This window comes from Ictalurus punctatus, chromosome 9 (genome assembly GCF_001660625.3).
Source record: "Ictalurus punctatus breed USDA103 chromosome 9, Coco_2.0, whole genome shotgun sequence".
NCBI classification, from domain to species: Eukaryota; Metazoa; Chordata; class Actinopteri; order Siluriformes; family Ictaluridae; genus Ictalurus; species Ictalurus punctatus.
The window spans coordinates 27,566,464-27,628,065 of NC_030424.2; the positions used below are offsets into that span (position 1 = coordinate 27,566,464).

At 40.9% G+C, this 61,602-nt stretch overlaps 4 protein-coding genes and 4 non-coding genes across 10 annotated transcripts; all 8 read right to left on the bottom strand.

Moving 5' to 3' along the window:
• Nucleotides 1-26,328: 26,328 nt before the first annotated feature.
• On the bottom strand, nt 26,329-31,458 carry LOC108269556 (uncharacterized). The gene is made up of 6 exons (XM_053682795.1): nt 31,200-31,458; nt 31,029-31,065; nt 30,682-30,878; nt 27,644-30,452; nt 27,352-27,493; nt 26,329-26,996 (listed from the first exon to the last, which is right to left on the bottom strand). Exons 1-6 carry the CDS (start codon nt 31,304-31,306, stop codon nt 26,899-26,901), a joined length of 3,390 nt encoding a protein of 1,129 aa, XP_053538770.1. The 5' UTR covers nt 31,307-31,458; the 3' UTR covers nt 26,329-26,898.
• A 3,714-nt stretch (nt 31,459-35,172) lies between these two features.
• rpl13a (ribosomal protein L13a) lies at nt 35,173-39,934 on the bottom strand. Of its 2 annotated transcripts, none has more exons than XM_017476953.3 (7): nt 39,855-39,934; nt 38,904-38,976; nt 37,536-37,601; nt 37,129-37,230; nt 36,827-36,912; nt 36,579-36,638; nt 35,173-35,423 (listed from the first exon to the last, which is right to left on the bottom strand). In XM_017476953.3, exons 1-7 carry the CDS (start codon nt 39,873-39,875, stop codon nt 35,214-35,216), a joined length of 618 nt encoding a protein of 205 aa, XP_017332442.1. In that variant the 5' UTR covers nt 39,876-39,934; the 3' UTR covers nt 35,173-35,213. The 2 variants fall into 2 exon arrangements, with proteins under 2 accessions (XP_017332442.1, XP_053538774.1); XM_053682799.1 differs by lacking the exon at nt 39,855-39,934 and adding an exon at nt 39,565-39,624.
• Nucleotides 35,494-35,577, bottom strand: LOC124628537 (small nucleolar RNA Z195/SNORD33/SNORD32 family). Its single transcript, XR_006983110.1, has one exon. It is a non-coding gene; the product is annotated as a small nucleolar RNA Z195/SNORD33/SNORD32 family (small nucleolar RNA).
• On the bottom strand, nt 36,711-36,787 carry LOC124628539 (small nucleolar RNA SNORD34). Its single transcript, XR_006983112.1, has one exon. It is a non-coding gene; the product is annotated as a small nucleolar RNA SNORD34 (small nucleolar RNA).
• On the bottom strand, nt 37,007-37,082 carry LOC124628540 (small nucleolar RNA SNORD50). The gene has a single exon (XR_006983113.1). It is a non-coding gene; the product is annotated as a small nucleolar RNA SNORD50 (small nucleolar RNA).
• Nucleotides 38,774-38,854, bottom strand: LOC124628538 (small nucleolar RNA Z195/SNORD33/SNORD32 family). Its single transcript, XR_006983111.1, has one exon. It is a non-coding gene; the product is annotated as a small nucleolar RNA Z195/SNORD33/SNORD32 family (small nucleolar RNA).
• Nucleotides 39,935-41,763: 1,829 nt separating the features above from the next.
• LOC108270278 (ATPase inhibitor B, mitochondrial) lies at nt 41,764-47,312 on the bottom strand. Of its 2 annotated transcripts, XM_017476800.3 has the most exons (4): nt 47,154-47,299; nt 46,449-46,586; nt 42,419-42,531; nt 41,764-42,045 (listed from the first exon to the last, which is right to left on the bottom strand). In XM_017476800.3, the coding sequence occupies exons 1-4, from the start codon at nt 47,220-47,222 to the stop codon at nt 41,904-41,906; spliced, it is 462 nt and encodes a 153-aa protein (XP_017332289.1). In that variant the 5' UTR covers nt 47,223-47,299; the 3' UTR covers nt 41,764-41,903. The 2 variants fall into 2 exon arrangements, with proteins under 2 accessions (XP_017332289.1, XP_017332291.1); XM_017476802.3 differs by lacking the exon at nt 46,449-46,586 and having other exon boundaries at nt 47,154-47,312.
• A 4,465-nt stretch (nt 47,313-51,777) lies between these two features.
• zmpste24 (zinc metallopeptidase, STE24 homolog) lies at nt 51,778-59,751 on the bottom strand. Its single transcript, XM_017476799.3, has 10 exons — nt 59,331-59,751; nt 58,361-58,507; nt 58,043-58,129; nt 57,746-57,862; nt 57,282-57,434; nt 55,272-55,413; nt 54,729-54,910; nt 54,268-54,372; nt 53,801-53,944; nt 51,778-53,127 (listed from the first exon to the last, which is right to left on the bottom strand). The coding sequence occupies exons 1-10, from the start codon at nt 59,436-59,438 to the stop codon at nt 52,900-52,902; spliced, it is 1,413 nt and encodes a 470-aa protein (XP_017332288.1). The 5' UTR covers nt 59,439-59,751; the 3' UTR covers nt 51,778-52,899.
• Nucleotides 59,752-61,602: the final 1,851 nt, after the last annotated feature.

The following is a 61,602-nucleotide window of genomic DNA, read 5'->3' on the forward strand; positions in this document are numbered from 1 at the left end:
TCTAATCACAATATGTGACACTGAAAATGATATTTTGGGCTGTAAATGTACTCAAACACATTATGGAATTTCATTTGAAGCTAATATTAAATAAATAAATATAACTTTATTCATTCATTAATAGTATTGTCCCTATATTGTCTGTGCATTGAGGACATCAGATGAGACAGCATCTTAATCAGAGACCATGCTTATCTTTAGGAGGACCAAATTATTTTATGGATAACGTTCTGAATTAACTTAATTAACCCTCCTATTATGTTATGGGGGTCAATTTGACCCATGTCCACATTTGATATGTCTGAAATACTGGTTAATCAAAAAGGTTTAAATTAACTGTCAGAACATACTTTAAAAAAAAAAAAAGATTTAATATAAAATAACAGTATCAAGTGGATTTTCAAAGCTGCTAAATAATAAGCATGGAAGGCATATTTATAAATTAAACCAAATTTGTAGTGTGATAAGTACTATTAGGACTATTCATATTGGCAATATAATAGACCCCTTATTTATTTCAATGCTCACCATCTTCTTATTCATACACTATACGGTCAAAAGTATGCGGACACATGACTATCACATGACCAATATGTCCTTGTTGAACATCCCATTTCAGATATATATTCTCCTTTGCTGTTATAATAACCGTCACTCTTCTGGGAAGGCTTTCCACTTGATTTTGGAGCTCTCAGTCTGTATTTTCTATCTAGTCTGTTTTTTTTCTGGCTTTTAGGGAAGTACTGTGTTTACAGTTGGTGGTGTAGGTGCTATTGAAAAACCCCGTCTCGGATGTTTTTACTGAAGGAAAATCTGGCAACCTTTGAGCTTTGCGTAACCCGACTGTGATGAAGAACTTTCCCCATGTAAATACTGACAAAACTTTTAAACTTAAGTCATCATCTATGAATACGGTCCTCTGAGGTGTGTCACTTCATTGTAACAATCACAATAATACATTCAGAGGAATATACACAAGTCAGCATAGATTAAAAAAAAAGACAACTTGTTAAAGCTAGGTCTAAGGGTATAGTAGTAGTCTAAACATCACTTACAGCCTTAGTTATTTTCATGAAACCTGCTGAAATTGCATTTGTATTCAGATTGTAACAGTTTATAAATCCCAAAGAGCTCGCTTTCAAGTTTTCTGAGAATAAACCAATACAGTCTTAAATTAAAAAAAAAAAAAAAAAGGCAATTCCACCACTCCGACCTACTGAGTATTGACATATTAAGTGTATAGTGGTAGGGAAGCCTGAGAAGTGCTCAGTGGGAGCACTGTGCAGAGGAGAAGAGAGGAAAGGTGGATAATCACAACAGCATGTGAGACGAATTACATGGGTTCTACAGTATGCTACTCTGAATTTTAATTTCACGCGCTGTAGGAGCACAGGAGTGGAACTAACATCTCACGCTGACGGCTTCACCATGAAGGTTCATGTTTCTTAATGTTTAATGCAATGATCCATATCTTCCCCAAATTTAACTTATCTGAAAGCTCAACTTACATGAAGGCTAATCCTCCTTCAACATGTAGCAATGATGCTCAGAGAAGCCACAATTCCACTGATACTGATTAACTGGCTATGAGATATTTGATCCTGTCTTTATTTCTATTATTATTATTATTATTATTATTATTATTATTATTATTATTATTATTATTATTATTCATCCATCCACTCTCTGTACTGCTTATCCTACACAGGGCCAAGTGGAGCCTGGAGCCTATCCCAGTGGACTCGAGGCACATGGCAGGGGACATCCTGGATGAGGTGCCAACCCATCGCAGGGCACAATCACACACACATTCACACACTACGGACAATTTTAGACATGCCAATCAGCCTACAATGCATGTCTTTGTACTGGGGGAGGAACCCGGGGTACCCGGAGGAAACACCCAAAGCACAGGGAGAAAATGCAATGATGATGATGATGATGATGATGATGATGATGGTAATAATAATAATAATAATAATAATAATAATAATAGACACAACTCCACTTCATATGTTCATTTTTTAAAGTTATTTTTATTGTTTCTCTTTTAGTGAAAAATGGGTATTAAGAGATTATCCAACATTACTCCGTGAAAAGCAAAAGGTGTAGCAGCACAAAATTAAAGACTTCACCGCGAATGATCCGCAAGCCACCATGTTAATTATTCCATGCTCCAAAACTCCGGGACTAAACTGTGTGACGGGATAGAGTGACCTCCAACTCTTTCCACAACCAGACCTCATGCCAAATCCCAGGGAGAGCTAATGAACGAGAGTAATTCTGAGTCAATAAAATCAGAAGACGCTGAGCACTAACTCCACCAACTTCAACCATCTGTATCTCAATTCAAGTCGATTTTATTAGATTTTTTAAATAGAATATTTTAACAATCAGTGTTGTTACAAAGCAGCTTTACAGAACTCCAGATGTAGATCTAGACCTTAATGAACAAACCAGAAGTGTCAGTGAAATGGCTTCTTGGAAAATAATCAACTTTAGTGTGATAAATGCAAAGACATATGGGTCTGTGAGAGTTATTATAGATAGATACTGTAGACAGACAGACAGACAGATAGACAGACAGATAGATAGATAGATAGATAGATAGATAGATAGATAGATAGACAGATAGACTGTTAGATAGACAGATAGATAGATAGATAGATAGATAGATAGATAGATAGATAGATAGATAGATAGATCCCCAAGGGGAAATTTAGAAATAATTTAACAGCATTAATGTACTGTACTTGTAGTGAAACATAGTAAAACTTATATACTATGATTAGATGATTGTCTCACCTGTTTCGCATCACCTTCTTATTTCAACTGGTCACATCGCTGTTAGTCCTAAATTGCCCCTGTCCCAACTTTTTTGGAACGTGTTGCATGCATCAATTTCAAAATAAACGTTTATCTTCCAAAAAAAAAACAAAACAAAAAAAAAAAAACGACGCAGTTGATTAGGTAAAACGTCAAATACCTTGTCTTTATACGTTTTCTGTTTAAATACAAGTCAAAGTACATTTACAAATCACTCCTCTATGTTTTTTATTAGCATTTTCCATACTGTCCCAACATTTTCGGAATTGGGGTTGTAGAATGTTTTAGGACTTCCTGATTTTAGTGAGCTTTCTTTCTTATTGTGTTATATTACTCCTGTCCCATGTTTATTACTGTTATTTAATACAGTGCAGGAGAAATTCAATAATTTCAAGCTTTTGAACCGGATTTTTTAAAAAAACTCTTTTTTTTCACTCTGAACCCCAACAACTGTGCTGCTCTCATAAAAAAAAAAAAAAGAAAGAAAAAGAAAAAGAAAAAAAAAGGAAAGATGCATCCTTCAGATAGTAAGGTGTGTGAATCATGAAGGAATACGGGACTTACTCTGAGCTTGTCTCTCACTCACGTACACACACACATACAGAGAGACACAATCACACACCGTCCATGTTTTATGAGCCAAACCTGAGATTTATTTGAATCCTGGCTTCTTCTTCTTCTTTTTTTTGTTATGGAAAATAGAACCCTGAGGCTCGCATGCTTTATAACTTCCTCTGGAAAAATGCCAGTGGGACAGATTGCATTCAGCCTGAGACGCAGAGACCATAAAGACACTGCATTTCTTCCTGACTGACAATTCTCTGTGAGAAGAGCAGAGTGGAAAAGAAGAGAGAGAGTTTGGCAGGAAGAGATTGACAGACAGACTGAGAGAAAGAGAAAGAGAAAGAGAGGGGGGGGGCAATATAACAAAAAATGTATATATATATATATATATATATATATATATATATATATATATATATATATATACATATACATATATATATATAGGAAAGTTCTCTGGTGAGAGGATTATGGGGCTCCAGTGAGCACTATGAACACTAACCCTGTTCCTGCTCCTACACAAACCTTTTATAGTTTTAAAATCAGAATATTTTGTTGCATACTTCTGAGCTGCCTAAGTTCCCATCAGCTCTCACTGGTCAGAAGGTTATTGTGTAGTTTTACATTTCAGATGTTAGATCTCCTGTAAGCATTATCAGTTCTCTCTTTCTGAAAGGCTTTAACGTTGTCAAAATATAATGTCTTTATCAAGAAGACATAGAAACGGTGTACAACAATGTTCCCCGTAAGACCGAACCTACTCATGTCTGTCCTCTGTAGTGGACATTTTGATTTTGCATGTCCCCATGTACACAGGAAATGCTGGCAATTTCCTCTTCCTGTCTGTACAAAAAAAAGCTTCCGTTACACCAAAAGTTAAACAGTTGAATGTTGTTTATGTAATACTATTTTTGCTACATGATATTTTCTTGTTTATTAGCATGTCAGGAACTAATATGTCTAATTGGCCTTTATACTGGACACCAAGATGATTGAATGTATTTTGTTTTCCACATTGCTGAAAGCTGAAAGATTCCGAAGGATTTTGTGAGTTATAGAATAACCATTTATGTATAAATAAGTACATTTGTGCGTGGAGTGGAGTTTGGATGTTCTCTCTGCGCTTCAGGGGTTTCCTCCGGGTACTCCGGTTTCCTCCCCCAGTCCAAAGAGATGCGTTGTAGGCTGATTGCTATTTCAAAGTTGTTTGAAGTGTGTGAATGTGTGTGATTGTGCCCTGTGATGGGTTGGCACCTCGTCCAGGGTGTCCCCCGCCTTGTGCCCCGAGTTCCCTAGGATCGGCTCCAGGCTCCCTTTGACCCCGTGTAGGATAAGTGGTATGGATAATGGATGGATGGATAAAAATAAATAAGTAGATAGATAGATAAAAATAAAGTGGTCAGGAATTTTTCCTAAAATGATGAAAAGTCAGATTGTTGTTTTTTACTGACTTTCTGAAATGCAAATGTTTTTCTGTGTATAAAATATTTTGACACCTCTAATTTTAAAAAAGCAAAACAATGTTGAAATGCTTGTATTTCCTTACCTTGATGTTCTGCACTGATCAGGAGCAGTTGTGGCTTGACGGTTAAGGCTCTGGGTTACAGATCCCGAGGTTCAAGCCCCAGCACTGCCAGGCTCTGGGTTACTGATCGAAAGGTCTGGGGGTTCAAGCCCCAGCACTGCCAGGCTCTGGGTTACTGATCAAAACGTCTGGGGGTTCAAGTCCCAGCACTGCCAGGCTCTGAGTTACTGATCAGAAGGTCAGGGTTCAAGCCCCAGCACTGCCAGGCTCTGGGTTACTGATCAGAAGGTCAGAGTTCAAACCCCAGCACTGCCAGGCTCTGGGTTACTGATCGGAAGGTCGGGGTTCAAGCCCCAGAACTGCCAAGCTGCCACTGTTGGGACCTTGAGCAAGGCCTCTCTGCTCCAGGGGCACCATATCATGGCGGGGTATGCTAAGAAAAAAGAATTTCACTGTGCTGTAATGTATATGTGCCCAGTAAAGACTCATTATTATTATTATTCATTATTAGTTAAGAAAAGAACCAGTTTCACTAACACAACTAAAAACAATGCTTAAAGGTGTCTTAATTGCTAGCATGCTACATAAACAAAGCTTTTCACGGTCACTATGTAAACCAGGGAACCATAAACAGAGCTAAATTAAATGTACCATGGCATCCCTGATTGATGAATACTAAGTAGGTTACTCATTTTGGTATCAGTATTGGTATCAGTACTGTTGACTAGGAGTACCAAAAAAGGTGTACTTATATTAAGTGTTTTAAAAAATGGTATCAATACATCCCTGTTTGAACACAAAAATATTTTTTTCACTGGAAAATGCCCTACATGAGTTTTCTGATGTACTGCACATGGATAAATTTTGTAATGTGCTAGCGGAGCAGTTTTACCAGGAGCACTCAAGCAGATTTCTGAACAGCGAATCAAAGCTGCAACTGAAAATCACCTAGATCACACACTGCTACTCTGAGAGCAATCAAAACCCTGACAGGATCACATGAGGTTCAGGACTTCCAAAAACGTGCAGCAATTACAAATGACAAAGTATTAATCGGAAAGATTCAAGATCAGTCTCAAACACTTTCTTTAAAAAAATTTTTAAAAAGTTGGTGAGCATTTAAGAACTGCTGCTTGGTTTGCATCATTAGACTGCTGTGCCGACGTTACGGCTTTATTAATGAGCTCCTGTGCCAAGTGTTTTGGTTTTAATGAGCTGCTGGGCCTTTATTCTGAGACATGTTATAATATTGACTGCTGGATGTGTGTGTGTGTGTGTGTGTGTGTGTGTGTGTGTGTGTGTGTGTGTGTGTGTGTGTGTGTGTGTGTGTGTGTGTGTGATGCTGCTTAGCCTATTTGCCACACTGGGTTTCCGAGAGCTCTGAGCACTGAAGTGCTGAGGTGAGAAATGATTTCCCATGTGTAAGATATACAGGGCTGCTGCAGATGTTTGTTTCACCATATGCACTTAACTGTAGGCTGTATGTAACTGCATTAGTGATTTCATTTAAACGTTTGTTTGTTCATGCATTTTGAAAACCAGAGACTCCTATCTCTATAAAAGCTTGGAGGCCAGCCCTTTACATTAAAGGTGCAGTTCGTAATGTTTAGAAGTGTTTATAATGCTGTAACAATCATACCATTTCAAATATTCATTCATTCATTCATTCATTTATCTTCAGCAAGCTCTTTATCCTGTTCAGGGTTGTGATTGACCTGGAGCCTATCTTGGGAATAGGTGGGAATACACACATACATTAATACACTCATTCGCACCTAAGGGTATATATTGTATTTATATACTGTATTTATATACAGTATATACCGCCAACACATCTACTAATTGTCAGTTATTACAACACCGGCAGAATTTCTTAACATAATGAATTACATCAGTTCAATGCAATAGTCCTGTTAATTAAGCTAAAACTAGCGTTACATTTATGGCACTTGGCAGATGCTCTTATCCAGGCCGACTTACAATTATCTCATTTATACAATTGAACAGTTGAGGGTTAAGGGCCTTGCCCAAGGGCCCAACAATGGCAGCTTGGCAGAGCTGGGGCTTGAACTCCTGATCAGTAACCCAGAGTCTTTAACCACTGAGCCACCACTCCATATAGCATCACAGCTGTGGTTTGGCTGTACGCACGCAGCCGCAGGGTGAATGCAGTAGTTAATCCCAGCCGTGCCCATATTCAGTATAACTGCCTGAATGCGCGTGCGATATTACGTTTACGCAACCATTCTATAAACAAGAAATTAATATAGAGAAAGTGACACAATGTCGCCAAATGTTCTGTTTATTCTTTCTCCCAAAGAAATAGGTCCCAAAGACATTACACTCGCTTTATAGCATGTTGGCTAGCTATAATCTATTGATTTGTACATTCGTGTTCGTCTGACGAGCTTTCATGTTGTAAGTCAAAAGTTTGCCATGTCCGCTGAGGACGCTAACGCTACTGTAGGACTTGGAACTTTACACACAAAGATACGCACAGTGAAATGTAACTGTGGAAGCAGGGGTGTGGTAGAAACACTGGTTTGTGAATGGAGGGCGGAGACGGAAAGAGAGTGAGTGGTAAGGATTACACACCTGTGTGGAACTTTGCTAATGAATGTTGTGTTTCAGTGAGCGGTAGCAAGATACGTATGGGAGAGACGAGATCTGAGAGAGCGAGAGAGAGATAAAGCTGAGCTGTGCAGAGCAGTGTGTGTGTGTGTGTGTGTGTGTGTGTGCTGTTTGATTCAAATACCACCACTGAAAAGCGAGTAAAATAGTCACGTCCAATAACGAGCCTTTTTTTTAGGTTGTCCCAAGCCTGCCTCCCATTTCCTCATTTCCCTCCCAACCCAGGGAAGAGTTTACAGTCTCTGTGTGTTTCTAGGAAATATAAGCCCTCTTTGAACGCCGTTCAACCAATCAAGTTAGTGGACAGGAACTAACTGTTAGTGTATAATGTAGCCTGAACACATTACATGAGTTAGTACTGTTGCTCATGGTTGTAAATTTCACACAAGCCAGATCTCACCCACACAATCTCATTAGCTGAACTGTAAATTTTGCATCAGACAGTGGTGTTAAGAAAAATAAGTAAGAGAAGTGCAGTACGTTTCAAGTGGAAAGCCTCTTTTCTGACTTACTGTAGTGCCTGTGTTTCAGCAGGACGTGAGAGTGATGCGGAGGCACAAAAATAGAAAGAGGAAACTAAAGGGAGAGACAAAATAGGCAAAAATCACACTCTCCTTTGTAAACAAGACTGGGAGATGTGGTCACTGATAAATAAATCATAGATTTAAAAAAAAGAGGCCTCTGGCATGAAAGGTTAGTATTTGTTTAAATCAGTCATTATTTTTATGCATCTGCATTTGTTGGAAATACAGAGAAATCACAGAAAGAAGAAGAGAAGCGGACTTGAAGTGGAGAGAGGTTTTTCATTATTTTACAGCAGGAGATGAAAGAGAGAAGAGGAGAGAGAAAATACTGAGAGAGATATAAAGGGAGATAAAAAAGGGGAGAGAGAGAGAGAGAGAGAGAGAGAGAGAGAGAAGCAATAGATATAAAGGGAGACAGAAGAAAAGAAAGAAACAGACAGAGAGAACAAATCACAGAATGAAACTAGGAGTGTGTGTGTGTGTGTGTGTGTGTGTGTGTGTGTGTGTGTGTGTGTGTGGTTTAGCTAGCTCCGGAAGGTTCTGAGGAAAACAAACCCATGAGAATTACAGGTAGCTTTAACTAATGTCTTATTTTGCCCCAGTTTATTTGGTATATTTAATAATAATAAGAAGAAGAAGAAGAAGAAGAAGAAGAAGAAGAATAAGAAGAAGAAGAAGAAATATAATAATAATAATAATAATAATAATAATAATAATAATAATAATAATAATAATAATAATAATAATAATAATGTTTAACATAGATAACATTGTTTTTCACTTGAATTTTGTTAGCTGTTATATCACATTAAAGATGAAAAAGATATGACACCAAGTCCTGCAATTTTAACAGGGGTGTGTAACTTTGTTTTTTTTAATATCCACAGTATGGTGCATCTGAAAACAAGATTTTGTCACCAGTCCCAGGGACCAGACCTGAAAAATGAATACCTACTTTCTATGAGAGTTTTACAAGCACTTTGTTGCACTGTTCACAGTCCTGTGCTGATAAATTGTGTTAATTTAAAAAAAAAAAAAAAAAAAGAAAGAAAGAAAGAAAGAAAAGATTTTGCAGTAATTCTCAGATTACAGATATAATAATAAACTCCCTGTAGATGTCCAGTTTATGCTGTAGAGGTCAGGAATGGGAAAATGAATTTCATTCACGGGGGCAGTGGTGGCTTGACGGTTAAGGCTCTGGGTTACTGATTGAAAGGTTGGGGGTTCAGGCCCCAGCACTGCCAAGCTGCCACTGTTGAGCCCTTGAGCAAGGCCCTTAACTCTCTCTGCTCCAGGGGCGCTGTATCATAGCTGACCCTGCGCTCTGACCCCAACTTCCTAACATGCTGGGGTATGTGAAGAAAAGAATTTCACTGTGCTGTAATATATATGTGACAAATAAACACTCATTATTATCATTATTTAGAAATGACATGAAAAATGAACCTCTACCTTCAGGGCAATAACAAATGACACCTTAAGGCCGGTGTGTGAAACAACGTTATACAACGGCTCTGGTCCGCTAATTTGATTGGACGAGCAGTGTTGTGAGAGTGCTTATATTTAGTGTAACCACACTGGGACATTTCACTCTATGCATCACTCCGCTCGTCCGTGTTCCCCACATAAAATTAGACTCTCTAGTTTGAAATAGTTACCACAGTAGAGTTTGAGACATCGTCAGCGGACGTGGCAAACGATAGTTTTCAGGAATCTAACTGTTGACGTACAAGATGAAAGCTCATCAGATGAAGATGCAGGACAGGATGCGGATTTAACGGGAACGTTCCAATGAATGTTAGCTAGCTGTGAGTATCAGTGAGTGTGGCCTCTTCGGATCTATTTCCGCTAGCAGAGCAACAATAAAGAAAATGTTGTTTGGCCATATTGTGTATGAAATGTCAGTTACTTGTTGATGTCGCTTACTTGTGACGTGTTTGTATGTCTCCAATAAATTAACAATTGTAATTGTTGTCAAACTACTGTACTGAGACGGAGGTTATGTATACAGAACAAGCCACACAGTCAACATGACCCAACTGAATTGTCTTGTTTATTGTAGATTGGATTGGAGACTAATTTCAGCCCTGGTAGCACAACAAGACCTCTGATACCTCTGAGATGTAAAGCAATGCTGACGTTGCACGCTGTTCACACGTACACTGGCCAGAAGCTCAAAGAGAGGCTGAAAATGGGGGGGGGGGGGGGGGGGGGTGCTGTACAGATTCACTGACACGAATCAGTGCTTCAATTCAAAACAGCATGTATCAGGAAAACGCTGGAAGAGAATGAAAATGGAATCAATAAAGGCATCTCTGTATCTGTAAAAGTCCAACAGTGCACACGCACAGCTCATTTTGTTATCGGTGGATTACTAGGAAACTTTATCACATACATTTCTTTTGGTACTGTGGGTTCCTCAATCACGCTCTCTTACTCACACTTCAGATACATCTGTGCCTGTCAATCACATTGAAGGCTGGACCGCCTGCCAGTTCCAGTGAAGGAGGTGTGGTCTCTGTAGTGTCAGTCCCAGTAAAAATGGTGTGGCTTCTCTAATGTCAGTCCCAGTGAAAGAGGTGTGGTCTCTGTAGTGTCAGTCCCAGTGAAAGAGGTGTGGTCTCTGTAGTGTCAGTCCCAGTGAAGGAGGTGTGGTCTCTGTAGTGTCAGTCCCAGTGAAGGAGGGGTGGTCTCTGTAGTGTCAGTCCCAGTGAAGAAGGTGTGGCCTTTGTGTCTGTCAGTCCCAGTGAAGGAGGTGTGGTCTCTCCAATGTCGGTCCCAGTGAAGGAGGTGTGGTCTCTGTAGTGTCAGTCCCAGTGAAAGAGGTGTGGTCTCTGTAGTGTCAGTCCCAGTGAAAGAGGTGTGGTCTCTGTAGTGTCAGTCCCAGTGAAGGAGGTGTGGTCTCTGTAGTGTCAGTCCCAGTGAAGGAGGGGTGGTCTCTGTAATGTCAGTCCCAGTGAAGGAGGTGTGGTCTCTCCAATGTCGGTCCCAGTGAAGGAGGTGTGGTCTCTGTAGTGTCAGTCCCAGTGAAGGAGGTGTGGTCTCTGTAGTGTCAGTCCCAGTGAAGGAGGGGTGGTCTCTGTAGTGTCAGTCCCAGTGAAGGAGGTGTGGTCTCTCCAATGTCGGTCCCAGTGAAGGAGGTGTGGTCTCTGTAGTGTCCGTCCCAGTGAAGGAGGTGTGGTCTCTGTAGTGTCAGTCCCAGTGAAGGAGGGGTGGTCTCTGTAGTGTCAGTCCCAGTGAAGAAGGTGTGGCCTTTGTGTCTGTCAGTCCCAGTGAAGGAGGTGTGGTCTCTCTAATGTCAGTCCCTTTGAAGGAGGTGTGGTCTCTGTATTGTCAATCCCAGTGAAGGAGGTGTGGTCTCTGAAGCATCTGTCCTAGTGAAGGAGGCGTGGCCTCTGTAGTGTCAGTCCTAGTAAAAAAGGTGTGGCCTCTCTACTGTCAGTACTAATTTATAAGGCGTGGCCTCCATGTCTGTCAGCTCCAGTGAAGGAGGCATTGATCCCATAAAACGACACATAAGTTCATACTTATTTCGAGTAATTCTGTAGTCCTGTTTCTTAGCTGCCAAGATTTAAATATCTGTTAAATGTCCAGTTTATGACACCTAATGGATATGATAACCAAAGAATTGTTTTTATGCTGTGTAAGAGAATTAGCCATTCAGTTCCTCTCCTTCCATCCAGAAACATCCACTGGAACAACAAACATAAACATTCTCACCTTCTTATCTGGAAATCTTACTTCAGCACACAGAAAGTCACAGATTACAAGGGAAAGATTTTTTCTTTTCTTTTTTTCATAGATTTATTTACTCCAAACCAGATGGCTCGCTGATTTGGTTTTATCTCCCAAAACGAACTGCCTTGTCCCAGATCTGTGGTGTCGGCTAAAGCCTTAACAGTGACTCAGAGCAGGAAATTAAAAAAGCTCCCGATGATTTAAAATGACAGAAAGTGATTACTGTGTTATTGAAGAAGCACCCAAGAAAAGAACATCTGCTTCTGACACAAGTGGAAAGAAAAGAGAATGAAGATTATGAATACTGGAAAAAAAAAATCTTTTAAATACGATAATAATAAATTTAGTGGTTATTTTCCTTCCTTTCTTCATAAGCTGTAAGGTCTAAAAAGTGGTTTAATATTTGTACCTTTTTGACAGATAAATGTTCACATATTTTGGGCATAAACCAAACCACATTGCAGACTAGACTTGATTAGATTACATTAGATTAGATTAGATTCAACTATATTGTCATTAAGCAGAGTACAAGTACAGAGATAATGAAATGTAGTTAGCATCTCACAAGAAGTGTTTGTAGCTTGCTAATAGTAGCCCAAAGTTCTTTCATGGCCACTTTGCATTAGCATCCGGTAGAGCATAGACTGCTGCAGCAATGATGCACGTAAACTCACGTGGTAGGTAGAATGGCCTGCATTTAATAATCAGGAACTCCAAATTAACAGAGCAGTGGGTATTAACAATGACAGAGTCCGTGCACCATGTTTTGTTTACATAAATGCCTACTCCACCGCCCTTGCTTTTACCTGATGTAACTGCCACTCTATCGGCCCTGAAGATAGAGCGCCCATCCAAGTCCACCATGCTGTTTGGCACATAGTTGTGTAGCCATGTTTCCGTGAAGAACATGAGATTACAGTCCATAAGCCATCTCTGTGCGAGGGTCCAGATCTTTAATTTGTCCAGTTTGTTCATCAGAGACCGTACATTGGCGAGGAAAATGCTCGGAAGAGCTGGGCAATGTGGGTTTAGCGTTAGCTTAGCACGCAGCCCTCCGCACTTCCCCCACCTTTGTTTACGGTCTTTACGCCACTGACGTGCAATTCCTGGCCGGTATGAGTGAAATGCTAGACCACCGTGTTCTCTGTAGGTCGGAGGCCGGAGGGAGATCACCAAAATCAAAAGGATAGTCCAAAGTTATGTTGGAACACCGATAGTTGATGACCAAAAGTGTCTGTCTGTTGTAAATGAAGTTTGCAGAATTGAAACTAGCGAGCATGTGAGTAATAACCAGGTAAATTATCACCATTATCTGAAATCTGGTAAGACGCTGAGCCTCGTGTTGTGTACGTGCCGCCATCTTGTCAATAATCTTGATCCATCAATACAAAGTCAACCAAATAATTAGTCATTTACTCATGAGAAATGATAACAAAACAAAATCACTTACACAATTTGTAACAAGCAAAGTCAATTTAATTAATTCAATTTAATTCAATTTCATACAACTGAAGTCACGAGAAAACCTATAACAGCTAGCGCAACCGTATCCCAAGTCTTCTAAGCTTCAGGGGCGATCTTAGATGTCAACTTTATCACTGTAGACATACTGAACTGTATGAACAGCATCTGATCATTAATATTCAACAGAAGTCATCTTTTACTAGCTATATCTTTATCCAGTCTGATGGGATGTTAACCTTCTGTTCTTTCTAATTCTGTGCTACTTCGCAAGGATTTTAGTAGAAGCTAAAGATGGCACCTCCACATTAGTAGTAATTTTGCTTTCAAAATGAGGCTTTTGTCAGCAGGAAACCACTTTTCTAGATTTCCAGCTCATTAATATGCAACACTAAAGTCATTCATAGTCAGTCACACATCGAGAGCTTGTGTCTAGGGACAGATGGTGAAGTTAATGAAATTTTAAAGAAGGCATTAAAATTCCATATCACAAATAGAAGGATGTAAGAAACCCTTTGCTCTTTGAGGTGCATGTACGTGATGTTCGCATGAAATTAACATAAATGGATGATTCATATAGTGTAATAACACACATATAGTCAGTACAAAAAAACATTTTAGATTCCCAAACATTAGTTTTCTAGCACAAAATTAAATGTTAAAGAAAAATGTTTGCATGTCAGTAAAGAAAGCAGCATATTACGTACTGTAAGAGACCACTTTTCAGACAAAAAACACAATGAAGGCTGTTGGGTTTTGCTGCAAAATTAAAAAGCGAATGTGACAGTCAAAGTGTCCGGAAGAACCGTGACTGGTTCTGCAAGATGCTCAATAAAACTCACAGCTCATTTCCTTATAAAACTGCAAAAATTGTACTCGAGACTACTATTTTAATTTTTATGTCCCACCACATATTGACTTTGTTTCATTTACTACTGTTTACTGCATTTTATGGTTTTTTTTTTAAATGTAGAAACATTTGAAGGCATTTTTGCTCTACAGCATTTCTTTGCATGCGCCTAAGACTATTGCACAGTACTGTGTGTGTGTGTGTGTGTGTGTGTGTGTATATATATATATATATATATATACGACTCAATTTATTACAAGAAATTTAAACAAGTTAGAGAAATTCAGATTTTACCCTTGCAGCCAAATCTTAACCATCTGTAGCTTTACACAAGAGTCCTGGTAATTCAACAAATGTGCTCAATACAATCACAGGACCCGGCTGCTATTTTTCAAGATATACATGTCCCAAGTGTCCCAAGATTTTCCAGTGTAACAACCCCGTTTAATCAGCACTTCAGTTTCCAGTGCATGTTCATTAGTGTATACTTGGGGGGGGGGGGTACTATTTTATTAATAAACTAACAACATGTAATCATGAGACCTTGATTAGGATTCGGTGTCGTTTACTATGAGAAAGGCTGGAGTTAAACATTTTGTGAGTTTATACTCAGATAGTTGCACAGGAGATGGGCATGCTGGTTGGAGTTTGACCAAAACAGAGGCATGTCTCAATTCTAACATCAAACATTGAACACCTATGTGAGATTTTGGAGTTGTGTGATAGAAAGCACTCTTCACCACCATTATCAAAACACCAACAGAGTGAATGGACAGTGTTCATCACTCCAATACAGTTCCAGATTAATAGAATATGTGCCAAGAGGCATTGAAGCTGTTCTAGTGGCTTGTGTTGGCCCTTACTAACACACTTTATGGGTTTTTTGTTTTGTTTTGTTTTTTGTCACCCATCATGGACTAAATATCCTGAACCTGGGAAATGAACATGTATGCTGTACATTCATATATAAACAGGTCCTCCAAAAGTTCAGATCCTGGGACAGCAACCAGAGCAGCATCACCAAACTCATCAATCCAACCCAAAAGTTTTATTTCTGCAACTACGTATGTGCATTGGAATTTCATTCATGAGTTTACCACACAGACTGCTACCACATCAGCCAATCGTTGTCCATATTCATTTATAAAATTCTTTATCATCTTCACCCTTCCTCTTAACTTCTTAGGAATTCCTTTGTAAAAAGTTCCTCTTGGATGTTATGAATAGATTATAAGATGTGCGTACGTGTCCGGTTGCACAATGCGGTGAAAACTCCCACACAACGTTAATAGTGTGATTAAGGTGTGTACATGTCTATAATGTACTTCGATAATGCGACTAAACGGTAATACTCCACATGTCATAATTCGATTTGTGTTTACGAGTATGACTTTAGTCGGATTAAAGTGTAAGAAATCACTGTTCACATGGTAGTTTCTTAATCAGAATATTGTCTTAATCAGGTTAATATCAGATTATTGTTGTCCATGTAAACATATTGACTGTTACATATCTCCCATATCTTACACATAGCACTACTATATTAGTTATTCCATCAAATGTATTTTCATCGCATTTTGTTGCAATTCTTTTCATCCATTCATTCATTCATACATTGATCTTCAGTAACTGCTTTATCCTGATCAGGATAGCCATGGATCCAAAGCCATATGGAAACACTAGGCACAAGGTGGGAGACTACACCATGGATGCCAGTTCATCACAGGGCACCATTCAAACAGGAGCAGGCCATTCCACCATTCCACCATGTTTTTGGACAGTGAGAGTAACCCAGAGAACCCAGCAGAAACCCATGTGAACACAGGGAGATCATGCAAAACTCGGCACTGACAGCAACCTGAGATCAAATTCGAACCCCAGACCCTGGAGCTGTGAGGCATCAATTTCATTTTCCTCAAACAATTTTACTCACAACATAAAAACACATAATAATTTTTTTTCTGTTAATGAATAATGAACAGAATGATTAACTGACAAATAAAAGACTATCATTTATTTAAACGTGGAAAAACATCTGCCCCATGGCATTTACTCACTCTATCTGGAATAAAGAAAGGAAAAGCTTGTCTTTTGATCTGTTCCCATTTCCCTAAAGAAGAAAAAAAAATGTTTGAACATGAAACAGATGATGGTGGGTTTATTCTCAGTATCGGGGGAGTGTAATCACAGAGAGACACTTGAGGGTCTCTTTATCTGATCAAAATGAAAGAATGGATTTTAGACAGCTTTTTGAAAAGGGTGAAAGTTCAAACAAAGTGGATTTCATGACATTTACCAAGTAGATCTGACATTGCCCAAGATGAAGGGTCTGAAACATTGTGCAGATTGTGTCACCTGAACTGAACACAGTAGAGGGACAAGATAATACTTCGACTATTTCAAACACCAACCTACAGCTTTATCGTAGTGAACTGTTACAGGACTGAGACCCGAGCGACTGCTAATAATATTTATAATTAATTAATCAGGCTCGTATAGCCGGAATTGCTCGTGAAGCCTCGTATTGTGTCAGAGACAACAGAGAAGCTCAGGTTCTAGCTTTTGCCTTTCAGAGCGGATTTAAAGTTGATGTGTCCAGCAGTCGTGAGCAAATCTTCATCAGTTTGGCAGACTCGTGAGAAGAGATTAATGAGGATAGCAGCCTCCTGTGTATCAGAACAGTGTTTGAATATAAAGTAGCAGTGTAACACAATGCAGCTGTCTGTATCTGTTTATTGCTGTAAATATGCATATCTGTCATTTGTTTACTTGACTCTACCACTATGCCACCAGAAACACCTGGAGAAAAAAACTCCAGAGGTAGAAAAGTTACTAATGATGAAGAACTGTGGTCTTTCTGTGTCCCATGAGCTGTTAGGCTACATTCATGGTGCCTTGTATGAGGTGATTTGCATGGTTATAATGACGTCCTTTCCCAAAGTGGGGAAAAAAACATGGACGCCTGTTTTTGATTGCGTTGTCAAAGAGTGTAAAACTCACAAAAAGCTACTTTAAGCACATTTTTACGGTTACAGGCCTGAGTGGCTGTTGGTTCTGTTCTAGTGAAATTTCAAACATTCATGCAACATTTTGGACTGAAACTGCAGCGCAGCAACAACAGCAGACAACTGCGAGTAGCTTAGCACCAAGCCAGGCAGCAGACAATAGCAAGTCACATTAGCAACAAGCTATCCAGGATGCTCTAATGTTGATGTTGAGTAATGTCAAATCAACATGGCCGCTCACATGGTGAACAGTGTAAAGTTCCCCTTCACTACTTTTAAATTAGTTTATAGCAGTGTTAGCTTTAGATCCCAAACATAGCACTTGGTTAAATCTATAACATTTACCATACTAACCGATGTTTTAAAAAGGTAATCATCAACATTAGCTTTATGGGTTATGACTACCTTCTCAAAAGGTTTTCTCCCCAGTCCAAAGGCATGTGTTGTTGGCTGATTGTCCAACAACATGTGTGATGGGTTGGCACCTGGTCCAGGGTTTGTGTCCCCTTGTGCCACAAGTTCCCTGGGATAAGCTCCAGGCTCCCCACAACACATCTTGTTGATGATCAAGATGGCAGAATATCAAGCATGTCAAATTGTTTGTCTGTGAAGTGTTCTGTGATATCACACACACAAACACACAGAGAGAGAGAGAGAGAGAGAGAGAGAGAGATGGTGGTGGTGGTGGTGAATATAAGAAAATTGATGGAATTAGAAAGAAACAATATTAGTGCCCTCGCACGTGACCAGTATATGAAGCTTGTGTAACACCATGCCTGCCGTGATCAGGTGACGTAGCAATTAAGCCCGCCACGTGATATATAAACAGCATCTGTGAACCGCGCTGTCAGCCTTATTATCTTCAGCGAAACTGCATGTCGGTCGTTTGTGTAACGCTCGCAAAAAGATGCTTCATTTTCTCTCTATCTTTAAAAAAATGAAAGAAAAATCCCTTTAAAAAAAGAGAAGAAAAAAGACACACACAAACCTTCTGTGGAAAGTGTTCAGAGGTGGAGCATGCCAGGGCAGCCCTTGAGGGGTCTGACGGTGCGCATTGTGAGCGCCTTACAATTAGGCAGCTCTGCTCATGACTCGCTCTCTTCTCGGACAGAAGGGAGATGGGTTTCAGAGCCTCGCAGATCCTGGGGATCTCGTATTTATCTAGAAGAGGAACCGGAGACGAGCACTGTTCTATCTCTTGCTCTGTCTTCTGAGTCCAGCTCTCCGTCAGACGTTGAAGCTCGTGTCACGACTACTCCTTCCAGTATGGAAAGCCAAAACACCCTCTATGACTCTGAGCCAGTAGGGGGTGCCATTGCACCAAAAACAGAGAGCAGCTCTCAAGCATATAAAGAGCTGCTTGTAGTGATTACTAGGGCAGTTGAAAAACTAAATCTAGACTTGGCCTGGGGAAGAGGAAGTGGCTCGTTGCAGGCTGCATGAGCACTTCCTCCCCAGTGAAAATAAATCTCCCTCACAATGCAGAAAAGAAGTTTTTTTTTCCCTGAAGTGTATGATGAAATATCATGCTTCTGGGGAAAACCATACACTAGCCATATTTACAACCCCGTAACGTCTGATTATTTGGCCATCATAGGAAGTGAACAGCACGGCAATTTAGCTATGTGGAAAGTGGTGGCATTTTAGGGGGGCCGGCTTTGCCTTCCAAGCCATGTAAGGCTACCTCGATGTTGGTGGGAAAAGCCTATGCAGCAGCGGGTCTTGCTTGTGGGTCACTGCATACATTGGCAGTGTTGCAGGCTTACCAACCAGGCCTACTTAGTGAGCTCGACACTAGGGAGGGAATTGGGCCCGAGGCAGTGGCTGAGCTGCCCCGCGCCACAGATTTGTCTCTCCGGGTGACCCAGCAAACAGCCCATCAAATCGGTTGTTCAATGGGTAGCATGGTTGAGGCAGAGAAGCACCTATGGCTAAACCTCTCAGGGATGGGGGACAAAGATAAGGTCTCCATGCTGGACACCCCTGTTAAACCTTCCGACCTTTTGGCAGCACCGTTAATGTCATCGCCGACAGGTGTTGCTAAGCAAAACAGCAAACGGCGGCATTCAGCCAGTTCCTTCTCCATCGTGTCGAGTTTGCCTGGGCATCCATGAGTGGAGCCCAGGCCAGAGCTAGTGTGAGGGAGGCACAAAAGGCAAGTGTGGTGGCCTGCCTCTCCCCGCGGAGAGCCAGGGGGACCGGATGGCCACAGTCGCAGCCTGCTAATAAACCTGATCTGAGAATGACCATAAAGGCCAAGCAGGCAAGGAAGGAGCAGTCCTGATGGGCCACGGAGAGATGTATCAGGGGACGTGAGTTTGTTAGGGCAGATAGCCCCCAGTGCTACTGTAGGGTCTCCCCTAACCAAGGTCGTCCCAAGTTTTCAGTTTTCTCTGGTCAGCAAGCTGTCACAGGGCAATGAAAATCTGATGCTTTCCTTCCAACACAATGTGGAAAAGTTAACGTCGCTAAAAGACCATCTGCCAGCGTGGAAACTGCTGCTGCTAAATGTGTCTCCATGGGTTCTGTCTACCATAGAAAAGGGTTCCCGGGTCCAGTTCAGAGCTCGACCCCCCCGGTTCAGAGGTGTGCTCACCACAGTAGTCATCACAGAACAGAGCCCGATGTTAGTGCAGAAAGTAAGATCTCCCTGGGGGGGATGGGGGGGATTTTAGATCTGCGTCATCTGAACCATACTCTTCAGACATACAGGTTCAAGATGCTGATGCTCAAACTTATCATGCCACAGATTCAGTTCGAGGACTGGTTTGTGATGATAGGTCTAAAAGACGCATATTCGCACATAGGAATATCGCCCAGTCACAGGAAGTTCCTGAGGTTCGCGTTTGGAGGTAACGCGTACCAATATCTGGTTCTTCCCTTCAGGCTAGCTTTATCCCCTTGCACCTTCACAAAGTGCATGGATGCTGCTATGGCTCCCTTGCGACTCCAGGGCATCCGTATACTAAACTACCTGGATGACTGGTTAATTCTAGCATGATCCAGGGAACAGAACTGCCACTTCAACATCGAGATGTTGTTCTCACCCACATGAGGAGCTTGGGGTTCAGGTTGAACCTTAAGAAAAGTATGCTTTCTCCAGTGCAGAGGACAAGTTTTCTAGGGCTTATACAGGATTCTTCTACGATGAGGGCGTTTCTATCCCCAACATAAGTAGGGTCAATCCTCTCAACATTGAGCAAGATGTCTCTAAGTCTCTAAGTGAGATTGTTGGGCCTTATGGCAGCAGCAGCCAATGTCATACCGTTGGGCCTATTGCACATGTGACCATTTCAGTGGTGGCTGAAAAGTCGGGGGTTTCGTCCAAGGATAAAATCTCTGAGAGAAATTAGTTGCACCTGGCTGAATAGGGGGTGTGAACATAACCCTCCCTGTTGGTTGATATATGAGACCACTGCTGTGTTGTCTGTCACAACTAACACGTGGTGACCTCTTAATTGAGGAAGAAAGACCTTCAGTGCTAGAAATATGGCCCGCATCTCTAGGCGATTTATATGCCACTCCAGATGAGGGCCACTCCAAAGACTGTAAGCTGGACAGCCATTTAAGACTGCGCCGCAGCCCATGAGGGAGGCGTCTGTCATAACCGTTTTTTGCAATAAGGAGATGCCCCTAGAGTGCGACCCGAGTCTAGAAACCGGGGACACCTCCAAATTCTCAGAACACGTAAGCATCGCCGCATGACACTGATTCTTCTGAAGTGCACGGAAGGAGCCTTTCCATACGGCACAATTGAAGTATCTGACAACCCATGTCGTCACAGTGCCTGGCGCACCCTGGGCAACGTTCAGTATCATACTGCTGAGCGGCCAATCCTTCCACCACGATGGTTCCACCAGTAATATGCGACACCAAACGGCACTTGTCAGAGCCAGCCCTGACCATCATCTCTATTACCATAGAGGGTTTCTCAGAAGACAAAGCGCTACTCCTTTCGGAAATGTGCCACGAAACGCAATATAATATCCTATGCATCCAAGAGACGCATTGTGACTTTGGCCAAACTAGGCCGCAGATACCCGGACTGACATTAGTAGTGGAAATTCCGCACCCAAAAACATGGAAGTGTGATCTACACCAAACCGGACATTACAGTTTCATCTTCTTCTTGTGCTTGTCGGGACACTGTGGAGCTTATCACTGTGGACTTCGGTACCTGCACAATTTCATCCATCTACAAACCACCTGTCCAACCTTTCATATCCTGGGACATCAGCGATTCAGATGAACAATGGATTAGAATGATTGTTGAAGACTTCAACCAAGCCACAACACGATGTGGGGCTACCAATCCACCAACTCTGACAGTGAAGCGGTTGAAGCATGGGCGGAGGCCAACGGCCTCACTCTCCTCCACAACCCGACGCTACCTGCATCCTTCAACAGCGGATGATGGCGGCGTGGCTACAACCCTGACCTCATCTTCGTCAATGAGAACATCAGCCCACAGTGCTCGAAGTCCGTCTGCAAACAGATCCCGAAAACACAGCACAGGCCCATCATGTGTCGGGTGCAAGCTGTAGTACAACCCATTAAGGTTCCCTTCTGGCTGTGGATCAACTTTGGTAAAGCAGACTGGACTCGATTCGAGGGTATCGATGCAGAGGGTATCGATGAGAAACTCTGTACTCTTTCATCTGTGGCATCGATGATGACACTCCGAACGTGTCATGTCAAACCATACTGAGAGGCTGCCGCACATACCAAGTCCCTAATCTTAACACAGATGCATCAGGACTTCTTAAAACGTACGAGGCTTTGTACGAGAGTGACACCTTCTCTGAGGAAACCGTACAGACCGGTGCTAAGCTGATGCAAGAGCTGTCCACGAGCTGTAGGAAAAAATGGGAAGACACAGTTGCGAACATCGACATGACACACAACAGCAAAAAAGCCTGGTCCACCCTCCATAGGCTAACAGGTGACCCCCCCTGCAGCTAGTCAACCCTGGACAAGTCATCGATAATCAGGTCGTGAGCCAGTTGCTGCTCAGCGGTAAACCACCACACCGACTACCTAGAGTTGCACGAGTAGTGGAAGCACAGGAAGACAGCAGCAAAATAAGTAAACCGTTCACACTGTTTGAAGTTGTCACTTCAGTGAAACTTCTGAAAAATGGAAAGGCAGCCGGTGTTGATGATCTTACCATAGAGCAGATCAAGAACCTTGGTCCAGTGGCAACATCATGGCTCCTGGCACTTTTCAACAACTAACAATGCTTAGAATACCAAGTGCTTGGAGAAAATCAAAGGTTATTGCATTGCTGAAGCCAGGGAAATGCCCACTGACACCAAAAGCTACCGACCAATATCTCTTCTCTGCCACACCTATAATCTGTTCGAGCGCCTCTTGCTCAACCGGCTGGCACAGGTAGTTGAGCCCCAACTCAAACTAGAACAGGCTGGGTTCCGACCCGGGAAGTCCTGCATGACCCAGACACTGAAGTTGATGCAGTTTATAGAGGAAGGCTATGAACTCGGTATGATTACAGGCAGGGTGTTCGTCGGTCTATCTGCTGCCTACAACACGGTCAACATCAAGGGACTTCTTACGAAAGTTAGAAATATTACCAAGGACAGAGGCTTCATGAAAATTCTCAACTAGCTGCTCCACAACCGCAGATTCCAAGTCCATCTCCACACGGGGAAGAGTCGCTGGAGATGTCTTCCACCGGGTAGCGTCCTGGCCCTGACCCTGTTCAATACCTACATGAAAGACCAACCCAGCCCACTACAGACACACTGATTCGTGTATGCAGATGACTTGACCTTAGCAGCGCAGAGCAGTTCTTTTGAAGTGGTAAAGTCGACCTTGTCTGAGGCCTTGAAACATCTAGGACAGTACTATGAGGCTAATTGTCTCAGGCCTAACCCCTCAAAGATGCAGACTTGCGCATTTCACCTGCGCAACCACCAAGCAAGGAGAGCCCTGAGTGTCACCTGGAATGGTGTAGAGATCAAGCACTGCCCTCACCCAAGATATCTGGGGATCACACTGGACAGGGCGCTCACGTACAAAGCTCATTGCTTTAACACCCGACAAAAGGTCAATTCGTGCAACAACTTGCTGCGAAGGCTGACGTCAACCAGCTGGGGCACAACGGCTCACACTGTGCACACCACTGGCCTGGCACTGTGCCTCTCTGCTGGCGAGTTCGCCTGCCCAATCTGGCAAAACTCCACGCATGCCAGCGTCAGCTAGACCCAGTAAACTGCACAACAGCTGCAGTCCTGGAGTTCTTACAAAGACATTTCTCAGCAGGGTTGGTTCCTCCTCCAACCAGGGTCTACATGGCCACCATTTTGGCCAGCCACGCCCCTATTGATGGAGCCTCTGTAGGGCAGCATCCTCTAACTTCGAGGTTTATGCATGGTGTCAGGTGGCGGAGGCCCATCTGCAGACACACGCATACCTTCCTGGGACCTTCTGTGGTCCTGGAAGGTTTGTCGGGTGCCCGATATGAGCCTTTAGAGTCAGACTCTGAAAAGCTTCTGACTCTAAAGGTAGCTCTTCTGCTGGCCCTGACATCTCTCAAGCGAGTAGGAGATCTACAAGCTCTCTCTGTTTCCCCTTCCTGCCTTGACTTTACCTCTGGATTAGCCAAGGCCTTCCTATATCCTAGACCAGAATATATTCCTAAGGTGCCTATATCTGCTGCCTTGCCTGCAGTGTTGCAGGCTTTCTGCCCTCCTCCGTTCCTCACACCGGAACAAGAGACATTGCACCGACTGTGTCCAGTGAGGGCTCAATGTACTTAAGCCCACAGCTCTGGCTAATGGTGTAAGTCGGAGCAGCTGCCTGTCTGCTTTGGTGGCAACAGTAGAGGTGATGCTGTGTTGAAGCAGCGCATCTCTAATTGGACAGTTGAAGCAATCTCTATCACTTATGAGGCGCGCGGTCTCGCTACACCTCTGGACATAAGGGTTTATTCCACTAGGGGGGTCACCTTCTCGAAGGCTTTGTCCAAAGGGCTATTCTTACAGTATGTGTGTGCTGCGGGGTGGTCTACACAGCACACATTCATTCAATATTACAGCCTGGATATACATTCCACCCCAGGCTCGAGTGTCTTGCAGTGACCCTTGGGCTTGGATCTTTTTATACAGGCTGTACCCTCGGTATAACGGAGTGGGTATTTTCATTCCCACAGCATTGAGCTAATGCAACATGGAGTTCCCTTTGAAAGGGAACATCTTGGTTATGCATGTAACCCTGATCCTTGAGAAGGGAATGAGACGTTGTGTAGAGACGTTTTCTTTTTCCTCTCCTTTCCTATTTATTTTACTTCATGCGTTTTTATTCATTGTTCTCCCTCTCTTTAAGAAGTGGCTCTAGTAGTCCATAAAAAATGTTTATAGATTTTATATATTGCTAACATTTTCAGAGTTGGTAATTTAGGTCCACAGGCTATATCCCAAAAATATAGCTCACTTAGTATTCAGAGTTGAGTTACGCAGCTGCATCAGTCAATTTTCAGATTAATAAAATTACCTGTGTGAAGTTCACACACGCCGGGGTTGTCTGATTCTCCAGAAGTGGCCGGGGGGGGGAAGTAAATGTGGACTGAATACAGTGGGAGGGTTAAAAACAGAAAGTGAGAGAGAACAGAGAGAGAGAGAGAGAGAGAGAGAGAGAGAGGAATCCTTTGGTCAAATGGTCAAATAGGTAGCAGATTTTAATCAGCGGTAAGAGAAGCCTCAAATTCTGCCTCTATGATGAAACATTTGGGTAATACACAGACACACACACACACACACACACACAAGTACCCTCTGCAGCTGTCTGCCTTAAGCCCCATACCTACAGTAAGAAATTGGTGGGTCTGTGTAGGCCGAGTATCAGTTGGCCAAATACATATTCTGGGCTCTCCTCTGAACACTATAGTTAGTCTGACCTTTCCCTCAGACCCAGTGCACTAAATAATGTGCTTACCCCCATTCTTCTCAGTCCTTAGTGTACTTTTCACTTCACTATTTCTTATGACTTCACTATGACTCCCATCATTCGTCTGTCGGTAAAATACTAAAAAAAAAATCCTTGAGAAGAAAATACTAACCAAACTAACCTAAACCTAAACCATCCCCCTTGCCTGAATTAAGAAGGGAAACAGCAGTAGGAATAAATGAATATCTATTGCACTTTACAGGGGGGACTCTAAGCCGGGAGCCAGAAGGTAGGATCTGAAACTCAGAGTGAAGGGGATGGGTACTGATTATGATAGATTCAGCTTTCCGCACTGTGTGTTGTACAGATCAGTGAGAGTTCTTTGCTGGACACCTAGGATTTTACTGCTGACCTTCACTATTTTGGACAGAGCAGTTTTTGCCTTGACACTGAGATTTCCATACCAGCATATTACAGAAAATGTTAACAGACTCAATGTAAGATTTCTAAAAAAAAAAAGGATCAGAAAGTTCTTATCAACATGAAATACCTGTTAACATACCTCTGTAATTGAAATTAAAATTCAGCACACCAGGTTGTGTGTGATGTCAGCATGTCTCGTACATCCTTGGAAACACACCTCTCCAACCATGACGGATCTCTGATGTCTAAATGAGGCTGTGTGTTGGCACAATCTGTACACATGCCGGTGCCAGAGGGCCTGACAAGCATTTTAATGCCACATTTCATCCACAGAGCAGATAAAGAAGTGGAGTCGAGACCTCGGTCCTTTCTAAAATGGGTCCTGTTCTCTTGATGGGATTGTCCACTTGTTCAGTGCCTGCGGGAACTCGGAGAGAAATGAGCTACAGCCTGGGGCCACGAACTCTTTCCCTCATGCCCTTCTTCTCTCGTTGCCATGTTTTCTCATCTGCCTTTTATTCCCTTGAGGGACAGAGCCATGTCTCAAATGGCCCTTCTGAAATGTGAGATGGGGCAGAGGCGAATGTCCAGTCATGGACCTCATTTCAGTCCTATCTGCTAGTATCATCATGAAGTCCACACACCAAATCCAAAACGTTCCCCTTTGTCTTCTTTGCCCTTCATCCCACGTTTCACAGGCAGACAGGCAGAGGTTAGGGCAGTCATGTGTGGTGATAGACCTTCGCTTATTGCTAGCAATAGCAGCTTGAGGAATAGCTAGACAACTCAAACTTGTAATCCATAGAAATTCTAACAATTAAGAGCGATTTAGTTGGATTTCATAATGAAAAGAATTGCAGCAAAAATCTCCTCAGAAAATGTTGATTAATTTTTAATGCACTCGTTCTAATATGTTATCATTCCTATAGTAACAGCTCGTTCATGGGGACTTGTGTGTCAAACACTCATCGTAACTTAAGCCTTACAACATACTTTAAAAATGTGATATTTAATAAAGAACAGTGTATAATGGTTGATGAGGTCGAGTTTCCTGTAAGGAGACGTTTATTTAAAATTTATGGAGTTCTCCAGCATCAGTGTTCTGGAATAGTTTTCTGAAGTCTTCAGGACAGAGGCGTTTGCACTTTCCAGTTTCTTGGTAACATGATAGTTTAGGGTTTTTTCATCATATTCATTTCAAGAAAAAGGAAAAAAAGTGATGACCATGAGGGAACGATTGTTTATAGCTAATATAAAGTATATGATAATAGGAGATAGCTAATTGATGTTAAAAAAAAAAATTTAATCCCAGATGTTTAATGTGGTCTCAGATTTTGGAGCCCACTGCATATATTCTTTCACAAAGGAGACAGTGGAGAGATTGGGTTGTAGAGATTGGGTTAAGCAGCGTTCATTGACATCAACGTTCATTTCTAATTTCTGCAGTTAGAGAGTGGATTGATCTCTGTCGCGGGAGAAGATGCTGTTCAGGCGTTTGCGGAAACTCCTGAAGCGCCTGGAGACCTTTGAATCACGGCGTGAAACTGCAAAATATAAGATGAAGCCGAGTTATAGAAAAATGACAAAACTGCTTTTTTAGATCGTTATCAGAGCATTAAATGAAGGATTGGAATGGATCTTGTGAGAAAATAACATCTGATGAATAAAACTACGTGTCGCACATGTGAAGAAAAAATTAATCATGCCGAAACAACACGTGAAAATACAACAACATGCCCTACATGTGAAAAAGGTGTTTAAACTACACGTGAATGAATTATGAAGTCATTATTTATGTGTGAATTTCATGCGACTTTTCTATAAAAGAAGTCATCAGGTATAAAGGAGGTCACTGAGGATTAGGAAAAAGTTCAGTGCAGTGTTATTTTAAAGACTTACTCTTGGGAAGGTCTTCCTCGGTGGAACTGGTGGGCTGCTCACTGACTTTCAGAATATCTGCATCTACATCTGCACCATATTCTGCATCTGCACCATATTCTGCATCTGCACCATATTCTGCATCTGCACCAATGTTCACGTTCTAGGAAAGATTTATCAAGATAAAAGGAGAAATCAAAAAACAGAAACTGGCCTCTGCAGTGATAAATGAACTGAGAAGCCTAATTATCAACGTTTGTTTATAATGTTACAAAATTACTTTTTCATACTGAAAGACACAAATCCTTCATACCTTAAAGCCACAGTTTATGGGTGAGTTTTTCTCCGGAATAATGTCAAACCCATGTCCCTCCTCCTCCTTGATGGATGCAGATGCTGGATCTACAGAGCTGCGATGACTTAATGTCCCTGGTGTCTCACGAAGGGAATCTGCTTGCTCACCTACAGTGTCCTTTTCTCTTTTGAACAAAAACTCGTTTCCATCCATTATTACATGAGCACTGCCATTGTAGGTGTTATGAATCGGAAGAACATCATCATCTTTCTCAGGACTTTCTTCAAACAAAGGCGATGGGCGGCCAGCTGGTCTGTCCAAGATGTTTTTTTCTGCTTCATGTTCTGCACCTGAGCCTGAAATGACTTCAGAAGTACTGCATGAAGCACCTTCATCAGACCATGGCAGAGGTGGACGTTTAGAGCACCTGACGGATCTCTCTGCAAAAATGTAAAGTAGCTCGGAATAGCAGGGGATATAATTTACGGTGTCGACCTCAGTCCCTGCAGCCTCAAGAAGGTAATCTTCATGTTCTGCACCTGAGCCTGAAATGACTTCAGAAGTACTGCCTGAAGCACCTTCATCAGACCATGGCAGATATGTACGTTTAGGGCTGGGCTTTAGCACATAGTCATGCGAGCCCCTGACGGACTCCTCCGCAAAAATGTAAAGTAGCTCGGAATAGCAAGGGATGTAATTTATGGTGTTGACCTCAGTCCCTGCAGAACAGATACTGCAACAACATCCTACTCTGTTTGATTTGGGGAGACATTCAGCTGTTAGATTTGTTAAGTGCTCATATAACGCGCCTATTGGTTTATCCACATGTTCTGGGATTGCCTTTTCCATTAGAATGTCTGTAACTGCCACAGCGGCTTTGTCGAGGATAACGTCAGACCTGCTTGTGAAAAAGCTACTATCCTCAGATGCCGTTTCTGCATTTGAAACACTATATTTTTTTCCTTTATACCATGGCTTTTGATAGAAGCTGGACTTGGCCTGCTGCTCCTCATCCAAATATAATTTTTCAAGCTGCCACATGACCTCCTCAGTGCAGCTGTCAACATCAGCCAGCAGTTTGGAAGGTTCCTCCTGATCATAAGGCACTGCTGGTGCTGCATCCTGCAGATCTGAGCAAGGCTTTTTGGAGGAGATCAAGGTCCCACTTCGACATGCATGATCATCTTTTTCCTCAGCAGCATTGACTAAACCATTGACCACCATTTCAGTAATATCCTTGGCCTCAGAAGACGTCACTATGTTGGGGTCAAAACCTGACTGAGATAAAATATGTGAAAAAATTTTCACCAGCATATCACTCATATCCCGTGTAGCCTTGTTTTGGAGCTTCACTGAATCGTCAGTTTCAGGCTTAACATCAAATTCATGAAAGATGTTTTTGAGTGATCTGTTCATCTCATCGGCTACGGCCTTTGACTTTTGCCCTGATGCGATCCTCCGGATTGTCTCCTGCATTGCACCTTTGATTTTAGTGATGGTTGTTTCAAAGGAGTCACATACCAAATCAGAGCCATCGTCTGTGATATGAATCGGAACGACACGATCATCTTTTACTGACTCTGCAGAGCAATTTGGTTTCTCAGGACTTTCCATAAACATACTGAAAAATTGCTTCAGCTTATACTTCACCTTAATGAAAAGAATCAAAGGAGAGAAGAAGCTCAGTGGAGTTTGGGAAGATGAGCCACTTCTCAAAGCTAGCTGAGCACTTGCAAACTTCTGCAATGTGCTGCTAACAGATCTCGAAATCTCAGAAGAGATGTCTTTGAGATGACCTTCTGAGAAACCTTCTGTTGGCATCAATGAAGGACAGGACTCCAGCTTCTGTAAGATGATCTCACTTACACGATGGGATAACTTGGTCTGAAATGGGGCTGATGTCAGGATATCGATATCTGTGAACGAAATCGGGTCTGTCAGTTCATTCCTGTACAAATGAACGGCTTGATTAATAACCTCTTCTGTGCACAGGTCAATAACCTGCTCGTCCTCCTCCCAGTCAATCTCTTCTGGACTAAATTCAGAAAGAAATTCTTGGAGATGACTGCGCACTGTTTTTAAGGTGGTACGTGCACTCTTCAACGGTCCTTCTTTTCCGATATCAACAGCATCACCTACAAAACCAGCAAGAGCATCCAAGCTATTTGTTGCATGTCCCACTATGGATTGCATCGACTCATAAAACTGGTCCAAAATCATAACTACTGATCTGCCATTATCCATAGCGGCATGTTTTAATGAAAATTGACTTCTAAAAGGCCCAGAGTCAAATGACGCGCCTATTAGTTTATCCACATGTTCTGGGACTGCCTTTTCCAATAGAATGTCTGTAACTGCCATAGCGGCTTCGTTGAGGATAACGTCAGACCTGCTTGTGAAAAAGCTACTATCCTCAGATGCCGTTTCTGCATTTGAAACACTATACATTTTTCCTTTATACTGTGGCTTTTGATAGAAGCTGGACTTGGCCTGCTGCTTCTCATCCAAATATAATTTTTCAAGATGCCACATGACCTCCTCCATGCAGCTGTCAACATCAGCCAGCAGTTTGGAAGGTTCCTCCTGATCATCAGGTACTGCTGTTGCACGATTTTTCACCAGCGTATCACTCACATCCCATGTAGCCTTGTTTTGGAGCTGCACTGAATCGTCAGTTTCAGGCTTAACATCAGATTCAGGAGACATGTTTTTGAGGGAAGTGTTTAAGTCATCAGCCACGGTCTTTAACGCTTGCACTGCAGCTTTCATTTTAGTGATGCCTGTTTCAACTGAGTTATATTTCAAATCAGAGGAGTCTTCTGGTAAACTGGGAATGAGAGAAAATTGATGCAAAATCATCCATCGAAATAAAAGGTACCACAATATTTATGGCAATAAAATAGAAGTAGTTCTTAGACAATCACTTCAATTTTAGTCACTTAAACAGTAGAGTAAAGTTCATCCCTGAATATTAACAGTGGACACTGACACTTGACTGTTAGAGTTCAAAGTTGTGAGTGTTTATATACAGGTTGTTATACGGTACATGGGTTTACCTTTGACCTGAGCAGATCAGTGTTGCAGAACGGCTCCTTGATTCACATTCATCCTTTTCCTTCAGCTTAGCTTCTGCACGGAGAACCGATTCAATCCCGAAACGTTCAATGAGATCCGGCAGCATCTTCCCGATGACGGACTCCGACACAGACATCACGATTTCGGTGCAGATAGATGCAAACTTCAGTTTTGTGTGCTGTTTAAACAACACAGAAACAAAGAAAACAGGTTAGGAATACTAACCCACTGAGGCCATGTTGTTTATTTAACAAGTAAAAACTGTAACTGTCGGCAGGTTTCTGTTTTATACGAGAAATGATCAAATCGGGACACGTTAGCTTCTTACCTGATTCGTCATGTCCTCAGACAAAGTCGTCCATTCCCTTAAAAAGAATTCACAAAGTTAATGATTTATTCATTGTCTAATGTGTAAAAGATTTTTTTTTTAATTATGTTTTTATAAATTTTATAAATTAAGTTAGACATAAAAATTAGGAGGAAAAAAACATCAACCTACTCATCACTCAGATGAAGAACGGTGTCCAAAATGTCCCTAAAGGTCATCAGGCCCTGACAGCTCAGGAAGGCTGGAAAGGAAGATTCACGTGTTCCAGACTGATCCATTTTCTTCTTATCGCTAATCTGTTGAGAACAAAATAAGTTCAAATCAGTTTAGCTGGAGCAGTTTTAGTAGCTCGGTAACCAATGTACAATAATGTAAGTGGTTCAATGGTGGCTTTTGTTTAAGTGTCTAGAATTAGAATTTAGAACCAACTCCTGCTGTGATGTCACAGAAGCGCCCAGCAACATCAGAAATATTCCGTGCAGGAAAACAACAACAACAACAACATTTCCATTAAAGATGATGAAGGCACTGATTGAGTTACTGAGAGGTTAAATCCACATGGTGAATTTCTGCTTTTGTAGAGAATTTCGTGAGACACATTCTGGAATATCAGAAAAAGGGCTTTTTAAATAGTTATTCAAAATCTATTACCTAAAATCCTTCAGGAAATAAAGTCTACTCTTTTAAAAGATGTCCTTCCTAGTCACACAACTGGAAGCACAGACCTTTTAAACAAAATAGTTTTAAAAAATGAATAAAAAGACTTACCTAGAAAGACAACTTAGAATGACTTCAGCGTACCAAGGAGTTCGACATAGTGGCGTAAACAATCCACCAACGCCTCCATGTTTATCTTTTGTTAGCAAAAAAGCTAAAACATTAACATTATCACATGGCTAAAACACTATCAGATGACCAGCATGCACTTCTATATATTGTAACTCTATGGGTTGTGCAGATTGGGAAGTCTAATGTTAAAACCGTGCAACTGCATTAGACATAATTAATAGTAATTAATACATAATTAATAGTCAACCAGGACACAGTTAGAAAGTAGCAAATATTTCCTCATCATTTTGTTGAAATTTGTTTCTGAAATCCCAGAGTTGACGTGTCATGTATGTTATTGGCAGAAAAATTTTTTTTCTTTTTATTCATAATCCAGCCACAGGGACTTCTGATGGATTTCACACATATAGCACACACAAGATTTTAATAAATGCAAATTCATAATAATAATAGGTCACACAATCATATATACAAATTATACAGTCACGGGAAAAAGAAAGTACACTCTCCTTCAATTCTATGTGTTAATTATGTGTTCCTCACCAACTTCTGTAAACAAACAAATAACCTCAAGTGACAACAACAACAAAAAACAATAGATTTCAATATGTTGTAAGTTTCCCCCCCCCAAAAAAAGTAAACCAACATTCAGAAACCGGGTGGGGAAAAATAAGTACACCCTTCCTATTTTCACAACCATTAATGACAATTAGAGAGTCTTTATTGGTCACAGTGAAATTCTTTTCTTTGCATACGTCAGCATGTCAGGAAGCTGGGGACAGAGCGCTGGGTCAGCCATGATACAGATAACAGAAAGGGTTAAGGGCCTTGCTCAAGAGCCCAACAGTGGCAGTTTGACAGCACTGGGGCTTGAACCCTTGACCTTCTGATCAGTAACCCAGAGCCTTAACTGCCAAGCCATCACTACCCTTAGCTGTTAGAAGCTAGGTGTTACTAATGAAATGTAGAAGATTTCTACATTTCTATATCTCTCACACACACATACGTGTGGCCAATGACTGCTACCCCGCTGTGGTATAAACGGCTGTGAATAAAACAGTCAGTGGGCGGCTGTTGGCCATTGCAGCTCATTAAACACACACACACACAAACACAGCAGGAGGACAGGAGCAGGAGTCTTTTCCTGAAGAAAAATTACTTTTAGTACTAGTCTACACTAGTGTATTTTGTGTTTCCGCTGTGTTTCAGAAACGATCTCCGTCCACACTACACGACCGAAAACGCATGTCACATGACCATTCATGCGCATCGGGCATCTGCATACGAGTGTAAACAGGAAGTTGGTTGCTAGTCCAAACTGGCATTCCATGTTGGGCTTTGTTTGTTGAGATTTGTTGCCGATTGCTCTAATCATAGCTCGCCTCTTGCGCATGTAGGCAGCTGCAATATTATAAAATACAGAATTTAACTGCACAATGGCTGCTAAGAATGAAAACAAACCCAGCAAAGCTTGCGATCCAGTCTCCATGTTGTTGTGTATATGATTAAAGTAGCGTTATGGTTATATGTTAGGGATTTGACGAATCAGGAACGGATATGCAATGATCCAGAAGACCCAATCAGGGGCGAATGTGGGTGAAGCCACGCCTTCATTTTCAAAAGTCTTTGTTTTGGTCTGTTGACACTGAAACGACAGCCCAGTTTACTTGTCTGACTGTCTCTCACATAATAAACCTCTTATCTGCATTTGCATCCGTCCTCAACTCCATTATGTGACTCGCAGACACATTCGATCTCTCTCGCGCACTTATGGACACACTCGGCCTCTCTCTCTCCCCATTCGCTTCACTTTTGTCCAGTTTGGCACCACATAGTCATTGGGGAAATAATCAACTTATTGGGTAGCGTGCCAGCCAGTATCCAGTCACCTCACCTCTTGTACAGTATTTTCCATTTAGTTGTAATCTGTCATGTAATTAAATGTAATGGAGGTTAGAATGGATGCAAATGCAGATAAGAGCTTTTATTGAAGAGAGGGAGGCAGACAAATCCAAAACGTGAAACAAAAGCGTGGGCGGAAACAGGCAATGGGTCAGGTGATCTGCAAACGGGCATTAAACAGGCAAGGCAAAAGCATGTAACGAGAAACAAGATCAAAGACTATCACAAAAAAACGAGGAACAGGGCACAAACGCTTGATACGGTGATAACACTCAATACTTTGCAAAGTGCAAATAGACACGAGGGGTTTAAATGACAAACTTAAACAAGAGTGAACACAAAACAGCTGAGATTAATGATGACACATACAGGGAAACAAGCAATGACAAGCATGAACATACCATGTTTTTATCATTTATATTATGACCATTTTATTCATATTTATCATCTCGACATCAGCAGAATGGTAATTAGAGCACAAAGATCCCTAAAGCACTGTTGAAGTGGGTGGAGTGAGGTTTTTATAACATATTACGGAATTTAACAGACACTCTTAACCAGAGCAACTTTTCTACAACCCAGAAATTGAGGGTTAAAGAACTTGCTCAAGGGCCCAGCAGTAACCGTGTATACTAATGACATGGTAATAACATAGTAATAATATCCCAGAACAGCATATACCATAACATGGTAATAACATGATGCTGGGATTCCAATTCCTTCCAATCAGACGTCCCATGTCTTAACCACTGAACTACAACCACCACTTACCAAACAAGCCATACCCATGCTCTTAGCACTTAATGTGTATAAAAATGAAATTCACTAACTTTGTACAAGATTCCTTTCTTTCTGTATGCCTGATTTTATGTTTCACTCACTTTTCTTTTATCACACATCATCCTCCTCGCACAACACAATCACTCCAGCAACGGTGAGAAAGACTGGACTACACTGCACTCAGGAGGTGAAGTTAGGAAACTGCAGGATGTTAGGGCTGTATTAGACCAATTTAAAAATGGTAAAATATGAGGGGTCACACTGAAAACTAGCACACCTGAAAGAGTTAAAACAAGTGCCATTCTGGATCTAACAAATTTCTAAAAACTATAGTTTAAGAACTAATAACTGCTGAATATTGTTTAATCACAGATTGAAACTTAACAGCAAATTAGCTCCATTGTTTAGAACAAATTTTTTTTAAAAGGGAGTTAATGAGACTTCACCACTGACTTCAGGGGCTTTATCAAGTTCCGCAAGCTCATGGAGAACCTTTTAAACCCCTCCAATAGCTAGACACTTTAGTCCAGAAATTGAAACAGACCTGCACACATTTTTGTGCCGTTTCATTTCATCTTGGGAGAATATACGTTTTTTTAATTTGGCCATTGGTAAGAACAGTCCGTCTGCTCAGGAAGCCTCTCAGATATCTAAATAAAACACCAACACACTGTAGTTTCTATAAACATTTATTAGATTAGCCGGGTGGACAGCTCAGACCAGAACACCGTACTGTTTCAGTACGTCCGTGTACTTCGCGATCTTGCTCGCGACGTTCTTCTCTGCCTGCTTGGTCAGCTTGATCTGCACTTTCTTCTTCTTGTAGTACATCTTGGCCTTCTCTTTGCGGCGCTCCTCGAGCGTGCCTGTGATGGCCTGGTACTTCCAGCCCACCTCGTGAGCCAGGCGTCCGAGCAGGGCAAACTGAGTGTGTGAGAGAGAAAAACATCAGTAGATATTCATACCATTTCCTTCATTATGTTGTTTAAGGTTGCTCGTCTCAGATGGAAGTGCATGTGAAGTATTCTCATGGTCATTAAACTCAAACACTTCTGTGGAACAAAACATCACTGACAAGCAATTACACACACTTTATAAATAAGCCTCATGTGGCTTGTGGCCTTGAAACCACCAACACACTTGTGTGCAAACTTTCTGGAGTTTTTTTTTTTCGTTTGTTTTTTTAAGTTTTAAAGAAAATGGCCAGGGCTTTAGCTGTTATGTACTAGGCTTTGTATCAGCAAAGCAAGCTGATCGTATTAGCTACGTACTCTCAGCAAAGGCACCAGCAATATTCCCAATGTGTCATTTTTATTCTTAACTTCTTTATACATAATCAGGAGGTTGCATAATACAATTGACAAGATGAACCCCCTGTTCCAAGTTCCTCCTTTTTTTTTTTTTAATGGGAACTACCCAGAGGTAGGAATTAAAGCTGTGCGCGAACATACACCCCACACACAATAAGATTGTGGTCCGAGGAATCATTCCAACAAATTTTTATTATTTATTCTTTTTTTTTTGGCTTGCCTCTAAAATCTATGTGGTAAGTTATCTTAATATAAATTACACGCATGGAGAAAATGAACAGTCACCCATCACTTGATTCTTTTTATTTAAATTCACAACTCATCATGCAAATTACCCAGTCGATTTCTCATTGTTAAAAATAAATAAGAATTTTTTTTTTTTTTTTAAATTACGTTTAAGGCTCGGAGCGCTGAAATGATTTCGCACAACTTAATCTTTGAGAAGTCTGTTAACTCGACAGTATGAGGGTGTGTGGAACAAGAGAAACAGGACATTAAAACTGTAGTTGTAAAAGAGAGAAAAGTAAAAAAGGACTACTAGTCCATTGCTCTCTAAACCCCTTTCTACTGCTACCGTAAATCTGATGCACTTATGACAGCCGTTCGCTATAAACAATACAAAAAACCCTCAGACTATTTTTATTTTTCTATCAATAAAACCCACACTCGTTTTGATTCTCATGCCGATTTGACAGGTTTGATTCCTAGTCACGCTGAACAGTAAAAGTAAAAAAAAAAATTTTTAAAAATGCGCCTTGAGTGGTCCTACCTTGCGAGTCGGCTTCAAGCGCACAATTTTCAACGCTGCTGGCACCACCACACGCTTCCTCTGCAAGAAAGAAAAAAAAACAAACGAATTTAAAATAAATAAAACCCTTACTAGGTCCAACACAATGACCCAACGTGTCTCAGTTAGATGTAATGTTCTCAGAGGAAACTCAAACAATGTAGGTAAAGAAATTAGCATCACAGACATGTTTGCATTAACAGCGAGTTCGGGGTGAAGAGCAGCGTTACCTTGTCATAAGGAGGAGGAATACCGTCAAACACCTTCAGCCTCTCCAGAGCAGCCTGCCCACGCTTGGTTTTGTGGGGAAGCATACCTGTAAGATAAATAAAAACAACTTTAAAGATTAAAGTTCTGAACACGCACCAAAAAAAAAAACCCTGAAAAGATCAGTGTTTCGAGTCTGGTCGAACTCAGTAGTCAGATCCGTGAATTTGTCTCATCAAAAGACTCAGATTCGGGATAAAAAGGTGTTCATCACTGTTCGCCAGGTAGCCGTATAACCAAATAAACAAGACGTATGAACGCTCACCTCTGACTGTCCTCCAGAAGATCCTGCTGGGAGCTCTGAAGTGGTACGGACCGCGGGACGGGTTCGTGTTCATCCTTTTACGCAGGAAAGCCAAATACTTCACTACAAACATAAGACGTCAGGAGTGACTTTAAGGCCCATAACATTACAGGCACAATGCATACCCGTGTGTATGTGTCCAGAAGTAATTTCCTTTCACAGCTAATTAACTAGGGTCCTAGGTTTTCCTGGAAGTTGTGTTCCAAGAAATCCCCCCCCCCCCACTTACACCATCAACAATAACCCTCTTTAATACACTGCGATAACCAGAGGAACCTTCTCAGCACTTAAAACTGATTGTTCCTTTGCATTCTGAAGTTTAAAGAAACAAGGGAATACTTTCTTCTTTAAAATTCAAGTTCACTTACATTTGTTACGGTAGAAGTTTCCGGAGATGTTAATGCCTTCACATCTCACGACAACGACTTTGTGGCCTGTAACAGATATAAACAGAGAAAAAAGATAACTTACTAGTTAAATGGCAGAATGATATTGGTAACTTGACTGCAATATGCCTTACCATTGAATTAATTTAAGGCTACGTTCACATTACTAAGTTGAAGGGAGACAAATCCAGTTCTGTCTTAATTTAACAACGGATTCCTCCTCACAAAAGAACGTGTGGATACAAAAATCTCATCTTTGCTAATCAGACCCGAGCCACTTTTGTATGCACACTACCGTTCAAAAGTTTGTGGACACTCGACTGAAATGTTTCTCATGATCTTAAAAATCTTTTGATCTGAAGGTGTATGATTGAAGGTTTGAAATCAGTGTTGAAGACAAAAATAAGTGTCCCAAAATATTCATTTCTTTCATTGGAAAACATTTTATTTACAGGAAAAAAAAAACTCTAACATTCGACTCTTGAGGGAAATATTCTGAAAAGCAGCCGATAAGAGTCCAGCATAGGTGTGAACTCCTTTAATACTGTTTAAAAAGCATCTCAGGGAAATTCCTCAAGAAATCAGATGAGAAAACGCCAAGAATACATTTCCGGAAATTCTAGGTGAAAAGCGAATCTACTTTGAAGATTCCAAAATACTAAATTATTTTGATTTATTTTGGATTTCTTTATCACAACATAATTCCCATAGCACCATTTGTGTTACTCTAAAGTTTTGATAGCTATTATTCTAAAATGTAGAAAAAATAATACCGAATGAGTGTGCCTAAACTTTTGAACAGTAGTCCAAGTCCTAGACCTGATGAACATCAGATAAGTGGCAAAAAGAGTCCGAAAACAACCAAAGACCACCACAGTGGTGATTATATTCCGTGAAAGGATTTGGAAACAAGCCATCTACTCCATGTCCGACGATATTTGATTTAAGCAAAACTCGTATCGAACCTCCCAGAGCCGAGTAGTGCTCAAAATAGCTAAAAACAGCTAAAGCCAAGTTCAAGGCAGATATTGGAGGAGGGGGGCACAAATTCAAACATTGTAACATGATCATAGCCTTAAAACCTACAAATAAAATTAAAAAGGACTGATATTTACAAGTCAATTAATCCCAACACTTACAATCTCATGTGGAAAGTCTGGGGTTAATCAGGATGATCACTCAATATTTAACACTATCACTAACAATTAAACACTTCCTAGACCGTCTCAGATGGTAGTGCATGAGGTTTTCTCACAGTAGTTAAACTCAAGCAATGTAGGTAATCAGACATCACTGACGGTCAGTTTGACAATTTTTTTTTAAATTATAAATCCTGCAAACATGTCTCACCGAGCAGCACTTGCTTGGCCACGATAGCGGAAAGGCGACCGAGGAGATGGCCTCGGCCATCAATCACCAGAACCTGAAGACACAAAGAACACAAGTTAGTAGGAAGCAACATCTTAAAGTACACACTGATCAAGCTCTTAACATTAACTAGTTTCTCAAATAAATAAGCATGATCATAATCATGAAGGGGAACACACACACAGTTACCTAATTAAGTTAAATGAACAGCAGAAGGGATATCCAAGCATGGTATTAAGCTGGACAAGAACACTCCAGGTGGTTTAAGACAAAAAAAATCTCAGGATCTTAAAATAATAAGCAACTACCTATGTAGAAAGATTAATCCCCTCAAAATAAGCGTGATCAGTCATTACTACATAGGTTCACAGACGAGTCATTCATAATAGACTGAGTAAACAAATGCATAACAAGACTAATTCAGCCTCAATCTTTAGTTTTAAAAAGAATATAAACAAACCTAGACACTTAAGACTGGTGATTAAACGTGGACTGAGTGTCAGGACGCTACCGCATGGATGCTGGCCTGCTCGGGGTTAGCTAGCACACCGAGCCCAGGTCCACTTCTGTACAAAAACTCTCTCCTACGTCTGATTTAACAGCGTGTACACTTTCAAATCCCGAGTTTAACTCATTTACTAACCACAACTGGAGCTCCAAGACAAGAACAAACCACGAGGACGGACATCTTAAAACGAGTTTCCCCATGCACGAGGAAAACTAGCTAGTAATCTAGTACTGTTAGCATCGTGCTAATAACGAACATAGCGGAAAAGCCATATTAAAGCTTTGCTTCAAAACCGCATTTTCGTGCAAATTTACAATTCAGACACTTTAGGGATACAATAACGTGTTTAATATTCTATTCACGGCTCTTATGGGATGTTTAAAGAAAGTATTTTTAGCCACTTTTTACAGCGCGGAGACACGCACCTTATGAAACCGGTCCGCCATGATGTGGAAAAGAAAGACACACGGGTTGACCCGCGGTAAAAGGCAGGGGCGTGGGCGTGGCAAGAGCGAATGAGGAAGTGACGGATTTGGAAAAGCAGGAAGTGAATTCTTTCGTTCAAAATTTTGCATGGTATCATTTTAATCACACACACAAAAAACAAATTATGTTTAAAAAGGAAGTGTGTTAATGAATGTTTTGTATATTTAATTATTTTTTTTTAATGATAAATAAAATAAATACGGTCAAATTAGTTGTTGCTTTTTTTGCATATGATCTTTAAAGTATTCCTACTTGTTAATGACTTCTAAATAAGACCGTCTTTCACAAATAAGACATTTTATGCCTTCTTTTTCATTTTTCCCTTAAGTATTTGAAACAGTATTTTGTTCAGGTAGGGGATTGTAGTACAATCACAGTATTAAAAACTACACTTCCCATGAAAGCGCGCGCTCGAGCCTATTGACTTGCTAACCACTAAATTAGCGCTTCGGTAGAAACAGCAGTTTGGTTCACTTTTTAGTCAGCATGGTTCGTTTTTAATTAGCTAAATATTACAAATGAGTATTTCGAGGACAGTGACACCAAATTTGCTGTTTATTAAACTCGTTACAGTTGTCCTTAGCTTAGCTAGTTAGGTAGTTGGGTTTTGTACAGCCAGAATACCCGGATGAGAAGATGTGTTCTGATTCGTCGAGACAGTTGCGTTTATTTTAAGTGTTTATTTGACGATTGTGGCCTGCTGGCTTTACATCTTCACTTGACAATATACACCCACTGAACACTTTATCACTATACTTTAACACTATACTAATACTGGGTAGGGCCTCTCTTTGCTCTCAAAACAGCCTCAATACTTCATGGTATTGATTCACTTCCACAAGATGTTGGAAACATTGCTTTGAGATTCTGGTCCATGTTGACATGATCGCATTACATAATTCCTACAGATTGTTCAGGTGCACTTTCATGCTGCGAATCTCCCGTTCTACCACATCCAAAGGTGTAATATGGGATTCAGATCCAGTGACTGGGAAGGCCGCTAAAGAACACCGAACTCATTGTCATGTTCATGAAACCAGTTTGAGACGACTCTTGCTTTGTGACATGGTGCGTTATCATGAAGGAGATGGGTAAATTGTACCCATGATGGGATGCACATGGTCAACAACAATACTCAAATACACTCTGGCATTCAAGCGATGATTGATTGGTATTAACAGGTCCAAAGTGTGCCAAGAAAACACTCCCCACACCATTACACCACCTCCACCAGCCTGGACTGTTGACACAAATTCTGACCCTACCATCTGTGTGCCTCAGCAGAAAGTGAGATTCATTAGTCCTGGCTGTGCTTTTCCAGTCTTCCCCTAAACAGTTTTTAAGAGTCTGTACCCTCTGCAGCCTCAGCTTTCTTTTCTTGGCTGACAGAAGTGGAAACCAGTCCAGCCCTTCTCTAATGACACCTCTCAGCAACAAGGTAATTCCAGCTGCAGAACTACCCCTCTCTGGATGTCTTTTTCTTTAATGCGCCATTCTGAATCAACTCTAGAGTGTTGTGTGTGAAAATCCCAGATCATCAGCAGTTATGGAAATACTCAAACCAGTCTGTCTCAAACCAACAATTATGCTACAGGCAAAAACACAGAGGTCACATTTTCCCCATTCTGATGTCTGATGTGAACACTACCCAAAGCTGCTGGCCCGTATCAGCATTATTTTATGCATTGCACTTCTGCCATAAGATTAGATAATTGCATGAATGAGTAGGTGTACAGGTGCTCCAAATAAAGTGCTCATGAGTGTATGTATGTGTATATAACATTATATTATTTGGCTTTAAAGACAGCTAAAACAAATTCTTTCAAGAAGACTATATGAACATCTTGGTGAATCAGTTTGCCTTCTTTTATTCTATTTTAACGATCATGCACAACTAATAAAACTTACAAAAACCCATCAAACTTGTAACACTGTTAGTTGAAAGAGCTGGCAAAGAGCTCTTATAATCGTACTCATTTGCACTAGTCTCAGTCATGCTTTTTTAATTGGCGAATTTTGCCCTCGTGGCGGCTGATCTCTTCTTGAATACGCTCGATCTCCTTCTGGTGGTGATTAATTTCTTCCTGATGGTGTTGTCTCAGAGCAGCTATCTGTTCCTGCTCCTTCTTCCTACAACAAGCAAGAATGCAGACATGAATTCAGCTCAGAATAGTCTTTACAAAATCAATCCTGGATGCCAATGAAGATCACGTTAACGATAAAAGATTAATAGGGACAATGTTTAAGGTGGATCATTTGTGAAACTATGCAGTGTAGCACTGATGGTGTGGTATTTGAACAAAATAGCTTATTTAGTATAGCAGTATTTGGTTTTTCATGGAACTTATGACTGTGTGTATTTGTCTGGTGTTTTTTTTTTTTTTTTAAATATCATCTGAGCTATCATAGGGACAATCACTCTTTCCTTCTCTAAGTGTATCTCAAGTCTTGTTCAGTACATAGAAGCAGAAAATCACTGCAGATCAGTGGAACCTGCACTCACTTGAAGTACATCTCTTCCTCGACAGCCTGCCTCTTTCCAAACGCTCCTCCTGCCTCCCTGATCGCGCCGCCTCCTCCTCCTCCCTTCCCTGCGCCTTTCCCAAGCTCTCCCAGCTTTCACATTATGGGGAAAAAAACAAAACAAAACACAAAAACCAAAAACAAAATCACAGACACTGTGGAAGCACATAAATATAAACCCGTGATTTACAATATAACCGGAACTACCGTCAGAGACGCTGTTACAGAATTCCACAGCGCTGTTGAATTCTCGATTCTGATTGGTCAGAAGGTGTTGATTCATTCCTTACAACAGCGGCTCACTAATTCTTGTAGGACTTGTGCGGCACACGGAGTAAAACAAAACAAACTTATTTAGCAAAGAAAATTATTGACATGGTGAAGCTTTCTATGAGGAGATTTTCGGTTAACATTTATGGAAGGAGTCTCCAGTGTCAGCTCAGCACAGTGTTACAGTGATATAAATTTCCCACCATGGAAAAGTCTTCGAGACAGTAGCTTCTGCATTGCAGTTTCTTTGTCTTATTAACTATTTAATAGGACGGCTGTTTACAACTGATATTATGTAAGCAAACTAACATGTCAAAGTGCAATATTTTCATATAACAGCACAGTCTGTTATTTTATTATTCCACTTGTACCATAGCGATTTACCAATGATTAATGATTACATGGCGGTAGGGCGGGGAAACAATGGCCTACTGGTAGGCACGTTTGCCTCATACCCCTGGCTTGGGGGCTCGATTCCCGCCTTCATCATGTGTGTGCGGAGCTTGAATGTTCTCCCTGTGCATCAGGGGTTTCCTCCCCAAGTCCAAAGACATGCGTTATAGGCTGATCGACATCTCCAAATTGTCCATAGTGTGTGCAAGTGTGCCCTGCGGTGGGTTGGCACCCTGTCCTGTGTAGTCCCCCGCTCTGTGCCCCGAGTCCCCTGGGATAGACACCAGGTACCCCGCGACTCTGTGTAGGATAAGCGGTATGGAAGCCTAGATGTATAAAACGTTGCACATTTTGACGGTTTATAGTTAGATTTAATGTTATGGAACGTCCGAGAGACAAGTTCCTTGTCTCACTTGTATGATAGCCGTGATAAACAGTCATTCTTCACCAGCCTTCCTCTCGCTCTCTCAGAATTCAAACGTGCTGGGGTAAACAGTTATCAACATGGCCAGTCATTCATTAATAATTTAAAAACTGTAACACTTCAGGACGTGCTGTTATAGGAAAATAATCCACATGGGCTAGTAGAGTTTCTGTTATCATGCTGAATTTGATCGTTTTCCTAATCATAGTTATCAGTCCCGTGACCGGCAAGGACAACTGGAAGACAAAACATCGTTCCAAAAGGTTTGTTTTCAGCCTCATAAGAGTTAACAACAGATGTTGTAAGGGCGAGAGGTTTGTACCAGTCTGCAGAAATGACAAACGTTAAAACTACTTGTAACTTGGAATACGTGGGGATTCCAGTCATCTTCACCTTTTCATCATCTTTTTCAAAAGCCCGTTCATCAAATATTCCTGATATAATTACGTCCTTCAGCCTATAGTTTTCCTCTCTGAGGTCATTACATTCCTTTTCTAATCTCGTAAACTTTTCCATGCGTGGTTTGTTGTCACACAGTTGTTCCTTTTCAGCAGGTGGCGCAAGTGCAGCATCTGACACAACTGATGACAATTTTAGGAGGACATCCACTGCATCTTGCTGGTTTTTCCTCTTGTTCTGCAATCTGCTGCGCTGCTTGTATCATTCCATGTCTTTCTCCCTTTTTCTCTTCCTGGTGGGTTTTGTGTGCGAGAAGATGGATGGAACCCAGTCAGGGGACAACGGGTCATCAGATTTGGCACCTATAATGATACAAGAGGATGTATGTCCAGCACATGCCAACAAGTTAGAAGTAACGTTAGTGACGTCATTCCTGCAAACTAGTAAAACCCTCTCTTAGATAACTTATTTAGCTAGCGTTAGTTAACGGTCAACGTAACCGATTAACGACTCAGGAAACAGCTCCGCTAACCAGCGCAAGTCGTCTGAACGATTGTATATACAACAATTAAAAATACTCAGGGTGGGCTGCACCAATAAGGATTAAGCTTAAATCTAGATTAAATCAAGGTTTATTCTGATCAAGAATTCTGTTGCACCATTCTTGTTTAAACCTTGTTTAAAATCAAGCAGGCTTACATTTAAACCATCCCTTTAATCCTAGATTTAATTTCAGAATAAACCCGGATTAACTAGAATCTTGTTGCTCCATCCCTTTAAACTCAGATTTAAATTTCAGCTAGGGGATTACATTTAAAACGACGGTAATATTAACAATTCTGAAAGGAATGGATATTATGAAGTGCTTCGAAGACTGTAAGAACAGGAATGTTGCTGGAGAATTTGTATCCGCCGTCGTCTAGATGCACATATATCATGACAAATAATTAACTGCACTTGAAGCTTTCGTAAAATGAAAAATAAAAAACACCCGAAACTGTATACGGTACCATAACAAAGACGAACTATATGTCGATACGTGAAATTCTGGAGGGACGGCGTGGTGTGGGGACGTAATGACGTGTGACGTTAATCGAATTATGTTCTATAACATGTAAAACAGGAACATGAAGGGAATATTCTAAAAGCGACTCATGTAAACACCTTAATCAGAATATTGTCTTATTCAGAATAAGGTCAATAATTAGATTACTGCTGTCCATGTAAACGTAGTCACTGAATCTATTTCTTCAGTAGGGGCACCACCACCGGTGAGATGTGTCCCTTCCCTACCGTGCTACATCATTTCTCACGTTCAGGTTTTTTTTTTTCCCAGCAAGCTTTAAGACTATTAACAACTTGCTTGTGTAATCCCAGCAGTGGCACTGAAATCTGCAGTTAGCTGGACCAGGGATCTTTTTTTTTTTTTTTTTTTTTTTTTTTTTAAATTGTCATGTTATCTGTCCTTTTGTCTTCGATTTTTCTTCCATATTGCTCCATTAATTGAGTATACATATACATACATACACACATACATATTTTCATGGTTTGTCAAATTTGAACTTCTAATAGGCTGCGCAAGTTTCTCAGCATGTATCGGTTATACATTTATGGCATTTGGCAGATGTCCTTATACAGAGCAACTTACATTTATCTCATTTATACAACTGAGCAGTTGAGGGTTAAGAGAATTGCCCAAGGGCCCAACAGCAGTAGCTTGGCATAGCTGGGGCTTGAACTCCTGACCTTCTGATCAGTAACCCAGAGCCTTTTAACCACTGAGCCAGTTTAAAATTTTTTTTTTATTATTCAAAAATATTAAATTCCTTTATGTGCATGAGCCCTTTGTAGTGACTCAGGCAGAAGTGAAAGAGTTACATTGCTGCTGTTTAGTTACGAAATCCGCACATGCTGCCACAATGTTTTCATGTTCCTGCTTGATCAGTAAAAGGTCTCTCTTTGTAGCATTTTATAAAGACAGCTGACATTTTACAAGTCTGTTCCCTTTATCGGCAGTTGTTACTTATGTCAAAGAGAGAGAGAGAGTTGGAGAGAGACAGACAGACACACACACACACACACACACACACACACACATATACATATACATATACATATACATATACATATACATATACATACACATACACACACATACATACATACATACATACATACATACATACATACGAGAGAGAGAGAGAGAGAGAGAGAGAGAGAGAGAGAGAGAGAGAGAGAGAAAGAAAGAGTTTCTGGTGGTCAATAAATAAAGAAGGAAATGGAATATTAGGTTAATATTGTTGCAGTCGATGGCGTGAATCCATCTTGGAGGAGAAAATGAATAGTAAAAGCAGGTTAGAATTCTAATCCCCGATTTGTTCATCCGAGTTTCAAATCAAGTGGTGCAACACAACTCGGTTTTAAAATAAAGCCCAGATCGACAAATTCTAATAAACTGGCTCTGAACTGTGCTTAACTTAATCCTTATTGGTGCAGCCCAGCCTCAGTGTTTACTTGAGCTTACCTGTGATGAAATGTTCGCTGCAAAGACGCGTGGACTTTGATGGTCGCCATTTTTTATCCTCGCCAGGGACGGAGACATGTCCAATGGCACAAATCCACAATTCTCCTCCTCTCTGGGTTTTCTTTCTCGGACGGGATTCTGTAAAAGCACAACCCAGGCTTGCTTCCTCGTCGATCAGTGCATACGACTGAACAACAAGTATCCGGCATTTTGGCTAAACAAATCTGGTAAAAATATAATAATAACAACAACAATAATAATAATAATAATGATGATGATGATGATGATGATAACTGGCAGGCGGAAGAAAGCAGCGTTTTGCCCTCCAGGTGGGCGTTCCTATAACAATGTGACGTCACGTGTCCCCCCTTAAACAACACAGTCCGACCAATCAGAATCGAGATTTCAGCAGCAGTACCCATAGCAGGGGGCGTGGCTGCAAAACAGCCCTCACCTCTAGTAACTGACATTGAGCGCACAAGTGTTCATTTATCAAATCAGCGCTAGCAGGTTATTATAATAATAATAATTATTATTATTTTAAAACATTTTGAAAATGTAGTGTTTTAACGCAGGGAGAAACCGCATGAGATAAATAAAAATAAAAATAAAAAAATACTGAGAAAGGTGTCAAGTGCGCACTGAGAAAAATGACCTCGCATACAAGACGTATACAATTTCACGAAAACGAATCAAAATGCCTACCTGTTCAGACGACATCCTGATGTTTGTGCTAAAGATGTTCCTCAGGCTCGGCTTGAAAAACCTCCACATTATAAATACGCCCTGACAAGTTCACGCTCGCGCCCGTGTATATATGTGTGTGTGCGCGCGTGTGCGTAAGTGTACACAAACTGGGAGAAACCATTCCACAGACCGCAGAGGGAGAGGGGGGGGGCGAGTGGTATTGGCGTCTTCTCCGGTCGTACGTCATGAGCTGAATCAGACCATTTGAGCGAATTATTCATGTTTTGATTTACTGGGCCTGTTAATAATCGTTTGAACGAACAAACGGGTTTGATATGTATTGTATAGAGTTTTTTTTATTTAGAAAAAATGGTATGGCCAAGTAAATTACTGGCATAAAGTTGGCTTGACGTTGGACGTTCGATATCGGCAGATATGTGGAAATTAAGGGACCGTCCCTAAAGTTACTAGGACATCTATTTTTTTGAAGAAAACCATTCAATCCAGTACAGGTCATTTTGACCCCCTTTATGGATTCGTGAAGGTTTTTTTGGTTCATGTATTGTAGGGTTAAATATCAAAAATCTAAAAGGTGTGTGTCATACCTGACACCTAGTTGGACACTTTACAGTTGGTTTTGAGACTGTACATCACTCCCTTGAAATGCTATAGAGCTTTAAATAATGGTATACATTGTGTATGGGCCCATTCTGCAGTGAAATACATGGCAAGTTTTATATATGATTTAATAGTTGATTTGATTAAATATCAAAAATCGAAAAAGGTGTGCGTCATACCTGACACCTAGATGAACATTTTACAGTTGGCTTCATGACTGTACATCATTCCCTTCAAATGCTATTGAGCTTTAAATTATGGTATATTTTTGTATGAGCCCATGCAGTAATAAAATACATGGCAATATTTATATGTGATTTAATAGCTTATTTTAATAGATATTTTTTAAAAAAATCTAAAAGGTGTGCTTCATACCTGACACCTAGTTGAACACTTTACAGTTGGTTGTGTGACTGTAAGTCATTCCCTTCGAATGCTATTGAGCTTTAAATAATGGTATATTTTGTGTATGGGCCCATTCTGCAGTGAAATTCATATCTAATTTACATATGATTTAATGGTTTATTTTATTAAATATCAAAAATCTAAGAGGTATGCATTATAGCTGACACCTAGATGAACACTTTACAGTTGGTTATATGACTGTAAGTCATTCCCTTCAAATGCTGTTGAAGTTAGAAACGTGTATAACAATGTCGTATGTAACTTTAGAGACGGTCCCTTAATTTCCGCATATCCGCGAATATCGAACGTCCAATGTCAAGCCAACTTTATGCCAGTACCGAAATTGCACCGAAATGTGTCACGAGACGTGTTGAAACAGCAGTGCAACAGCACAGATATGCAGTACAAATCATATATATGATAATGCCCTTAAATGTGAAATTGGTCAATTTTTAAACATTTGCTAGGTCATATACAATGTCTGTTATATTAAATGTATTTAGTAAATATTAGATGGGTTGCAAAGGAAGTTTTGGGGCACAAATTGTCACTATTAATTGAGAGGGAAGTTACAAACATGTTTCGTGTCATTGATCATCTTTTTGAGAAATAAAAAACAACTTTGCTGTCAAAGTGTCTATATAAGTATATAAGTCGATGGATATACTCATGATGATCCTTTTATCCCAGTTAGGGTGAGGCAGGATGGGAAGGGATGGGACACCAGTCTGTCACAGGGCACTATGCACACGGACCCTGGAGCTGTGAGGTGGCAATGATACCCACTGTACCACCATGCTGCTTCTGGCTGTAATAGTTTTTTATAATATATCAATCTACCTTCTAAATAACAAAATCACATTACCATGCAGCCAATCCTGTCAAGCTGCCTCGTATGTACACACACACACACACACACACACACAGAGCTGTGTCACCATTCACGATCAAATACAGCTCAGATCTTGAATAGAGGATGAATTTTAATTCAATTGAACTGCAAGAGTAACATTGCCTACATAAAATAAATAAATAAAGCAAACCCAGCAGAATATATGCTCATATCTATAAATATGTGAGTCGGCTCAAAGATCTAACTGGTTTGCAAATGACACACATGGTTTCCTGGAAAGGACCATACACAGCACAGATATTTATTCAGTTCAATTCGATTCGATTTTATTTGTATAGCGCTTTTAACAATGGACGTTGTCTCAAAGCAGCTTTACAGAAACATATAAACACAGGATAGAGATTTTAAGCGTGGGAATTTATCCCTATTGAGCGAGCCGGTGGTGACGGTGGTGAGGAAAAACTCCCTAAGATGATATGAGTAAGAAACCTTGAGAGGAACCAGACTCAGAGATTGTTAGGTATGTCCCATAAATGGATAAGACAGTGTATTAGTTGCATTAAAAAAAAAGTCATGGAAAGCTTGAGTAAACTAATATGTTTTCAGCCTGGACTTAAACACACCTGACGCCTGATATTGATGCACTTGTGCAGACCAAAAGATGCCAAGTTTCAGGAGCATAGTAGTCTAGACATGACTAACTCCTTTAACATGCTGTTAGTCAACAGCTTCACTACAAAAGAGTCTGGTTTGGTGGAATCCTATTGTTCATGCAATGCCATCAATTTTAAAGTGCATTACTATATTTTTCAGTTCCAAACACCTGTGACTTAAAGATTTTTTATTTTTATTTTTTTTGCATTTGTACAAACAATGTAACCAGTTATGATGCACACATGTAAATGATAATCAGAAACAAACTGCAGGTTTGTCTTAAGAGATCTGATGTTGTTTGTGATATGCTTTGTAAAAAGGATATTTCATTAAATGTGAAGCTTTTCCTAATGTACTTGTACTTCTTTGCATGAAAACAAAGGGAAAAACATGGACTTATTGTTATTTATAGGTAATTATGCTATGATTTTACTGGCCCGGCCCACTTGACATCTAATTAGGCTGTATGTGGCCCCTGAACTAAAATGAGTTCGACACCCCTGATCTATAGTATCAAAAGCTGCACTAAGGTCAAATAACACAAGCAGGGAGACACAACTCTGATCAGAGGTCAGTAGTAGGCCATTTACTACTTTAACAAACGCTGTGTCTGTGCTATGATGAGGTCTAAATCCTGACTGATACATTTCATGAATGTTATTCCTATGCAAGTACGAGCATAGCTGCTGTGCTACAACCTTTTCTAAGATCTTGGAGATGAAGGGGAGGTTTGATATAGGTCTTATGGCAGGACAGTTGATAGGGGTCGAGGTCAGTTTTTTAAATCAGGGGTTTAATAACCGCTAGTTTAAATGATTTAGGTACATATCCTGTGCTAAGGGAAGAATTGATTAATTTTAGAAGGGGTTTGATTACTTCCGGAATAATCTGTTTGAAGAAACATGTAGGTAAGGGATCTAATATACAAGTTGATGATTTTGATGAAGAAATTAATTAAATTAGTTCAGTCTCTCTAAGGGGAGTCAAACCTTCTAATCATCGATCTGATATTGCTGTATTATTATCCAGAGGGTTAGTTATAAAAACTGTCTGGTTTTAAATGAATAGTCTGAATTTCATTATATAATGACTGTGCATGTTTCTGTGGTGGATTTATTCCTAGTTCATTTTGCTACTGTGCTGAAAAGAAATCTAGGATTGTTGTTTTTGTTATCTTCTATTAAGATGGAGAGATAGACCGATCTAGCAGCGCCGATACAGAGATTTTCTATAGTTCTCTCCTTCCGTGCTGTTTGAAATGCTACCAATTTAGGTCGACGCGATCTACGTTCTAATTGTTCAGTTGTCTGCTTTAAGGTGCGTGTGTGATCGTTCTACCAGGGTGCTAGCTTTTTCTGACTAATTATTTTCCTTTTAAGTGGAGCTACCTTTATCTAGCATGTAACAGAACTTTGACTCTAAGCATTCAGTCGCCTGATCCAAAGTTCTTTGGGATCAGACGGTGATCCAATTATAGTTGATAATTCTGGGAGGTTATTGATGAAACTCTGTGCAGTAGCTGATGTGAATGTACGTTTGACACGGTAGCGTGGCAGGGTGCGATTATGATGATCAGTACGCAATTTAAATGTGACGAGGTAACGATCTGATATAGCCTCAGACTGCGGAAGTGTAACTATACAGATGCATCTCAAAAAACTCGAATATTGTGGAAAATATTCCATATAAAACTTCAGGCTGCTGTTGGTGGTGTGGAGAAGGTTTTCTTGGTAAACTTGGTAATTTACCATAAACGTAATACCGACTGAGCATTGTTGGAACGTCACAGGCACAGTGAGTATTGTTTCTGACCACGTACATCCCTATTACCAATCTCATATCGGCTATGTCCAGCACTTCCATGGTCTCCCTAGTCACCAAATCTGAATCCAATAGAGCGCTTTAAGGCTTGTGGTATGTAATCATATCAAAACGGACCAGAACCTTGCAGATTCCAATCCACAAAGAGCTGAGGTTTCTCCAAGAGTAAAACCGGTCCTACCCAGTATTAGTTTGGTGTGTTGGACACTTTGGCTCTAGGGTTCACACAGAAAATGTGTAGAACAGTTCATTTCAGTAGAACTAATAACAGCAGGAAGACACCATGGCAAATTTGCTGAGTGAAGATTTTTTTATTCATGAGACTGTACGTTCACAAACATCACATCAAACACGGCAAACGATGATTTCCAAAGCGAGCTTTGCTTACAGGGTGGCCAAATCTGAAATCGCTTTGACATAGGGAAAACACAATACATAGTGCACTATATAGAGTATATACGGAACTCCTGAGATGCGCAAATCAATTGTTATCTTAATCCTGTGCTTAATCCTCGATTATGGCTTCGTCCCACTCTTCTAATCCTTTCTGATTTCTTTATCCCGACACGTTCTGTTCTTTACGTGGGGAAGGAGTGGATTCTTAATTCTAGCATGCAAACCTTAATCCACTGCAATGAAAGCCTTTTCTCAAGGCGGTGTCTGTGACGTGACACCGAAATACATTTAGAAACTATGGCTGGTTGAGGACAAGCAACGAGGCGTCCCTGTAAAGTTAACGCTTTGGGTTTCATCTAATGAAGACATGAAGGAGGAAAAAAAAAAAAAAAAAAAGGGATTGGATAAGGTCATCGCCCCCCCCGTCACATACACTCCTGCACAGTCAGCCATACACTAGAGGCACTCAAAATAAAAAGAAACTAAACTGTAAAAAAAAAATTCAACAGATTTCTACTACTACTACTGTCAACAGTTCTTAAATGTAGTTTTTTTTTTTTTAAGTTGCCCTGAATTTAAAAGAAAAAAAAAAGAAAAAAAAATCAACACTGGAATTTACACATATGGTCAAGATCATTTGGTTTCTAAAAGAAAAAAAGCAAATGACCCAGATTACTCTAGTGAAATAATTTTTTACAAGAACCAGGCCAGGCATTATTGTAAGGTGGTGTTCCTCATTGCTGACAAGGTTAAATGAGGTGTTTTACCTCATGCTGTCTCTCTCCTGGACAAAATCAAGGAAAATATAATGAATGTTTGGATGTAAACAAGTCCAATTAAAGGCAAGTAATTAAAACAGGTACAAAATTTGTGAAACAAACCCTCAAAATTAAGGGAATACAAGACAAATATTAAGAGAGAGAGAATTTTTTCCTTTCTTCAGACAGCCACAAGTGACCACCTGAGGCCCTTCCTGTGAGGGGCGGATGGTGAATGTGGCGCCCCCTGGTGGAACTGTCAGTCTTGCTTCTTCGTGTCCTTGATGGCCCTGAGTCGCTCCAGCAGTGGAGGGTGGGAATAGTGCCACATTGAGAAGAGCCAATCGGCCACGGGAAAGCCCAGGTTGTCTTTGTTTAGCTTGATGAGAGCCGAGCAGAGCTCAGTCGATCGGCCCATGGCTCGTGCGAACGCGTCTGCCTGGAACTCGAACCTGCGACTCAGCACAGTCAGGCAGAACGTCAGGAGCTGGAGAAGTGAAATATAATTGAGGAGCAGGGAAAGAGTGAAAACTTATGTCCGGTTATTCAGTCTGAAGGTGCTCAACTGTCCTGCACAGCTCACAGCTCTCAGTATTTCATACAAAAATGATAATTACACTGCCCCCCCCCCCCCCCCCCCCCCCGTTTATATAGACATTCTGAGGACAAGGAAGTACAACAATTTCATGAAAAGGGTTTGACACGAATACACACCGATACTGATTTTAAGGAGGACTTTTATTAAAATGAAAAACAACAACATCATAATACACAATAAGCTACTAATAAATACGTAAGAAATAAAACGTGCGCTTTTATAAGAAAATAACTGGATGATAACGTGGTATTACTTGACGTGGCCTGACATTAACAGCATGGCTACAAATGTTTTATTCCTTTTATACCACAAATATCCGTGAATTATTACAGTTATTTTGTTATTGCTGAACGACGAGTCGTGCGTTGGAGGTTATTCGAAATAGCCTGACGTACATAAATGTGGTTCTTCTATATACAGCGCACACGATCATAAACCACACAATTTTACCGACCAATTAATACACTGATTGTGGCCCAATCACAAAAATGCTCAGACACATTCGGTGCACACACACACACACACACACACACAGTAGACAGAACAGAACGAATCACTATACCTCGTTGTAGGGGGAAAAGATGAACTGGAAGATAATCAGCAGCCCAATGAGAGTCGGCTGGTTGTCGTGGAAGCCGAAGGCCATGAAGAGCTCTTGCCGTCCAATCAGAACGGCGAACAGGAAAAAGCAGAGGAACGAATTCACCTGTGGAGGGAAACGGAGAAATAAACTCCAGACGGAAGATGGTTTATTCAGGATATACTCGAACTAGTTCCAAGGCTCAGTCTGTGTCTTGAATGCTAACGTTTCTTTGTCTAGCTGCTAAAAGGGAAATGAAGCATTAGAATAACTTAGCCAGATGTTTGCAAGGGAGGATGTGATCAGTGAACGTTATTGTACGAGTTTGCATCGTTATTATTACTTAGCATGAATTATTTTCACCATTCCAACCACAGGGTGGACTGAAGAAGAGACGCGAGCTCAGTTCAACACTAGTTTAAAATCTCTGAACGTAATGGCTAGCTCACCTGGCTAATAATGATGTGCTTCACCGTGTGGCCCAGTTTCCAGTGTCCCAATTCGTGGCCGAGAACCGCCAGAACCTCTGGGTTACTGCAGCCTTGCTTCTTGTGCTAGAAAGTTTCAAAATAAAAATAAAAAATCACCTTTTTATGGAGTTTAATGTAGTATCATGCTTCTATAGAAATAACCAGCTATTTTAACTTAAATCATAGCATAATAAACAGTAGATCATACAGCCAGCCATTGACTTATCCAACACCAACTGGCCCTGTGTGGCAAAAGTAATTGCCCACTTACTTACTCGAGCAACCAGAAGCTGCTGGTATAGTAAATGAATCCAGTCATAGAAAAGCCCTCCTGACCAATCAGATCCAAGGATTCAACAGTGCTACGGTACAAATTATTCAATTTATTCTTAATCGGTTAATCAGACCGGGATCTGTTAAATCAGTTCATGGGTAGTGACCTTAGGTTGGAGCTTGGTCTCGTCTCCCGTCTCCTCGTTCTTGTCCGGTTCACTGGCGGACTCTCCGTCGTTTTTCTTGTTCAGAGGCGAGTAATCTTCCAGCAGCGTGTCGAACAGCACAATGCGCTTGTTCTTGAAGAAACCGTAGAAGTAAGCGTTGCTGTGCGAGGATCTTTTAGAGCCTGGGAAGTGATGGTGGAAGACAAAATGGGACACGGTATCCAAAGATATCCAAATTTAAGAGCATTAAAAATTTTTAAAAAATTAAAATAAACTGCCTAAAGGAAATGCTGGATCATGTTTTATATAAGATGATGATTTAATAAACAAATAAACAAACAAAAGTTCTCATATAGGCAAAGACGATAACTGCATAATACAACACTAAATACTAAATAGTAACACGTCACGTTTTGTCTAAAATCTAACCGTCGTTGAGTAAAAACGCAGAGTGCTGATCGGTCCCAAACAACAAGTTTTCCACTGTACGTTTTAATATTCATGGCTGCGTAACGATTTCACAGTTCCAACGTGTTCTAGTACCTTCTACGACATAGATCTTGGTGAGCGGGAAGTCGATGGACTTGGCCATGCTTTCGATGTCGGTCTTCAGTTCTCCTTCTGGCAGCGGGGTGAACTTATCAAACAGCGGGGCGATGTAGTCGGCGTAGATGGTGACCAGAACCTGCACGTTGTAGAGGGAGGAGGAGGAGGAGGAGGGGGAAAAAATGACTGTCTGATCAGCATGTGTGTTTTAAGGCTGTTTTCACATGTTTAGTTTTTTCAACTGCCAAAACATGTTTACGTGCAATCCTGTGACGAGCGGACACTTTTATAAAGCTCCACCGTCACAGTGAACCTTTTCATAAAAGCAACGAAAGATATCTGGTGCTTTCTGGGGGATGAATAGTGAAAAGTGTGTGTGTGTGTGGGGGGGGTGGATGAAAAAAAAAACCCCCAACAACAATTATTCTTGTTATTAAGCAAATATAGGGAGATTTATGGCGTGTTGAGTTGGAAGTGGCTTCGTTTACTTCGTTTAATTAATCGGTATTTGGTGATATTCTAATTAGTAGAGTGTGTAAACACAGAGTCGTGTAAACACCACACTCCGCCCAAAAGTTTGCATACCCCTTGTAGAATCTGATAAATCCTAATACTTAAGACCTTTTTTTCCGCTAAATAAGATAGTTATTATGATGTCTCCCAGAAGACAAAATACTAACAATTTACACCGATCATCCTGTTCAAAAATTTACCCTCCCCCGGTTCTTAATGCATCATGTTGCCTTCATGAGCATCAGTGACAAAAAAAAAAAAAAAAAACAGTCGTGGATCATCCAGGTAACAACACAGTATTATGAATAAAGCATGTGTAAACTTTTGAACGGGGTAATTTTTTTTATAAATTCAGCCATTATCTTGTCTTGACTATATGTAAACATCTGTTGTGTAAGTGAAATAGCTTATTCAGGACAGGACTAAATAAAAAAAAATAATAATAATAATAACATGGGATTTTTATGATCCGTCTTAGGATCTTAGGCATGCTTACATCAACCACGTATACAGGAATATTCCAGTTCCTGTACGCATATAAACGTCGTATTCCGAATTCGGCTGCAACCCGAATACAGACCTTACACGCAATTTGATGTGCATGTAAACGTAGCCAGTAATCCACTACCGCAATAGTAAAGAATAATCAATTAAATTCATGATAGGACAGTGGTGGCTCAGCGTTTAAGGTTCTGATTTCAGATTCTGATAAAACCACGATCTGAACTTTCAGCAATACTCTTAGTCATTTTATGCCTTCGGAGCCTAGGCTAGTCGGCGAACTAACTAGCCTAGCATGCTCGCTAAATCAGATTTATGATGATCAATAATGTAGATGAAACAAAGACTGGTGTCACTCTGGTGATGAGGAGCTCGTTTGCTTTTGTTGTAGCTTTTAGAGGCAGAAAATCACAAGATCTTGAGCTGCTAGTTTGACTTGACGGTATGTTCTCACAGTCAAAGTGGAACATCACACTGAGCGCCGGTGAACGTCCGGGGGGGGGGGGGACAAAAAAGAGAGACATTTATATTTAGTTATATTGCAATGAAAAATATCATTTCAATTCAACATTTATTAACACAACTCTGCTCCCCATCTGTGACTTCTACAGGAAGCCAAAAAAAAAAGTGCTTGACGTTATTTGGCGCTTTTCGGACAGGTTTTGGAAGCTGCGCTGTAAGCCAAAAAAAGGTTTTGGAACCCGACTATGTTCGGGCCACCTTGTAGACACTTACTGTAGACCAAAAATAAATAATAAATAAAAAAGGGGAGTGAAAGCAGCCTTACTCATCTTCTGCTCAGCTCAGTTGTAAGTTGCTTTGGATTTTTGGGGGGGGGATGGGGAATTTTAATTTTTTTTTAAATGAATAAATGGAAAATAAAACGCAAACAAACGCCAACGATTCATTGAAATCACCTCAAGTAACCCCATTCAGCACAAATAACTGGGTTTAATTCTATCTGTTTCCACAATAATCATGACGGCCACTAACCAGAGAGACGACGAGTGTGAAGAGCCAAGCGTAGATGAAGAAATAATCTCCGCCGATCTTTATGATGTAGAGGAGCAGAGAGGTGACGGGCAGCAGAATGCACTGAGTCACCGCAAACTTCTTCAGAGCATCTTTCAGGAAGAAGCCTAACGTCTGAGGAGAAACAACAATGTAAAATAATGTGTTTATAGTCTACAGCTAATGTAAGAATTGCATAACTAACTTTAAATGCAACTAAAAAACAGATCAAATGCATGAAATGTTGCTCTTTTTAATGAATAAATAAGGTATCTGTTGGAATATTTCTGTGGTATAAAAGCAATAAAACATCACATTTTGCTCCATACTTCCAGCCTTTTTTTTCCCTCCATTAATCATCGCACTGTAAAGCGTTCACCCCCGTCTGGTAATTCAAGCCTGTAGAACCAGAGTAATCGAATAAACGTTCTGATATTTTTCCTCACCTGCTGGTTAAAGCCATGCTTCTCCTCGATGACGAACGTGCTGTAGAGACTCCACGGCAGTCCCATGATGGCACTGAACAGCGTTGCCAGCATCAGGAAAACCAACGACTGGGAGATCTGCAGCAGCCATTACATTACAAGTGCATAGGTTATATGTATATATATGAAAATAAAATAATAAAAAGCCCAATTTCACTACACTAGTGCTCAGGATTTGAGAGGGAAGTTTATTTCTAGATTTCACCGACGATTTGATCGATGCTATTATAAAGTGAAATCTGATGAGCTCAGACGCACCTCGTACTCCGGGCCGAGGCCGAAGTGACCGGTCAGGCTTCCCGAGATCTTCCAGAGGAATGGGATGCCTCCAAACAGCAGGATGAGCTGGAGAGGAAAAAACAACATAACCCATCCGAATCAAAACCTGCTCCTGATAGTGAACATATTCTACCTGCTCTATCACAGTCCTCAGATCAGACCACACGTTCCCCTGCTCTAGTACACCTCATTCAACGCATAAAGAAGTGAATAATAAACTGGATTAAGTGTTCTGTAGCAGGAAACATCCAGAACATTATTCTCAAAACCGTTATTCTCAAAACCGCTCGCACTCACCGTTCCCTCGGTCTCGGAGTAAAGTCCGGACCAGAACCCGAAGTTGCTCTTGTCCAGCTGGTAGAGGCGCGACTTCTCGAACGTCTCAGCGTCCATAATCTTCCCCAGCTCAGTGGGCACATGCGTGGCGGAGCTGTAGATCTTCCTCTGAGACAGTGAAACATAAATGTGAGCTATACACAGCTGAAAGAGTACTGCAGAATCACAACAATCTGTAAAAATGCAGTTATGGCATTTGTTCTACAAGCAGTGACCTGCAAAACAAGTGGGATCAACAAGATCCCAGACACATTAGTGGAACGATATGATATGGAAATGGACGGGGAGGGAGCCTGGAGCCTAGTTCAGGGATCTCAGGGCATGAGAGGGGAAATCCTGGACGGGGTGCCAACACATCGAAGGTCACAATCGCACACACGTCGGACAATTTGAAATGCCAATCAGCCTACAACACATTTAGTCTTTAGACTGGAGCACGGAGAGAACATGCAACTCCACGTACAGAGGGCGGAGGAACAGTTCAAACCCCCAACCCTTTAGATCCAAGGCAAACATGCTACCACTAGCTGTTACATAGTAACCCATAACAGGAACTAACCTGATTCGTGGATGTTCTACAACATTAAATATAATATAAATGGATAAAAAAAAAAAATATGATGAAGCGATGAACACTGTAAATAAATTTTACATTCTGTCATTGACAAATTGCCATGGTACAAGAGGAATAGCACAGCTGGATGTGCTGTTTTAGGCAAATAATCAACTTCAGAGTGGAAACCAGAGGATATTTCCACTCTTTATATCCGGAACTAAAGGGTTATAGTTATAATATTACATAATGCAAAAAAAAAAAATCTTCACACAAATTAAAGGACATAACAAGCTCTACGTGTATTTAAATATGATCCCACCCCCCGCCATTTTATATGAGAGTCCATGCTTTAATAACACAGATAGATAAGTTTACCTGTCTGTGAGAGAGGTAGGCCTCCCAAAGATAAACCGTCCATGAGAACACCAGGACGGCGTGAAATATTTTATCCTCAGGAGGCAGGTCGAGGATTTCTTTCAACATTTTTCCCCCCACCGTTTATTATTATTAGTTTTTGTATCAGTGACACAGCTAGACGGTGATATAGCGTTACCGCGGCTAGTCAAGGAAACGGTAGCTAGCTCTGCCTCGCTAAGTGAAGCTATAACCTTTGTCAGCTCCAGTGACTGCACCGCTCCACTCAGCAGCACTTACAAGTGGAAACACTTATGAAAAATGTAATTAAAGTGATTTTCTTAAAGGTCCTGAAATTCACGGACAATATCAAGTCATGCTCGTGTTGCTATTTCCCAGTTCCATTCATATGAAATGTAGTGAGCAACACAAGAATTGCGTTCGGGTGGAAACAAGAACACGTGGTTTGTTTGTTTTTTTGTTCCGCTTTCTCTTCTGTAGATTTGATGATTTGATGATGATGATGATGATGATGATAATAATAATAATAATAATAATAATAATAATAATAATAATAATAATAATAATGTTTATACGTTTGTCTAACCCAGATTCATACATCAAACTGTAGAAAGCTTTCTTTCCCGCACCATCTTTTTTTTTTTTCTTCTAAATTCCTCTACTACCTACCAGTTACCAATTAGGTATAGTTCTTCCCATCCTTTTCTTCACTGCATTTTATACAATGGACAACCATAAGATGACATGTTCAACAGTATCTACTACCCTACATGTAACGCATCCGCCATCAGGTGTAAATTTGAATTAATTAATAATATATATCCATCCATCCATCATCTATACCGCTTACTCCTTTTCAGGGAGAAACCTGGAGCCTCTCCCAGGGAGCATGGGGCACAAGGTGGGGTACACCCTGGATAGGGTGCCAATCCATCGCAAGGCACAATCACATGCACATTCACACACCCATTCATGCACTACAGACACTTTGGACACACCAATCAGCCTACCATCTTTGGACTCAGGGAGAAAACCGGAGTACCCGGAGGAAACCCCGGCAGCACGGGGAGAACATGCAAAGTCGGCACACACAGGGCCACGGTGGGAATCGAACCCCGGATCCTGGAGGTGTGAGGCGAACGTGCTAACCACTAAGGCACCATGCACCCCTTAATTAATAATAATAATAATAATTACGAGGCTTTATTAGTCACATATACATTACAGCACAGTGAAATTCTTTTTTCTTCACATATCCCAGCATGTTAGGAGTGCCCCTGGAGCAGAGAGGGTGACAGTTTGAACCCCCGACCTTCCAGTCAGTAACACAGAGCCTTAACTGTCAAGCCACCACTGCCCCCCTGACTTAAGTCTGGTATGTCCCCATATCTCCATTTACACTATTTGGCCAAACGTTTGTAGACACATGAACATCACACCCATATGTGCTTTTTGAACATCCCATTCCAGATTTATTCCCCTTTTCCTGCTATAATAACCTGCACTCTTCTGGGAAGGGTTTCTACTAGATTTTAGATCATGGCTGTGGGGATTCGTATTCATTCAGTCACGAGAGCATTACTGAGGCCAGGTAGCATCATTCCAGTTCATCCCAAAGGTGTTCAGTGGGGTTGAGGTCAGGGCTCTGTGCAGGACACTCGAGTTCTTCACCCCAAACTTGACAAACCATGTCTTCATGGAGCTCACTTTGTGTACAGGGGTATTGTCATGCTGGAACAGGTTTGGGCCTCTCAGTTCCAGTGAAGGAAAACTGTAAAGCTACAGCATACAAAGAAATTCTATACAGTTGTGTGCTTCAAACTTTGAAACAACAGTTTGGGGAAGAACCACGTATGAGTGGAATGGTCCAGTGTCCTAGCAGTTCGCTTTAGCACATTCCATATTGTACTAATGTCTGTATCGCTGCCTATTCAGACACAGGCTGCTTAATTATATATCTGCCTCTTGCTCTTTCTTTTTTTAATATGGAATTGTGTTTTATTTGTCATATCTCATTTAACATCTCTAACTGATCTATTTTGCTCCCTGATTGTGTCTGCACATTTTTCTTTGTTTTTAAAAGATACTTTTTGATGCATCAATCACGCATGTTGCTCGAGGAGATGCCAATTCCTCAACAGAACCCTGCTGCTCGACCCTGTGTACAGTAGCTCAGCACTGTTCTGCAAATACCTTCCAAATTCTCCAAATATATGTTCTCTTTCTTGTTATGTGTTGGGTTATATGCCAAATGTACATGTAAACAGATAAT

What these genes read in the sequence shown, in the direction of transcription:
- LOC108269556 (XM_053682795.1), bottom strand. Translation starts at nt 31,306, where the DNA reads ATGGATCAGTCTGGAACACGTGAATCTTCCTTTCCAGCCTTCCTGAGC. An exon ending in CTGATCTGCTCAGGTCAAAG is followed by an intron (nt 30,453 to 30,681) that starts GTAAACCCATGT and finishes TCTCATTCCCAG; the next exon opens with TTTACCAGAAGACTCCTCTG. An exon ending in CCATAAACTGTGGCTTTAAG is followed by an intron (nt 27,494 to 27,643) that starts GTATGAAGGATT and finishes AATCTTTCCTAG; the next exon opens with AACGTGAACATTGGTGCAGA.
- rpl13a (XM_053682799.1), bottom strand. Translation starts at nt 39,609, where the DNA reads ATGTCCGTCCTCGTGGTTTGTTCTTGTCTTGGAGCTCCAGTTGTG. An exon ending in AAACTTCTACCGTAACAAAT is followed by an intron (nt 37,231 to 37,535) that starts GTAAGTGAACTT and finishes TTATGTTTGTAG; the next exon opens with TGAAGTATTTGGCTTTCCTG. An exon ending in CTTCTGGAGGACAGTCAGAG is followed by an intron (nt 36,913 to 37,128) that starts GTGAGCGTTCAT and finishes TTTATCTTACAG; the next exon opens with GTATGCTTCCCCACAAAACC.
- LOC108270278 (XM_017476800.3), bottom strand. Translation starts at nt 47,222, where the DNA reads ATGTGGAGGTTTTTCAAGCCGAGCCTGAGGAACATCTTTAGCACAAAC. An exon ending in CAGCGAACATTTCATCACAG is followed by an intron (nt 42,532 to 46,448) that starts GTAAGCTCAAGT and finishes ATAATGTGAAAG; the next exon opens with CTGGGAGAGCTTGGGAAAGG. An exon ending in GAGGAAGAGATGTACTTCAA is followed by an intron (nt 42,046 to 42,418) that starts GTGAGTGCAGGT and finishes TGCTTGTTGTAG; the next exon opens with GAAGAAGGAGCAGGAACAGA.
- zmpste24 (XM_017476799.3), bottom strand. Translation starts at nt 59,438, where the DNA reads ATGTTGAAAGAAATCCTCGACCTGCCTCCTGAGGATAAAATATTTCAC. An exon ending in CCTACCTCTCTCACAGACAG is followed by an intron (nt 58,508 to 59,330) that starts GTAAACTTATCT and finishes TCACTGTCTCAG; the next exon opens with AGGAAGATCTACAGCTCCGC. An exon ending in AGCATGGCTTTAACCAGCAG is followed by an intron (nt 57,435 to 57,745) that starts GTGAGGAAAAAT and finishes GTTTCTCCTCAG; the next exon opens with ACGTTAGGCTTCTTCCTGAA.